Source organism: Macaca thibetana, chromosome 5, assembly GCF_024542745.1.
Source record: "Macaca thibetana thibetana isolate TM-01 chromosome 5, ASM2454274v1, whole genome shotgun sequence".
Lineage (NCBI taxonomy): Eukaryota > Metazoa > Chordata > Mammalia > Primates > Cercopithecidae > Macaca > Macaca thibetana.
The window spans coordinates 36,036,420-36,097,367 of NC_065582.1; the positions used below are offsets into that span (position 1 = coordinate 36,036,420).

The 60,948-nt window shown below is 41.0% G+C and overlaps 1 protein-coding gene across 2 annotated transcripts; it reads left to right on the forward strand.

The window, feature by feature from the left end:
- Positions 1 to 10,214: 10,214 nt before the first annotated feature.
- Positions 10,215 to 59,843, forward strand: RNF175 (ring finger protein 175). Of its 2 annotated transcripts, XM_050792526.1 has the most exons (9): positions 10,215 to 10,329; positions 18,653 to 18,690; positions 21,389 to 21,530; positions 41,805 to 41,959; positions 46,530 to 46,637; positions 49,699 to 49,819; positions 54,352 to 54,485; positions 57,424 to 57,525; positions 59,514 to 59,843. In XM_050792526.1, exons 1-9 carry the CDS (start codon positions 10,264 to 10,266, stop codon positions 59,632 to 59,634), a joined length of 987 nt encoding a protein of 328 aa, XP_050648483.1. In that variant the 5' UTR covers positions 10,215 to 10,263; the 3' UTR covers positions 59,635 to 59,843. The 2 variants fall into 2 exon arrangements, with proteins under 2 accessions (XP_050648483.1, XP_050648482.1); XM_050792525.1 differs by lacking the exon at positions 10,215 to 10,329 and having other exon boundaries at positions 18,668 to 18,690; positions 21,349 to 21,530.
- Positions 59,844 to 60,948: the final 1,105 nt, after the last annotated feature.

The window sequence follows — 60,948 nt, forward strand, 5'->3', positions numbered from 1 at the left end:
AAAGAGATATTACTTTATACCCACCAGAATGGCTAGAGGCAAAAAGTCAGATCATAACTGTTGGTGAGAATGTGAAGTAATCAGAACCCACATACATTGCTACTGGGGTTGTAAAACGATGCAGCTACAACTGGAAAACAGTTTACCAGTTCTTCAAAATCTTAAACATAGAGTTATCATATGAACCAACAACTGCACTTGTAGACATATACTCAAGAGAATTAAAAACATGTATTCATAAAACATTTGTATATGTATTTTCATAGCATCATTATTCATAATAACCAAAAAGTCTATCAAATGATGAGTGGATAGAATGTAAATGTCTTTGTAATGAACTATTATTCAATTATAAAAAGGAATGAAGTACTGATACATACTAAAACATGGATGAACCTTGAAATAATTATGCTATGAAGCCAAGCACAAAGGCTTCTTGTATGATGCTATTTATATATAATATTTATTACAAACCATAGAGACAGAAAGTAGACTCGTGGTTGCCAGGGGATAGAAGGGGGAAATAGGGAGTGACAGCTATTTCTTTTTGGGGTGATAAAAATGTTCTGGAATTAGATAGTGGTGATAGTCATTTTGTGAATATACTTAAAAAACACAGAATCATAAACTTTTTTAAAAAGGATGAATCATAAAGTATATAAATGATACCTCAAGCCTGTTTTGTTTGTTTGTTTGTTTGTTTTTTAAGGCAGATGTTCCAAGATCACAGAGTTAGGGTATATTATAATTAAGACTTGAGGCCAAATGTGTTTGATCCTAAATGCCACTGTCTTAACTACCAACTATATTCCTGTACCTCCTTCCTTTCTCACATTATAGACGTCCTAGGAAATGTTATTCACTCCTGGAAAGTTTGCCACTGTCAAAAACTAAATCTTTATCTCTAACCTTTCTTCTGACTTCAGTTTGTCTCCTAACTGTGGACAACTATGTCTGTGTAGCCTAGAGGTGTCTCAAAACGAATACACATTAAACCAAACTTAACTTCACTTACCACCTTTTCTTCCTTTTCTGAACAGTCTTATTGGTAGTTAATCCCTTATTAGCTGGTGTCCTTTCCATTGCTCATGCCATTCAGAAAGCAAAGATAATTACCCAACCCTAAGTTCAGTAAATGATCAAGTTTTTCTTGCTTAGGTTACCAGTTTTGACCATGTTATTTGGCGATTCTTCACGCAAACAACATATTACCAAGAGACTTTTTCAATTTCACTTCACTGCTAATAATGCCTTAAGTATATACTTACAGTACAGACAAATTAACCAAGGGGTAAAAATAGAGACCCTCTCTCCAAAACAGTCCAGAGAGCAAGGCAGGGCTCTGATTCAAGTCTTGTAGTGAGTGTGTGGGCCCAGATAATGCCCTTCTCCCACATTTATCACAGGCTAAAACTTCCTTTGAGTTGTTCACTTAAAGTCACCACCAAAACCATGGCCATTTTCAAGGGTATCTGTAAGATCATCAGGAAAATCTTACACTAGTAAAGCCTAACTATTCCTTAGATTACCTACTAACCATCACATCCAGGATGGTTTCTAAAATTTTCCTTCTTTCAAAGCCCCATAGAACGTTTTTACTACAAAAATTAAACATATTAATCAATTTTATATCAACATATTTAATTTTAAAAATACTCAAATTTAGGCCGGGGCAGTGGCTCACACCTGTAATCCCAGCACTTTGGGAGGCCGAGATGGGTGGATCACCCGAGGTCAGGAGTTCGAGACCAGCCTGGCCAACATGGTGAAACTTGATCTGTACTAAAAAGGGCGTGTTGGCAGGTGCCTTTAATCCCACGTACTCGGGAGGCTGAGGCTTCAGAATTGCTTGAACCTGGAAGGAGGAGGTTGCAGTGAGCAGAGATCATGCCACAGCACTCCAGCCTGGGTGACAGTATGAGATTCCATCTCAAAAAATAAAAAGAAAAGAAAAGAAAAAAGAAAAATACTCATACTTAGATAACATGCCTAGCACAAAATTTTTGTTTATAACCACTTTAGTAACTTGGAATATTTGAAATCCTTTCCACAGAAAAGGCAAAATCAACTACAAAAAAAACCCAAAACACAGATATTCTATTTCTGATACTCCCAAATAATGTAAATGTGTTTTATTTTCCCGTGTGCACTATTCTAGCTATTCTGCAAAGTGCTAGGATTACTGCATTTATAGGATAAATTTAAAAACCAACTGTATTGCCAACACTCACTTGTGCCACATATTGTCAGCAGTTACATGGCTAAATACCAAAATGTATGTTCACTCAATACAAGGCTAAGAGAACAGGTGGAATGGAGCAGACCAGGCCTTACCATTCGCACTGCTTGCCTTCTCCCACCAATATCTTGGCATCTCTAAGTGATGGCAAAAGCATATCCCATTTTGAGTAATAAATTATACAATAAGAAGTAGTAGATGCTTATAAGAATATATCATAAAATATGAGTATTATAAGATATACTCAACTATAAAAGTATAAACTCATTATAAAATAAGGAGTATACACTCTGCACTGCATGGAAATACGTTAAGAGCACATTTTTAAAAAAATTGTATAGGTTTTTGGGGAACAGGTGGTATTTGGTTTACATGAGTAAATTCTTCAGTGGTGATTTGTGAAATTATGGTGCACCCATCACCCAAGCAGAGTATACTCTGAACCCAATTTGTATCTTTTTATCCCTCAACCCCTTCCCACCCTCTCCTCCTGAGTCCCCAAAGTCCATTGTATCATTCTTATGCCTTTTCATCCTCATAGCTTAGTTCCCACTTATGAGTGAGGACATATGATGTTTTGTTTTCCATTCCTGAGTTACTTCACTTAGAATAATAGTCTCCAATCCCATCTAGGTTGCTACTAGTGCCATTGATTCATTCGTTTTTATGGCTGAGTAGTATTCCATCGTGTATGTATATAACACAGTTTCTTTATTCACTCATTTATTGACGGGCATTTGGGCTAGTTCCATATTTTTCCAATTGCGAATTGAAAAGCACATTTTATATCTCTTTTCTTAAAGTCTGTATCCTGCGCCAAGTTCTCAATGGGCCTGTAATGGATAAATAAGGAAAGGCTGTGGCCACACTGACAATGACACCCTCTCCTTCCTGGAGGAACCTCTGCAGGTGATGAGCTAACGAAAACCACCTGTCCTCACTCTCCCTGCATAAGCCAGTGAGCGGCCTGGGGGCAGGATCGCCCATTTGATTTGGCTCCCGGCCAGGTATTTACAAGCTGTAGTGGTGCAATGAAAGAAGACTGAAAGAGGGTCTCTGTTCTCCATGCGTTTGCAGTGGGTGGCTGACATACTTACAAGCATCTTTAAAACAAAGCAGTCTGGAGTAGAGGGAGATGCAAAAAGTTGGGAGCAAAAGGCTGAGAGATGTATTGCCACTGGGTTCTGAGAAAGCCCGGGGAGGGAACAGGAGAGGGGTGGAACTTTGGCAGATTTAAATGAGGAAATGAAAGGGCTTCACAAGCAGAGGGGATGGCCCAGAAGTCCTTATTCATCTTTATTTGTAAAATGAGGATTATTATAATAACCTACCTGGTACCGAGTGTAAGGTTCTAATCATGAGTTGTCCTGGTTCTTGGTGCGTTGAACAAAGAATTGAACAGCACCCGCGAGCAAGCAATGAAAGCCTAGATTTACTGAAGCAGAAGGCGGTAAGACCGACAGCACACTTCACAGAACGCAACCAGAGCCACAAGTGGCTCAACAGCCCGGGTAGCAAAGTCTTCTGGGGTTTCAGTACCCTCTAGAGGTCTCTCATTGGTTACACCATACGTAAATGAAGGGCTAGCTCACCGCCAATCAGAGGCCAAAGTGAATTGGGCTGCAGCCAATCCACGAAGGTATGATTGGCACCCTATGCAAATGAAAGTCCTAGAATGGCCCACTCATAGGCCAGAGTGCAGGTTTGGCCCGTGGCCAATCAGACGCTGGCATGGACTGGTGCCTTATGCAAATAAAGGTCCTAGAATGGACCGACAGTAGGCCAGAGTGCAGGTTCTTCCTTTTAATTTAGTTCCAGGAAGTTTGCGTGAATTGGCCTTAGGTTCCCTGCCTTCAGACCCCATTCTCCCGCCTCAATAGTGCTGTTTTAAGATTAAATATATGTAAAGCACCTGACACTATTCAGGAGTATAAAATGTTTTAGCTATTGTCATGGGTAGAAAGCAGAGTAAGAGTTCAGGCCAGAAGGAGGGCAAAAAATAACTGTGTGCTCTTGGTGCTTCTATAACTGATTGTTTCAAGCCCCTAGGGAAGACAAATATCTAAAATCCAGAAAAAATAAGAATATTAGTACTTTTCTTTCACCAGAATGTGACTTTTTGGGACAGAGGTGCATGTCATCTTGCACCTCTGGCAATTAATCTGAAGTATAGGAATTATGAGGGCAAGTCCTTGGTCTTAACTAGAAATGAAAACAAAAACACAGGACACGGTATCAGGACAGGATTTCCTGAGGGCACCTCCAGTGAAGCAATGGGCCTCCCCACACAACCTAGGGGTTAGGCCACTGGAACAGCAGTGGTTGCTGCTACGCATTCTTAGATAAAGCAATTCATCTCTTTTGACTTAAATGTCTTCATCTGTGAACTGTGGATGGTGATACCTATCACTGGGAGTCCTTTTGAGGATTAAATAATATCAGACATATATCGCACTTAGCCAGTGCCTTGGCACACTGTTGGTGTTTGATAAATATTAACTCTTTTTATAGGTAGGACAGTGGAGACTCGCTTGCCTGGGACTGGCTGTTTGGCTTCTTAGTAAAGAAGAAACTTCTTAGAGGAGGCACTGGGAAAAGGAAGACAAGGAGAGGGGAGGAGAAGGAGCCCCATCAAGGATTTAAATGTGGTTTTCCCTCCTGCTGAGAGGGCCCCTGCACTCAATAAACTGGAATGACCCTAGCTGAACTTCCAGGCTTGAATGTATAGTTGTTTTTTAAAAGGAGTTCTTCTTTTTCAAGATCAATTGTTCAACAGAACTGAAAAGCTTGCCCTCGGAAGAGGCTCAGTCCTAAAACCTGCAGGGTAAACCATTAAAAGAAAGAATGTGCCATTACTCAATAGGGAGCAGGGAGCACCATGCATACACTGTCTGAATGCTGCGACTCTGCTGCCTCTTCTATTCGAAATTAACCAGAAATCCGAGAACCTGAAAGCTGAGTCCTAGCTAACATTATTTAAATGAACCGGCTGTTACACAAACCTTAAACCACATGTCATTTGGTTGCGGGGCTGCCATGGGCCAAGAGACATTAATACTGATGGTTCCCAGCTCACAAATGAATTGTGTTCCAAACGTGCACTTGGAAGGCTGTGGTTTGAAAGGCAGAATGCACTTTTCCATAGAAGCAATGTTATAAATGGCAATTAGGGCTACAAGCCAGCTCACAAAAAGCCATGTAACCATGATATATCTAAACACCATACATTTTAGCCCAAAAGAGTGGAAATCAATAGTGTTATAATACTAATAATTAAAGGATGAGATTAAAAAGTCTTTCATTTGTTTGGAGTACTAGTGCTTAGGCAAAAACAGATTTAACTAAAGGAAGATGAAAACTCTATCCAGTTAGGCAGAGGGGCCAAGGAAAACTGGGACTGTAAGTCAGGAACCTTGACAGTTGGTAATCAGACCAACTTGCAGGATTTCTGCCAACTCTAAGGAGCTAGTGTCTGCATGTGAAGACCAACCTAGCACCCAGAAAGGAGTTTGGGGCGGGGGTGGAATGGAGGGTTAGGATGACTGAAAAGAAGTTAGCCTGGTCATTCCTATGCAGCTATTTCATCAGTCAAAATGGGACCTGGCTTCAGCATCCCTTCCCTCTTGGGTGATTATTCCTATTTATAACAAATCCAACCCTGGCCCCAAGAATCACTGGAGTCCAGAAAGTTTGGTGTCTTTTTCATACTGATTTCTGAGATCAGACAAGCTCTTGGATATTCACACAGACTGGATGGATTTTCACCTCCCAGCCCTGCCCCCATGTAGAGGAACCTCTCGCTTGCTATCCCCTTCACAGAAGATAAGTTTTGCCAGTTGCCTGGAGTCTCCCTCTGCCATCGTACTCCACAAATGACCAGCACTGCACCTGGCTGGAGACATTCTGAATCATTTAATCCAGCTTAAAGCTAAGGATCAAATACACATTTTATTTGGCAATATGAAAAAGACATGAGATATCTGTATATGGTATATGAAATATGAAAAAGACAAGAAAAGAGGAAAGGAGTAAATTGAAAAAGGAAGTTACTTGAAAAAGGTCATTTGCAAAGCAATACAATGGAATTCTGCAAGATCTAACCATTAGGTGGCACCATGGGCCCAAGGTAGTTTGGCGGCCCCAAGAAAGTGGAGGAGAAAGGGGGAAAATTGATGAGTGGTCTGTGGGTAGGAAGGCTGAACGGAGCCACAGCAGAACAAGTAACCAAACATATACAAGCATTGCTGTGAAGTGTGGACTCTGAATTAATCCACATATTCATAAATTCAATCATTAATTCCCTTAAAATTATTTTTAAAGTCTCATAAATTTTATTTATACAAATTGATTTATATCCCTTGCCCATTTATATTGATCTATGCTTTTTAAAAATTAAATTCTAGCAGTTCTACTTGTTCTGAGTACTAGTCCTTTGTCAATGAGATATATACAAATACATTCTGGTTCATGGCTTGCCTCTTTTTTAATGGCAAGTTTCTGTTGTACAGAAAATTTTCATTTTAATATAGGCTAACATTTTTTTCTTTGCAATTTGTTCTTTGTGAGTCTTGTTTAATGTATCTTTTCTTATCTTGAGACCATAAAAACATTCTTTTAGATCATCTTAAACTTTTGCTTTCTAACCACCAGTTTTGTGTTGGTATGATATAATTTTTTTTTCTTATGGATAAACCGATTACTAAATAATCAATTTTTTTCTGCTGATTTGCCACTCCTCTCATAAAACTAGTTTTTCATAAATGTATGTGCCCATTCTGTTCCTTGAGTCTGTTGATTCCTGCACCAAATATCACAATCAACTGGCTAGTGATTCTTGACCCCACCTTGTTTCTCAAACACATTTACCACATTAGCTAATTTCTTCCATTGCATCATTACAACCACCTCAGGACTCTGGATTGCAGGACATGAAGGAGGATGAACAGACTACAGCTAAAATGCTGAAGAGATTAGTGTTAAGCAGCAGAACACAGTTCATCTATTCCAGGACAGAAGACAGAGTCAGCCGCCAACCATTTGATTTGGAAAACAAAATTTCAAATTAATTAACCTTGGTTCAGTGAACTACGCCAGAAAGCATTGCCTAACTTACTGGGAAATTAGATCTTCGTTCTGAATATCTGCAATTTGATCATAGAAGAAACCAGGTATAAGAGGAGGATAGATTAGAGCAAAGCCATCATTACTGACGGGGGAGAAATGCACTTTTTGAGTTTTATTCTGATATGATTGCTGAGCTGAAGACAGAAGGAAGAGCTGAAGACAGAAGGAACGTACATGGGTTTCCAGTGAAGTATGTGGGTCTTTTTGGTGCCAATCAATCAGGAGAGAGAGTTTCAAATCAGGGACCTAAGACTTATATAACAGTAACAGGTCAGAATTTTATAGAAAGGGAACATCCATCTCCATATGGACTATTTTCACTTCATTATTTTGCTGCCTTGGGAGAATCTAGATGAATGTGAGGATATCCTGGGCTGGGGAGAAAAAAAATGGCTCTTGCCACATGAACACAGGCCACAAGATGGGTAGAGATGTAACATGTCCAAATGAACCCGCTATTTTTGTGTCCCCAAATCTGCTGCTCTTTCAATATTCCCATTCTCAGTAATGGCGGTGCTGTCTGCCCAAATGCTACACTGCCCAAGCCACATGCCTGGGCACCATGCTTGGAGATGAATCAAGTACAGTAGATTCTATTACCTAGTTCTCCCATCCCCAAACACATCTCTCCATCTCCCCTCCACTCCACCCCTGCACACACTCACTCTCACCATCAAGGACACTGTCATCCTGAGAGCTGAAACTACAGCAATAGCTTTCTGGCTGATCCCTCTGTCTTGAGTCATAGTCATAGCCCTCTTCCCCACTCTTGAAGCCAAAAGGCAAGTCTGGTAATGTCATTTTCTTGCTTAAAACTCGGTAATGGCTTCTCATTCTCCTGAGGCTACAGTCCAAACTGTTTAATATTATTTATGTGTATCTGGTGGATTGGGCCCTTGCTGACCTTCACAGCTACTTCCTTGAGAGATTAAGAACCCAGACCATGAAGTCAGTTTTCTCTGGGTTCAAATTCCCACTGCCCCACCTATTAGCTTCAAAATTTGAACAAACTTCTGGACCTCTCTGTGCTTCCGTGTTCTCCTGTGTAAAAAGGGGACAGTCACAATGCCCACCTCACAGGGTTGTCACGAAGACTGAATGAGCTAACACAGGTAAGAGTGCTCAGGTCGGCACCTGGCACACGGTATGCATTCTATCAGTGTTAACCATGATTTCTATTTCTCCAATTCATTATGCCTTCTCCAGCCTCCGGGCTCTCACATCCCCTATTCTCTCCATCTCAGACACTCTTTCCAACACATTCTGATCATGCTACAAGGTAGTCTTCAGACGTAGGCAACAGCCCCAGCGGCACCTGAAAACTTGTTCAAAAGACAAATGCTCAGGCCCCACCTTAGACCTACTATATTAGAAACTCTAGGGCTCAACTCCAGCAATCTGAAGGTTTTTGTTTTGTTTTGATTTTTGATAGAGTCTCGCTCTGTTGTCCAGGCGGGAGTGCAGTGGTTCCATCACAGCTCACGCAGCCTGAACCTCCCGGGCTCCAGCGATCCTCCAGCCTCAACCTCCTGAGTAGCTGGGACTACAGGACTACAAGTGTAGCACGCCCAGCTCACTTCTGTATATTTTATAGAGATGGGGTTTCACCATGTTGCCTAGGCTAGTCTCAGACTCCCGGGTTCAAGCAATCCGCCCGCCCTGTCTTCCCAAAGTGCTGGGATTAAAGGCATCAGCCACTGTGCTTGGCCAGCACTCTGAGTTTTAACAAACTCAGCAGTCCTCCATGGGATTCTGATGCCCAGTTAAGGCTGGAAAACCAAGGCATCATCCGTGATAATTGTACTTAGATGCTTATTTTTCTCTATCCCCTGTTAGGCTCTACGTTCCACAGTGGCAGAGAAATGTCCATCTTAGTCCGTTTATCTCCTTTGTAGGTGTTGACAAATAGGAGCCATCACACACTGGAATGGAGTAAGCCATACTTCGTAGGACACAAGATCTAATTCCGTGCTCCTCTTTTCTGTTTCCCCAAATCAACACAGAGGTATTTCTAAAGTCTTGCCTAAAAGTCCCAGCTTGTTCTCAACCTTGAAGCCAGGCTTAGGCTCAAGCTGTAAAGGGGGAGGGGAAACCCTGGGGGTAGAGGGGCAAAGGCAAGATGCTTGCATCCCAGGGGCCCTGCATGACCTGGAGCAGCACAGGGGCCAAGAGGGTCTGCGCTCTCCCTAAACTGGAGTTTCTCTCCGGCACCATCTTTGGTGGAAGCACAGATAACTGAGGAAAGTCTGTATCTGCACAGCCATCCGAACTCCTGCCTCCTAACAAACACCTCTGAGGAAGAGAGCTGAGGAATCAATCTCTCTCTCTCTCTCTCTCTCCCCCCCCCCCCCCCCCTTCCTCCCCCTCCCCCCTCCCTCCCCTTCCCTACTCCCCTCCCCCCTAGGCCCCCTCACAGTCCTCCCCATTCTTCCCCTCCTCCCCAGCCCCCCCCTCCACCCTCCCCAGCGCCATTTCCCACTCCACTCCTCTACTCCCCTCGCTCCCTACCCACTTCTGACCCCTCCTCCAGTCCTGCCGCCGGGTAACAAAACCGCTGGTTCCCGCCACACGCACCCGGTAGGCTCAGGACGCCTTACTGGCGGCGGTGGCTGGCTGAATAGCTTCCCAACAGAGAGGCCTGAGGTCCTGAAGGAGCCGGGGGTGCTGGCGACCTCGAGGCCGCTGCTGGGGAGGAGGCTGGCCAACGTACAGGGGGCGGAGGCGGGGCGCGCCGGGAGGCACCCATCTCCCGCCCCGCACAGCCCAGGCGGGGCCGCCGCTCCGCCGCACATCCGGCTCTCACCCTCGGCTCCCGCGGCCCCGCAGCGCCTACTTCTGCGGACTCTGCGGGACCCTCCCCCGCAGGCGCTGTGCGCTGGAGAAGGCACAGGCGCGCAGGCATGGCCGCGGGGGCGGCCGCGCGGAAGGCAGAGTCGGTGCTGGAGGCGCCCCCGCAGCAGGAGCAGGTACCGGCGCCGGGGATGCGGGCGTGGGGGACGCCAGGCCGGGGTCCCGGGGCTCACGCTGGTGCCAGGCAGGCTGCACAGACTGGTCTCCAAGACCCCGGGCCCCACCGGGGAGAATCAGCCCTGGAAGGACGTGGGGATGGACAGATGACCTTCTGGAAGATGCCACCGCGAGGGGTGCCAGTCCCTCCTCCACTCCCTCCCTCCCACTTCTGTGCGGTCCCCGTTACCTTCCTTTCTTCCTTCTGATCCTCTTCCTTCGCTCCATCCCTCTCCTCGCATCCTTGCACTTTCTCTTCCAGGCTCACCCCTTACAATTCTGCCCTCCTTAGTGACCGCCAGTGCCCTCCTCCCTCCTCGGCAGAAGCCCCCAGGGCCCAGAGTCAAGGTCATAAGTACCTAGGGAGGGGAAGGGGTGTGCTCCAGGCTCTTAGGTAGACCTTTCTGGTTCTCAAACTCGAGTGTCTTCAGAATCACTCGGAGGACCTGTTACCACGCAGACTGCTGGTCTGTGTCCAGGATTTCTGATTCAAGATGTGTACCCTGATCGTCAGCTTGTCTTGCCTGGTGCTCAACCTAGCCCATTTCTGCTCCTGCTGGCCTCAGTTGCAAACCCAATCTTAATTTATTCTTTATTCATAGGACAATTCTTCTTAGGCTGCATCCAGGTACCAGGAGAGTTTGGGGGTGGCAGAGGGTAGGTCTTACCTGGAGGAACCCAAATCCCATCCGTAAAATGAGGACAAAAATAACTCTTAAGGGCAAAAATAACTCTTAAACAACAACAAAAATCACTCATAGAGCGGGTAGGAAGAGATTAGTGTCCCAAAATAGGTTCAGGCAAAGAGCTGTAAGATTTCTGAGAAGGGCTTGCTCCTGACTGCCCTTCTTCTCCTCCAACCCGTGAGGGTGTGGCTTTCGAGCTGGGTTTTGGGGAATGAACAGGATCTGACCTCATGGGCCAGAGAATTCTAGATAGAGGGAACAGCAGTACCAAATGGCTTGGAGATTATTTTTAATGTTGGGATGGATGGCCATGGGAAAAGGCAGAGAGAGGGGACAGTCCACTCTGACTGGCAGAAACCTAGGGGTCAGGAATGCTTATAGCAAAAAATAAGGGTGGGCTAGGCTGTGGAGGGACTTGTATACCACAAAATGGGGAAACTTATCATGAAACTCCATGACTTTCTTGCTGGTTTCAAACCCAGATCATCGAAAGGGAGGTTCTGAATTGATGAATGCATGCCAGGAGGGCCAGCGGATCTAGTACTGGTGGCTTTGCTGCTGATCTTTGCTCTTCCTTAAGGCTGGCATCACTGCCTAGTCTGCTGCCCTCAGGAGGTATGGCCTCTCTGTTGAGGCTGCCCTAGGAGGGACTCACAGCTTTTACCTTAATCCCTATGGCAAGACAGTGTAGTCCAGGGCCCAGCAGCCAAGGCATTACCTGGGAGCCTGTTAAAAATGCAGAGTCTCAGTTCTCATGCCAGACCCACTGAATCGAAATCTGCATTTTAGCCAGACCCCAGGGTGATTCATCTGCACATCAAAGTTCAAGAAGTGCTGGCTTCTTGACTTTACTAGAGCTGGGGATAAGAAAGGGAAAATAGGGATAGTTACTGGCCAGCCTATTATCTGATAGCTTCCCTTTAGTTTGAACCTCACACTATTTTATTTTCCTTCACCACGCTTATTACTACCCGAAGTACATCTATGTGTGTATTTGATTGTCTAAGAACCTCCTTCAGCATGAAAGCTCCAGCAGACAAGCCAGGTGGTCTGCCTCGCTTGCTCCTGTATTTCCAGGATCTAGAACAGTCTCAGCAAATGGCAGGGCCTCAATAAATATGGAATGAATAAATGAACAGTAACATACAACCTTAGGATGTGAGACCCTAACTCCATCGTACCTTACTGGACAAACACCATCTCCCTATTCCCATCTTCCACCTCCCCAGCTACAACCCCCGGGGTCTTTTGAGCCTGCAACTGGTTAGGTATGTTTGAAACTCCTTAAATTTGAAGTGTGAGAGAGCAGAGAGCATGGGTTTAGGAGTTCCCTCTTCTGTTTGTGTAAGGCTGGCTTTCCAGGCTCGGATCTCTCCTGAGAGCTAAGAGGACCCACCACTTCTCCAAAACTGCTCTCTGCTTTGGGGTAGGCCACACACAGCCCCTCCTCTGCACCCACAGGCATGCAGCCTTGCCTTGTGACATGAATTCCTTACCAATGAATACAGCCCTCTAAACCTAACATTCCTACCTGGCACTCACATGTGGCCCAGGGGCATCACTAGTTTCTGAATTCATTGTTCTGGCTTTGCCACTTGGGTTAGAAAGATTTTTCTAACAGGTGGATTTTGTGAGGGAAGAGTTGAAAGTGGGGAAATCAGTTTGGAGGCAGCAGTTCAGGTGACAGATGATGAGAGCCAATTCCAGGCGTGGGGTGGCAGTCTCCAAACACATGGAGTGTGCCATGTGCCAGACATGGGGATTCAGTGTGGGGATGAGGCCAGCCCTGGCCCCCTACAGATTCAGGTAAGTAAATAAGTCATCAACAATGCAGACTGGTAATAATGTTCAAGGTGAGTAGATATCCTGGGAGGGGCCTCACTGAAAGGGTGTCCTGGAGTAAGTGGGATCCAAGGATGAGCAGAAATGAGGCAACCCAGCATGGAGGCTGGGAGTGGACGGAGAGCATTCAGGGACAGAAAAGCTCTGCTTGGCTGGAGCAGAGGGTGTGTGCAGGGGCAGTGGAGAGAAGGGAGGCTGAAATGGGATACAGGGCCTTGTGAGCCATGTTGGATTTCAGGCAGAAAGACAACAGGATCAGTCTCCCTTTAATGGGAACACTCTTACTGTCTGAAGAGGGAAGAGAGTGAAGGCAAGGGCCTCAGAGGAGGGGAACACCCTGCATGCTGGCCTCCATCTCATCCTCCCCTAGCCACCCTAGCTAAGGAGTGACAGCCCTTGCCTCCTGTTGGTTATTCTCTATCACACATTCTATTTTCTTCATAGAATTTACTTCATTAGGCAGTTGTTTTGTTTGCTTGTTTATTGTGCATCATTTCCTCTAGAACACAAGGTCCTATTCATGAGAACAGGTACTTTGTCTTTCTCACCCTTGAATGCCAGCTCTTAACCCAGTGGCTGGCACACGGGAGGCACCACTCCATATTTGCTGAATGAATGACAAAATGAATGGCATAGAAGCCATAGGGGAGGAGAGACGGGGGCACGTTTGTGAGGCATTTATAGGCAGGGTCAACAGGAGAGTAGTGGGTTGGAGGTACAGAGTTGGTTAGGGGCAGGGATGATGCCCCAGGCTTTTCTGCTTTGAGCAATTGGATAGATAGAACAGGATGCGGTTAACCGAGAAGGGGTGGGGGGGACACGAATTGGGAACAGCTTGGGGGCAAACAATTATATTCATTTTAGGGCCGGTTAATTCACATATCTGAGAGAGAGATTCCCAAGTGGGGCTATGTAGGAGGCATTCAGAAACATCTGGAGCTCACACAGATTTAGCTAGCCAAAAGAAAGATATAAGAGATCGATACAAATACAGTGCTGGAACAGGAAAAAAGGACATGGCAACTGATCAGACAAGGAAAGGAATAAAAGAGAGGACAGAGGCAAGCTTACTTTTGTATTATTCTTTTTAGTGACATATGTTCATGTAGAATACACTTAATGTAAAGAAGTATAAAAAAGAAAGTAAATGCCCAGGATGTATCACCACCCATGGAACATTCCTGTTAATGTCTTGGGAGCCATTCTTCTGGGCTTTTTTAATTCCACATGTCTCTTTATGTAACTTTATATTTACATAAATAGGTTCAGATTATACACAACTGTTTTGAAGCATGCTTTTTCTGTTAACAATATGTCATGAAAATATTTATGTCAGTAAATATGAATCTGTGTTATCATTTTATAGCTTACAGATTGTTTTATGTAGATATACAAAAATATGGGTCTTTTTCATCCATCGGGCTGGGTACTAGGTGGGTATTTCATTTTTAAAACAGGTATCTTTCAGTCCTTGGAAATTTTCTTGTATAATTGCTTTTAAACTTCCTGCCATCTGTTATCTTCTTCTCTGGTTCTAGAACTCTTTTTTTTTTTTGGACATGAGGAGATTTCCTGGCCCAATTCTCTGATATTTTTTTTTTTTTTTTTTTTTTTTTGAGACGGAGTCTCACGCTGTTGCCCAGGCTGGAGTGCAGTGGCGCGATCTCGGCTCACTGCAAGCTCCGCCTCCTGGGTTCACGCCATTCTCCTGCCTCAGCCCTAGTAGCTAGGACTACAGGCGCCCGCCACCGCGCCCGGCTAATTTTTTGTATTTTTAGTAGAGACGGGGTTTCACTGTGGTCTCGATCTCCTGACCTTGTGATCCGCCCGCCTCGGCCTCCCAAAGTGCTGGGATTACAGGCTTGAGCCACCGCGCCCGGCTCTCTGATATTCTTATATTTTCTCTTCTGTTTTCCATCTCTTTGATTATTTCTGAGTTCTTCCATTTATCTTCAATTCTTCATTTGATTTTTTATTTCTGTCTTCCTATTTTTAATTTCTAAGAGCTTTCGGTTGTTTTTCTATATTCTTTAAAGCACAGTGTTCTTGTCATCATGGGTGCAGAACTCTTTCCTGTCTCAAACGTCTTGTGATGTTTGATTGTCCACTTGTATCTAAGGTGAGACAGTACAGCACTGTTAAGTTATTGCTACCAGGGAAAGCTTGTTGACAGGCAGTCTTCAGTGGAGGGTGACCTGGCTGGGCCTTTTCATAGAGAGAACAAGGACTGTCCATATCTATAGGTCTGTTCTCTTAGCTTAGATTGATTCATTCTGTGTGTAAGGGGCATGTCTGGCTACCAGCTAAGTGGGCAAGCCCATGTCTAACATGCCTAGGCCAAGAGCACAAATGGAGGGCCTCATGCCACATGTCTAAGTTTTATCAACTGATCTGCTCTCACAGCCCTGCCTGCAGGTCCACCTGTGGCCCGTGTAGCCACATTCTCCCTACCTGCACTGCTGGCTGCAGGCTTGAGTGGTAGCAGGGATCTGCTGGGACAGGGAAGATGGAAGTTTCAATGTACCTGTACTAGTTTCCTAGGGCTGCTATAACAACAAAAAATGTATTATCTCACAATTCTGGAGGCCGGGAATTCAAAATCTAGGTGTCAACAGGGTCATGCTCCCTCCAAAGACTGTAGGGGAGACTTCTTATTTGCCCCTTCCAGTCTCTGGTGACTCCAGGTGTTCCTGGCTTGTGGCTGCATCACTCCAGTCCCTGCTTCTGTCTTCACATGGCCATCTACTCTGCCTTGCTACTCTGTGTTGCTGGATGTCAAACCTTCCACTACTTTCTCTTGTAAGGACACTAGTCATTGGATTTAGGACCTGCCCTAAATCCAGATGATCTCATTCTGAGGTCCTCAATTACATCTGCAAATACCCTATTGCCAAATAAGATCACATTCACAAGTACTGGGGGTTATAACTCAAACTATATCTTTTGGGAGGACACAATTCAACCCACTACAGTGCCTAAACCAGGGATGCGGACAGACCTCACTGACTCCCAAGGAAGCTGTGGTAGATAGGATCTCCCACCACATACCTCACTTTTCAGACTTGGGATTTCCAAGCAGTTCCAAGTTGCTCCCAGACTACCTCACTGCAGTTAATTGAGGAGCCTCATCAACCAAGATCCCACTTAGATGGTGTGGGATGGCCAAATTTCAAAACTTTATCTCCAGTTTCCCAGAGCACAGGCTATTCTTTTTCTTCTCCCCAACCTGCCAGTCCCCTGGGGTGTCAGCCCTACATCATCTCTTTCCATTTAGGGTCTACTCACTCAATCAATTACCAGACTTTCAAAATATTTTCTTAAGAGACAGAAAAGACACCGGGCACAGTGGCTCATGCCTGTAATCCCAGCACTTTGAGAGGCCAAGGCAGGCAGATCACCTGAGGTCAGGAGTTCGAGACCAGCCTGGCCGACATGGTGAAACCCTGTCTCTACTAAAAATAGAAAGATTTAGCCAGGCATGGTGTTGGATGCCTATAGTCCCAGCTACTCAAGAGGCTAAGGCAGGAGAATCACTTGAACCCAGAAGGCGGAGGTTGCAGTGAGCTAAGATCACACCATTGCACTCTAGCCTGGAGTCTAGTCTTGCACTCAAGCAAGACTCCACCTCGAAAAGAAAAAAAGAGAGAGATAAAAACACAGAAAAGAAAAAGAAAAGATAAAAACACAGTTATTTTGCATTTTAGGGTTTGAGATGTCTGGGGTTCTCTAAAGCAGGGCAGGGCCCCTGCAGCCTGATCTAGAGTTGATGCTGCCAGGGAGGATGGTGCTAGGGCTCTCTAGACTCAGATGAGGGCTGCCAGTGTCCTCTGCTCTCCCTCCACATGCCTGGTGCCTCTCTGCCGGTGCCTCTGGTTTAACCACTAGTATTCTGCTAGTGTGGGGGCCTCCAAACCTTAAATTGACTTTCGGTGAACCTTCTTTTACTAATCCCAGTTGCATCCCCCACTTCTAGACACCCCAGGACCCTGCAATCCACAGCCCTCCTGAGGGTATTTGCACACACATTCTGCTCTGCACTGCCCACATGCTGGTGGGCTTCGGTGTCTTTTGCCCTATGGTGTCCCAGTGTCCCTTTCTGCTGGCCCATCTACCGGTAGTTTCAGAATTGGCTGCTCTGGACTCCTCTCTCATTCTCTTTGGACTTGGAGGCTTATATCCTTTTGCTATTGTTCTAGTGGTGTTTGGGGAGGGAGAGGAGGTAAGTGCACTTTTTTTATTTAACATGTTTCAATAAAAGACCTCATTTTTACTTTTTTTTTTTTAAACACAGTTATTACTAGTGAGTTTAAACACCTTTCCGTAAATTGGTCATTTGTATATCTCAATTCGTGAATTTCTCATTCATGTACTTTGCCCTTTTGGACAATCTGTCTCTTTTTGATTAAATTATAAAAGCCCTTTTCACATATGATTATTAGCTTTTTGCCCCTCACATATGTTATGCTTTCCCCAGTTCAATTTGTCTTTCAAATATTGAGGACTATAATGCATTTTATTTTAAATGTCCTCAAAATCTGTCATTTTTTTAACTTTATAATTTCTGGGCTCTATATTATACTTAAAAATGCCTTTTCCACTGCAGAATTATAAACATGTTTATCCATGTTTTCTTCTAGTACTTTTAAGATTTTCTTTCACACATTTAAGAGAGAACAAGGCTTTGGATGAAATAGAAAAGTATACGTTTAGGCAGTATTTGCACAATGCCAGGACCTTTCTGGGTGATGCCAGGAAAGAAGAAGGGGATGGCATAGGGGATAATACTGGCAACTTCTCAATGGCTCCCTGTCCCCAGGTGGTCCCACCAGGTGGGTCCCTAATATTCAAATGGAAGTCACAACAGCTGGGCTCAAGTGTTGAGTTCCAAGAATGAAGCAAGCCTCAGGTAATCAAGCTGCATGAATCTCCTCCTTTGTTCCACAGGTCCCTTTCTGCTAAGTTCTACTTTGGGGGCAAAAACATTGGCTGTCTGCTCTTCTGTGCTCTCCATCAAAGTTACACGATTATGTCTTTCCAATGATTGGCCTTAAAGGTTTCAAATGACCAGATGTAGTGGGTTAGCAATAATCTAGAAAAGGTAGTCCATAGGTGGACTCTGTAGGTCATCCAAAAAGCACAGTTCTGGAGATGATCTCTGTGCTTTCCAGCTCAATTTGTAAGGCAACAAGCCCAGATTACTCCGTTTCCTGGGGTCAGTAATGATGCCTTCTTAGCAGGAGAATGTAAGAATGCTCCAAATCAGCGGAGCCTCTGGTCAGCTCTGTCTCTGAAACTTTGAACTTGGAAATGATATTTACTCACTGAGATTGGAGATATTTACTCAATGCAATCATTTAAGATATCAGCAAAACAGATGTTTTTTAGGGATGCTCAGACTCACACTTCATATCCTAGAAGCCAGAGTAGCATGGCCTGTTGGGAGACCACTCTCTGTAACTTTGACTGATTTGCCAAAACAGAACCATTGAAATGGAGCCTCATCTGATTCTCTGATCCAGGAACAGGATCAAATACTTATTAATAGTGACCTGATTACTCTTTTTTTGTTTGTTTGTTTCATGTTGTTTTAGTTCTGTAAGCAAATTATTTTACTAGAACTTTTATCCCAAATTATTCAAATACTATGTGATGCTGTTATTTTTCATGGTCTGAGTTTCAACATGGTCTTGGTTTTAACAGAAAAACCAAGAAAACAATGATGTTTTTTGATAAGGGCCCTTTTTGTGTTTTTCAGATCTCTCATACAAAGCTTTCTGCAGAAGATGCGTGGAAGTAAGTAATTAGTATTTTTTAAGAGTTGTTTTGCTAAAAATTAGATTTTTATCTTAACATTTGAGAAATTGAATGAAGTCATAATTTTATTTGTAAATTTTCCAGGATAGAGAAGATGGGGTAGGATACACAAATACCATAGACCAAAACACATGGATTTCATCTGTTTTCTACAGCATGATCCATAGGAAAAGATCATGCAGTTACACAAAGCTGGATTAATATATCCTTCAAAATATGGCTGTGTCAAGTTACTATTATTTTAGGCACAAGTTACTATTTATTTTAGGCACAACATACACCGGTTTTGTTCCTACACACATTGCCCCTGTGTTCTGGTACATACTGTAGGGCCATTGGGCCCTGTGAGTGCCACATGAAGTGAAATAAGAATGAAAAGCTCCTCCTTTTTTGTATTACAGGAGTCAATTTTGGATGCATTCCTACTCAAAAAAGAAAATACTTACTACATTTGTACACCAATATATACTTTTCAAAGTACTTCGACATAGGCTAACCAATTTGAGATGCATTTTTATAATAGATTAATCTGATATAATAGATTAATAATCTTATAAAGTGTATTTTATATCTAGGCAAGTGCTATTTTAGACTGATGATGAAGTCACTCTTTTATCTATATGCCCTAAGTTCAAAGTCTGTTAATTATATAGAATATTAAAAAGCTATTTTAGATTTGGAGCTGAATAAACCACAACTAAGCACTTGTAGTTTTTCATTTTTCTTCCCATTTCTTCAGGGGAACAAGTTTGGTTTTTTGTTTGTTTGTTTGTTTGTTTAAACGAGCTTCTAGAAATCATTCTTGTCTCCTGAGCTCAGCTTCCAATACAGAGACTAATAGCCATGTAATTTTATTCAAGTTGCTTACCTGATATGGATTTCAGCTTCGTCATTTGATAAATGAAGGAGATTCATTCCATCTATGGTAACTTCCAGCACTGACATTCTGAGAGTCCCTCTCAAAGAAACTGAACTTCAGCAGTAGTATTTACTGGGCTCTGTGGGCTGATTTCCACACCTTTTCCAGCAGGGGGAACCCTTGGGATTTGGATGAGACCCTTTTCTGAAACATTCACTGCTCTTTGGAGTAGCTGTAGAAATGCTGGCAGAGGGAGAGAACCCAACCCACATACCCATCAAGTGCCTTTAAAAGGTCACTATCTCATGGCACAGACTTACCCTGCAGTGTTTTCTGGGTGGTACACTAGCTAACTGCATACTGTAACCAGATGTAAGTGGAAACTTTAAGAGATTTTGTGACTGATGGTGCCACACTAGGGATGAAAGATAATGATAACCAATATTCAGAAAGTAACTGACAGCATTCATAGTTTTTCCCCATGTTCACTCATCTTGACCCTGGGCCTCTTTCTCTTCCTCTAGGCTCATGGTTCTCAATCTTGGCTGCCCCTTAAAATCACATGGGATGCCTGAAAAATTCCTGATGTCACATCCCATCCTGAAAATCTGTATTAATTTGCTAGGAATACCATAACAAAATACCACAGAATAGGTGGCTTAAAAATCAGAAATTTATTTTCTCGCAGTTCTAGAGGCTGAAGTCCAAGATTAAAGTGCTGGCAGGTTTGGGTTGGTATGTTGAAGTACAGGGGACCAGGACATCAGTGTATGAATTTCGAGAGGGTGCAGCCCCCTAACACCCAGAAATGGTCATCTAATTGATCTGGATATGGGGGGTTAAGGTTTTTTTTAAAGCTTCCCAGTGATTCCTAACTTACAGACAAGGTCAAGAACCACTGCTCTAGGTTCTCATCAAGGCTACTCCAGAACGTTAAACCAGGTGACAAAGTATTTTGTTGATTTTCTCTACAATTGTGCAAAACTAAGCATCCAACTAAAACGGTAATGTTCAGCCATCACGGGAATGTTTGTGCGTGTCTAAGATAATACTTAAGCCTATTCTTTCTCTGTATAATAGTTCTGTAACAATTTATACAACTCATTCAAAAGCTTTCCATTGCCCCATGGATAATATTCTCTCCTCTGGCATAAGCACCATCTGCAGGGTATCCTTTTACTTGGAATAGTAGCAAATGATTTAAAATTACCAACATTGGACTGTTTTTGACTTTCAAAAATTGACGTTTCATATGATGCAGCCCAATAATAATTATTCCTCATGTAGATACAAATACAATAACATGTGCTTTATAGTCTTACAACAACCTTGTCAGTTACAGAAGGATGGTTATTTGAAATTTGCAAATGAGGAAACTGAGGCTCAGAGAGGATAAATGACTTCCCCAAGGTTGTGAGGCAATGAAGTGGCAGATCAGGGACTGGAACCCAGGTCTTCCTGGGGCTCATTAGTTTTTTTAGCCCCATCACTTAACTTAAAAGACAAGGCTGAGGCCAGCCACATGGGAAAGCAAAGGAACTAGTTTTACTAAGAGAGTCAGGCTTCTCCTCCCAGCTGCTCCTTCTCCAGATCTAGGGAAAGGGAAGAAACCAAGAAAAACTTTACAATCAAAACTTACCAACCCTTACCTTTGAAACCCCCTGTTGCTTTTTGTGAGCCAAACCCGTTTTTTTGTTTTGTTTTGTTTTTGTTTGTTGTTGTTGTTGTTTTGTTGGTTTTTTTTTTTTTTTTTTTTTTTTTTTGGCTAAATGCACAAGGTTGAGGGCTTTATCAGATGACCTCATTTGCCGGTTCCAGCCTGCAGCAGGAGAGGATGTACAAGATGCACCGGGGCCACGAATCCATGCACGTGGAAATGATCTTGATCTTCCTCTGCATTCTGGTCATTGCCCAGATAGTGCTGGTTCAGTGGAGACAGAGGCATGGTCGATCCTACAATGTGAGTCACCCCTGTAGCTGCTGGGAGCCTGCTCCAGCTTGTATCAGCTTGACTATTTTTTTCTAGGACACATTCTCCCTTGGTTACCACTTTGAAGGAACTGCCTTGGTTTAAGTCAGTGGTTCTCAACCAGCTGCAATTTCACTACCAGGAGACATTTGGCAATGTCTGGAAACATTTTTGACTGTCAAGACTTGTGGGGGGTGTAGATGGGGAGGGGAGTTGCTACTGGCACCTGGTGGATAGAGGCCAGGGATGCTGGTAAACATCCTCCAATGCAGAACAGCTCCCTACAACAAAAATTTTCTGGCCTAAAATGTCAATGTTGCCAAGACTGAGAAATCCTGGTTTAAGTAAACCAGTTTTCCTTTCATGCATGAACAACTTCTGCCAATAGTCCAGGAAAAGAAGGATTAGGAATAGCCAAAAGAAATGGTTTAGGCTGTCTGCTATGGTTTGAAGGTATCCCCCAAAGTTCTTGTGTTGGAGATGTAATCCCCAATGCAACAGGGCTGGGAGGTGGGGCCTAATAAGAGGTGATTTGGCCATAAGGGCTCTGCCCTTGTGAATAGATTAATGCCATTAATTTTGTGGGAGTGGGTTTATTATAAAAATATGAATGTGGGCCCATTTTCTCTCTCATTCTGTCCTGCCCTCTTACCTTCTGCCATGAGATGACACAGCAAGAAGGCCCTTGAAAGATGCAAACCCCTCTGTCTTGTACTTTCCAGCCTCCAGACCATGAGGCAATACATTGCTGTTTATTATAAATTACCCAGTCTGTAGTATTCTGTTATAGCAGCACAAAACAGACTAAGAAAGAAAATTGGTACCAAGAAGTGGGTCTGTTACTATAACAAATGCCTGAAAATGGGGAAGCAGCTTTGGAACTGTGTAATTGGGCAGAAGCTGGAAGAGTTTGAAGGAACAAGCTAGAAACAGCTGGTCTTGCTGTAACAATGGAGTATGAAAGACGAGTCTGGTTAGGGCTCAGAGGAAGAAAAGAACTATAGAGAAAGGCTGAAACTTTTCAGAGATTACTTAAGTGGTCATAGTCAGAATATTAGTGAAAATATGAACAGTAAAAGCCATTCTCCTGAGGTCTCAGACAGAAATGAGGAACAAGGTATCGGAAACTGAAGTAATGGCCATCCTCATTATAAAGTCAGAAAGAACTTGGCTTAACTGTGTCCATGCTGGAGGGCTTTATGGAAGGCAGATTTAAGAGCAATGAACCAGGATAGCTGGTGAAAGAAATTTCTAAGCAATATATTGAAGGACCTGCATGGCTTCTTTTAACTGCATATAGTAAAATGAAAGAAGAGATAAATGATTTAAAGATGGAATTTATAAGTAAAAGAGAAGCAATATAAAATTTGCAAAACTCACAGCCTGGCTACGTAAAGAATAAAAAGGTTTGCAAGGGTGCAGCCAAGTGACCCTTTGATAAAGGGGATTAACACAGCCAGAAGGAAGCCAGGTGCAAGTAATCAGGACAACAGGAAAATGACCCTGAAGGCATTTCAGTGACCTTCAAGGCTGCCTCTCTCATCACAGGCCCAGGGCTCCAGGAGAGCAGAGTGGTTTGGGGTGACTCCCCAGTGTGCTCTACACAGGACCAGTGAGCAGAGCCACCTCAGGACTCTGCTCCTTGAATTCCAGCATCACTCTCCTTGGCTGCTTCAGCTGTGGCTCCAGGGAGCCCAGGTGCAGCTCAACCTGCTGCTCTGAAAGGTACAAGCTCTAAACTTTGGTGGCGCTAATTCTGTAGGCACATGCTGTGAGGGCATGGCAGCCTCCACTTAGATTTCAAAGGGTGTTGCGGACAACCAGAGGGCCTAGGCAAAGATTTGTCTTGGGGTAGAGCTGCCACAGAGAGCGCCTAGGAGGACAATGCCCAGCAGAAGTGTGGAGTCACGGCCATAGCAGAGAGTCCTCACTAGGCCTAGGGGAGTCCTTCAGGGTGGGGATGCCCCCAAGTCCTAGAACTATACAACTACCAGCATGCAACTCCAGCCCAGGAGAGCTATGGGCATGCAGCATGCAACTCGAGCCTAAGAGATATGGACATGAGATTCCAACCTGTGAGAATTATGTGGGCTAAGCCTAGCAAAGCCATGGGGGCAAGGCTGTTCCTGAGGCCTCAGGGTTCCAAACCCTACATCAGTGTGCCCAGAAAGTAGGACATGGAGTCAAAGAAGATTATCCTCAAGTCTTAGGATTTAGTATTGTTTACCTTGTCGAGTTTTAGACTTGTTTGGGGCCTGTTACTCCTTTCTTCTTGCCTATTTCTCCCTTTTGGTATGGGAATGTCTATCCTCTGCCTGACCGATCATTGTATTTTGGAGGAAGAGAACTTGTTAATTTCACAGGCTCACAGCTAGAGGGGAATTTGCCTCAGGATGAATTATGCCTTGAGTCTCACTCATATCTGATTTAGATGAGACCCTAGACTTTCACCAGAACAAGTTAAGAATTTGGAGCAATTGGGATGGAATGAATATGTTTTATGTGTGAGAAAAACATGAATTTGGAGCCAGGGCAGAATGCTGTGGTTCGAGTGTCCCCCAAAGTTCATGTGTTGGAAACATAATACTCAATACAACAGTGTTGGGAGGTGGGGCCTAATGAGAAGCAGTTAGGTCATGAGGGCTCTGCCTTCATGAATGGACTAATGCCTTTATTGCAGGAGTAGGTTCCTTATAAAAGGATAAGTTCAGCCACCTTTTCTCACTCTCGCTTTCTCTGGCCCTCTTGTCTTATGCCATAAGATGATGTAGCAAGATGGCCCTCACCAGATGCCAGCCATTCAATCTTGGACTTCTGAGCCCCCAGAACTGTGAGAAATAAATTTCTTTTCATTGTAAATTGCCCAATCTGTCATATTCTAGTATAGCAGCACAAAATGGATTAAGACACTCTAATGTTGTTTCATTAGTAGTAAACTATCTTGGCATTAATGGTTTACATATCCATGGAAATGTGTTCATGCACACACTGCATTGACCTCAGCAACATGGAGCCAGATTTCATTTTCACAGACCAATCTCATTCAAGCATGTTCACCACCAGGGCCTGAGAGTCATACTGTGGGCCTTGTTGGGCCTGAGACCTTGCCATCGCAATGTTTACAGCAGTAGTTCTCAATGGTTAGAGCAGGGTGCATCAGAATCATCTAGAGAGCTTGTTAAATCAAGTTCCCAGGTCCTGTCCGTTGAGTTTCTGATTCAATAGTGACCCAAGAATTTGCTTGTCTAACAATTTCCCTCATGGTGCTGGTAATGTTGAGGCTGCCAGTCCTGGAACTACACTTTAAAATCCTCTGGTTTAGATTCAAACATGGACTAAATGGAGAAGTGTTGCAAAGGGAGAAGGTCCTCAGTTAACATTCTACATGGTTCTGGGTCTTAGAATGGCCATTATAGAGCCTGAGGGACTCAACTTGCCTGCAACACATGAAGTGTTGACTTAGACCAATATATTATTTTATTATTACCTGTCATAGAATTTATTTCCCATATAGTACAGGGTCTAAAGGAATTCTTTTGAGTTCTGTATTATATTTAAGTTTAGGTAATTTTGAACATTTTCTTTAGAAAGTGGAATCTCATTTTATTGTTTTAAAGCAAATGTATCCATTTCTGCCATGTCACCACTGTCTTATCAATTATAATAAACACCCTTTATATTGCACTTGGATAATGTTTTTAAGTAAATGAAACTAGAATCAAACCTCACTAGTACTTCACTCATATCAAAGAAAAGCTATTTAAATATATCTTAACTATGGTTTCCTTATCTGCAAAATGGAAGTATCTAAGATAAAATTTCTAGAGTCCCCATGTAGGAAGAAACCTGGATTCATAAGGAATCAGTTCATAGCCTTATTCATTCTTTCTTTATAATTAATCATTATCTCTGGGTTGATGTAGAAAAAAATGTTCTTTTTTCATAGTAACACAGGTGTGGATTTTGCATAAGAAGCCCCCTGACCTTGAAAGGAAACAGTGCCCCAGGAGCCCGTGACTCGCACTGTGTCGTACCACTCCTGCAACATTTTCATTTTATGATTTTTTTTTTCTTTGAGTTGGAGTTTTGCTCTTGTTGCCCAGGCTGGAGTGCAATGGTGTGATCTCGGCTCACTGCAACCTCCGCCTCCCGGGTTCAAGTGATCCTCCAGCCTCAGCCTCCCAAGTAGTTGGGATTACAGGTGCCTGCCACCACATCCGGCTAATTTTTGTATTTTTTTGTAGAGATGGGGTTTCACCATGTTGGCCAGGCTGTTCTCAAACTCCTAACCTCAGGTGATCCACCCACCTCAGCCTCCCAAAGTGCTGGGATTACAGGTATGAGCCACTGCGCCTGGCCAGATTTGATGATTTTTGAGGTGGCATATGCACAAAGACCATCCTTGTCCTGTATTGAAGCACTTTGGCTCTACCTGGCCAAAGACAGACCTGCTTATGCCTCAGAATCCCCTTTAAGGACTTGTGGCCATGGAAGGGTCTGACCGTAGATGACTCAGCTACATTGGACTAGGTGGACACCCTGGACCCTGACCTCTGTTGGTTAGCTGGAGTCATCTGAGTTGTTTCCTGTTGCTAACTGCACAAGCTGTGCTACCTGCAATGCCTCTCCAGGGACTTGCTTTTGACTGCCACCTCCCCCTGATTCCTTTAGTCACCCCACTTTTGCTCTCTAAGGTTGCTATTTCTATGTCCCTCTGTCACACAGCTTCTATGTTTTATGGCTACCCAGTGGGGCTCTGTAGTCCTAAGGATCACCTTGGAGGTGACCAGATGCCTGTGATCATGCCTTTCATGATGATAATGATCATGGTGATCCTGTCTAGCACTTTGACAAAGCCAGAAGCCTGCATAAAGTCGCCCCCACCATAGTCAAGGACAGATTCAGGTCTCATGGTGCCTTGAGACTGCTGAGTTAGCTCATAGACTTGGTTGGTCTCTGGAATATATTCTACGTCTTTGCGCATCAATCCATCTAATTATTGATATCATCCCAAAGGAACAGGTTGAGTAGCCCCATTCCCCTGCATGTCTCTATTGAGGGGCTACTCAATCTGTAGCTCAAGATGAGAGGCCAGGCTTTCCCATGCTGTAGCCTTGACTTTGCCCCATGCTTTGCATCCCTTCTTGAGGATTCACCTCCAGAGTGGTCATCAGAGCACAGCCATTTCAGGCACTGTTGGTGATGTTTGCAACCATCTGAGCTGGAAATTGTTCCTAGAGTACCACTAGCTTATTCTAACACTGGCTTCCAGCTTTCTTATACTTGGGTGAACAATATCAAAAAAACCCACTGCCTAATACACTACTGAATTTAAAGTCTTTGGGATGGAATTTGACAGACATGTGTGCATAAATGCTGATCTAAATTGCCCTATCATCCAGAGAGAACCTAGCTTTTAATTGTTTTTCTTGGCATGTATAAGACTAGCTACTGAGAGCTTTGAACATGTTTATAAGATTCACAACATTGCTGGCTCTTTTCTACAAGGGGCTATATAGTGAAATTTATCTCCATGACTTGATATTGTAACCTCTATCAATATTAGTAACATATTAATATATATTATAATTACTATAATACTCATAATTATACATAAAATTATTATATATAAATTTATATGTAAATTACTATTATTATTACAGCTGTGATAAGTGCTTTCTGTACTTTACCTCAGTTACCTTGAGAGGTAATTATTTTTTATCCCCTTTGTGAAATATAGTTCAGAGAAATTAAAAACCTTGGCCAAAGACATATAACTAATTAGTTGCAGAGAGGCTAGAATTCAACCTCACTAGTTATTTGCTCTCATATCAAGAACAAGCTCACTAAATATCTTTGAATTTCAAGTACAGTGACTGATCCATAGTAAATGTTCAATACTATTAGTTGACTCCAAAAGCATCCAAGAGATACTGTTTGTATATAACATTTGTGCAAACGTAATCATATGCTGTAAAAGCAGTTTGCTAATAAAAGAATCCTTTCCTGGACTTTTGTAAAGCTAGAGAGAATGCTCAAACATTGACTTACAAAGCAGTACATCTGCTTATCCTGCCTTGCCACCCCTTCTATTCTGCCTCATGCTTTTGTGTGTGTGTGTGTGTGTGTGTGAGACAGAGTCTCACTGTGTCACCCAGGTAGAGTGTAGCGGTGTGATCTTGGCTCACTGCAACCTCCGCCTCCCAGGTTCAAGAGATTCTCCTGCCTCAGCCTCCCAAGTAACTGGGATTATAGGTGCCTGACACTGCACCCAGCTAATTTTTTTATTTTAATAGAGACAGGGTTTCACTATGTTGGCCAGGCTGGTTTCGAACTCCTGACCTCAGGTGATCCGCCTGCCTCGGCTGGCCTCCCAAAGTGCTGGGATTATAGGCGTAAGCCACCATGCCCAGCTATTCAGTCTCATGCTTTTGCTGAGGACATTTTCCTGGGCTGATTTTGTGAGATACAGTAGGTTGGTGCAAAAGTAATTGTGGTTTTTCCCATTACTTTTAATAGCAAAAATAGCAATTACTTTTGCACCAACCTAATGTGGCAGGATGGTGAAAGGAGAGAGTACTGGCTTAGAAATAGGAAGATTCTAGCTACTCATTTAACTACAAGGAGCCTTTGTTTCCTGATATTTAAAATGATGAAATTTTTAAAAATAGGAAGGACTTCTGGTTTCAGCTCCAACATATAAAAAGCTTGGAAGTCAACACTTTTATCTTACAACAAGAAAAAAACTGGCCAAACTGATTATCAATGACTTTTCTTAGACCTGTTAGAGAATTGAGGTCACAGGGAAAACCACCACCTCAAAATCTAGAGAGACAGGTGAATGCAGGAAATCGTAGCTGAGATCTCCTTCCTGAAAGCAGAAGCAACAATGCCATACATTCAAATGTAGTAACTCTGAAGGATTGCTGGAAGCAGTGCATAAAGTAGTGTGAGAGTGAAAAACTCCTGGGAGCCACAGTCAGGGACCCCACATTTTGTTTAGGTTTTACCTCCAGCTACCCCACCAGGTTCCTATGATGAAAACCCAAGAAGTGTTCTCATGCTTCCAGCAGGGGAGGGGAAAAGTGACCACTTCGAACCAGATCCAGAATGTTCTCCATAACAAGGCCTACCACAGCAAGGGAAAAGATTAATAAGAGCCTCGTCCAATATGAGGGGAGAGAAATAACCCAACTCCAGCTTCCTCTAGCCTTCCTGTGTCACCTAAGGGGAAACAAAATAGTTGAGAAACACTTGTAAAAGCCACCCCAGGGACACAGGCCTGAAAGAGACTTAACCATATGATAACAGAATGCTCCCACTACCCTTACACCCTGCCACCACATCAACAGGTGTCCAGTGTAATAGCCAAAGGTTACAGCTGAAAGAGCTGTAAGCCTTAGACTCTATATAAGAAGGAATGTTTAGGGAAACCCAAAGACAACAGCAGAGACAGAAACAAGGACACTAGTGGAAATTGAAGACTTTGACACCTACAACTACAGCAAACATTAAACACAGCCCAACTCCTAGCCAAATTAATATAAAACCTCACACTAAAGGTCTGTTTATCTCAGCTTGTATTACTTAATACATCATGTCTGCTTTTCAACCAAATATTACAAGTCATGCTAGTAGGAGAAAAAAAACACAGTCTGAAGAGACAAAGAACCAGACTCAGATATGGCAGAGATTTTGGAATTATCAGACTAGGAATTTAAAATAATTATGATTAAAAAGTCAAACTCACAGAAGTAGAGTAGAATGGTGGTTACCAGAGGCCATAGGAGGGTGGGTAGATGGGGAAAGGGGAGCTATTATTGGTAAACAAGTACAAAGTTTTGGTTAGATATGAGGAATAAGTTCTGGTATTCTATTGCACAGCGTGGTGACTATAGGGTTAACATTAACGTATCGTATGTCCCAAAATAGCTAAGAGAGGATTTTAAATGTTCTCACTGCAAAAAAATGATAAATATTTGAGGTGATAGATATGCTAATTAGACTGATTTGATCATTTCACAATGTATACATGTACAGAAACATCACATTGTACTTCATAAATATATACAATTATTATTTTTCAGTTAAAAATAAAATAAAAGTTAATGATGGCTAATATGCTAAGATCTCTAATGGAAAAAGTAGACAACATCCAAGTATAGATGGGTAATGTAATCAGAGAAGTGGACACTTACAAAGAACCTTTTAAAATGCTAAAAATAAAACAAAAAAAAAAAGTACCAGAAGGGAAGAATGTCTTGAATGGCCTCATCAATAGATTGGATGAAGCTGAGGAAGGAATCAGTAAACGTGAAGATAATGTCAGTAGAAACGTCCCAAAATGAGATGCAAAGAGAAAAAAAGAGTGAAAAGAAAATAGAACAGAATATCTAAGAACTATGGAACATTTTCAAAAAACATAACATACACATACTGGAATAGCAAAAGGAGAAGAAAGAGATAATGGAACTGAAAAAATATTTGAAATAATAATGACCAATAATTTTTCAAGATTAAGGAGACACCAAACCACAAATCCAAGAAACTCAGAGAACACCAAGTAGGGTAAATGCCAAGAAATCTATACCTGGGTATGTCAAATTCACATTACAGAAAGCCAAAGATGAAGAGAAAACCTTAAAAGCAGCCAGAGAGGGGAAAAAACAAACCATGCAAACAAGAAGAAAGTGAAGTAAAATATTAAAGTATTGAAAGAAAAAATCCCAGCAATCTAGGATTCTATATCCAGAGAAATTCACTTCAAAGTGAAAGAGAAATAAAGACTTTATCAGGCAAACAAAAAATGAGGAATTCATTACCAGTAGTTCTGACCTGTAGGAAATGTTTTTTAAAAGTTCTTCAGAAAGAAGTAAAGTGATTTAGGCCAGAAACTCAGATAATCTACATAAAGAAAGAGTGTCAGAGAAAGAATAAATAGAGATAAAATAAAACTTTTTCTTTCTTTCTTTCTTTTTTTTTTTTTTTTCTTTTGAGGTGGAGTCTCACTGTGTCACTGGAGTACAATGGCGTGATCTTGGCTCGCTGTACCCGTCACCTCCCAGGTTCAAGTGATTCTCCTGCCTCAGCTTCCTAAGTAGCTGGTATTACAGGCGCCTGCCCCAACACCCGGCTAATTTTTGTATTTTTAATAGAGACAGGGTTACACCATGTTGGTCAGGCTGGTCTCAAACTCCTGACCTCATGATCCGCCCACCTTGGCCTCCCAAAGAACTGGGATTACAGGCATGAGCCACCACGCCCAGCCCTATTTCTTATTCTTAATTCCTCTAATAGATTAATTGTTCAAAGTAAAAATAGGAACAATGTATTGGGTGATTATGTTATATGGATAACTGAAATGAATGATAGCAGTATTATAAGAAATGGGAGGGAGGAATTGAGATTTCTGTTATAAGGTACCTATAATACCAATAAAGGTGTATAGTGTTGTTTGAGAATGGACTTGGATTAGTTATGGATGTATTTTGCAAACTGTAGAGAAACCACTAGAAATAATTGTAAAGGAGCCTAATTGATACAGTAATAGAGGAGAGAAAATGGAATCTCATAAAATACCCAGTTAAAACCAGAGAAGGCAGAGAGAGAGAGAGAGAGATGCAAGGAAAGTGCAACAAATAGAAAATAGTTACATACATGGTAGATAGTAATCCAACTATATCAATAATCACTTCAAATATGAATGGTCTAAATATAAAAATTAAAACACAAAGATTGTCAGAGTGGATTAATTTTCAAAAACAAGATGCAATTATATGTTGTTACAGATATATCAACAGTAAAGATTTGGAAAAAGATATTCCATACTAACACTAATCAAAAGAAAGCTGAACCAGCTATATTAATTTCAGACAAAGTGCACTTCAGAACAAGGAAAATTGTCAGGGATAAGAAAGGGCATTTGGCTTGGCACAGTGGCTCATAGCTGTAATTCCAGCACTTTGAGAGCCCAAGGTAGGAGGACTGCTTGAGCCAAGAGCTCGAGACCAGCTTGGGCAACAAAGTGACACCCTATCTCTACAAAAAAAAAAAAATAGCCAGATGTAGCGGTTTGCACCTGTAGTCCCAGCTACTTGGAGGCTGAGGAGGGAGGATCACTTGAGCCTAGGAGTTCAAAACCAGCTTGGGTAACATGATGAAACCCCATCTCTATAAATAATTTAAAAATTAGCCGGGCATAGTAGCATGCTCCTGTAGTCCCAGCTACTCCAGAGGCTGAGATGGGAAAATTGCTTGAGCCCAGGAGGTCAGTGCTGCAATGAGGCATGATCTCTCCACTGCACTCCAGCCTGGGCAACAGAGTGAGACTCTGCCTGAAAAGAGAGAGAGAGAGAGAGAGAGAGAGAGAGGAAGGAAGGAAGGAAGGAAGGAAGGAAGGAAGGAAGGAAGGAAGGAAGGAAGGAAGGAAGGAAGGAAGGAAGGAAGGAAGGAAGGAAGGAAGGAAGGAAATTACATAATGATAAAAGGGTCAGTTATTCAGGAAGATATCCTTAATATGTATGCATCTAACAAAAGAGCATCAAAATACATGAGACAAAAACTGATAGAACTGCAAAGAGAAATCAACAAATTGACTATTATAGTTAAAGATTTTAATACGTCTCTTCTAGTAGCTGATAGATCAAGCAGGCATAAAATTGGTAAAGACATAATTGACCTGAAAGTTCCATTCATCAGCTTGCTCTAAATGACATTTATAGAATACTTCATCCAACAACAACAGAGTATATATTCTTCTTGACATCACATGGAACATTCACCAAAATACACGACATGCTGAACCGTAAAAGACTCCAAAATAAATTTGAATTGCACAATCTATGCCCTCAAACCACAATGAATTAAACTAGAAATTAATAACAGAAAGATAGTATGGAAAATTCCAAAATATTTGCAGATTAAATAACACAATACTAAATAACACATGGGTCAAAGAAGAAACTCCAGAGAAATTTTAAAATAATTTAAATGAAAATGAAAATACAACTTATCTAAATTTCTGGGATGCAGCAAAAGCAGTGCTTAGAGGGAAATAGCATTGAATGCATATATTAGAAAAGAAGAAAGGTCTAAAATCAATAATCTAAGAATCCGCCTGAGGAAACTAGGGAAATCATTATAGCATTGAATGCATATATTAGAAAAGAAGAAAGGTCTAAAATCAATAATCTAAGAATCCGCCTGAGGAAACTAGAAAAGGAAGAGTAAATCATGCCTACAACAAACAGAAAATAAAAAAAAAATAGAAATTTTGGCAAAAATCGATGAAATTAAAAATAGGAAATCAGTAGAGGAAACACAATAAAACCAAAAGCTGGTTCTTTGAAAAGATCAATAAATTTAATAAACCTCTAGCCAGACTAACCAAGAAAAAAAAAGAGAGAAAACACAAATTACTAATATTATTGAAGAAAATTGGGCTAGGCTTAGTGACTCACACCTGTCATCCCAGCACTTGGGAGGCTAAGGTGGGAGGATCACTTGAGGCCAAGAGTTCAAGACCAGCCTGGGCAACATAATGAGACCCCATCTCTACAAAAATTTGAAAATTAGCCAGGCGTCATGGCACGTGCCTGTAGTCCTAGCTACTCAGGAGGCTAAGGCAAGAGGATTGCTTAAGCCCGGGAGTTAGAGGTTACAGTGAGCTATGATTGTGCCACTGCATTCCAGCCTGGGTCACAGAGTGAGGCCCTGTCTCCCTAAAAAAAAAGAGAAAAGAAAATGAGATCATCATTACTAATCCCGTAGACATAAAAAGAAAAGGTTACAAACAATTCTATGCCCACAAATTTGGATAAATTAGATGAAGTGGACTAATTCTTTGAAAGATGCAAACTATACCAAAACTCGCACAAGGAGAAATAGATGAAGTGAATAGGCCTATATCATTTTAAAATTTCAATCAATAGTTAATAACCTTCCAAAAAAGGAAGCACCAAGTCTAGATAGTTTCACTGGTAAATTCTACCAAATATTTAAAGAAGAAATGATACCAGTTCTCTACAATGTCTCCCAGAAAATAGAAACAGAAGGAGTACTTGCAAATTCATTCATTGAGACCAGCATTACCCTCATAAAAAAACCAGAAAGACAAAGTGGGATGACTGTCACTGCCCAATTTCAAGACTCACCATATGAAGACATTACAAGAAAAGGAAATTGTAAACCAAAATCTCTCAAAAACATAAATCCAAAAATCCTCATCAAAATATTAGCAAATCAAATCCAACAATGTATAAAATGAATTATACACCACAATCAAGTGAGATTTATTCCAGATATGAAAGACTGGCTCAACAATTAAAAATCAATTTATGTAAATAATCTCATCCAGAGGCAAGAGAAGAAAGTCCTATGATCATAACAGTAGACGTAGCAGAAGCATTTGGCAAGGTCCAGCATGCATTCATGTAAAACTCTCAGCAAAGTAGGAATAGAAGGGAATTTCCCAACTTGATAAAGAGGCCTATGGAAAGCCTACAACTAGCATACTTAACGGTGAGAAACTAGATGATTTCCCTCTAAGATGAGGAAGAAGGAAAGAATGTCCTCTCTCACCACTTCTATTCCACATTGTACAGGGAAGTCCTTGCTAGTGCAGCAAGATAGGAAATAAAAGCTATACGGATTAGAAAGAAAAATTAAAACAATCTTACATGATTGTCTGTATGGAAAATCTCAAAGAATCAATATAAACTCATGGAAATAATAAGTGATTATAGCACGGTTGGAAGATACAAAGTAAATATACGAAAGTCGATTGTTACCAGTAATTAACCACTGGAATTTGAAATTAAAACACAATACCATTTACAGTTGCACCAGAAAAATACAAATACTTAGGCATAAATCTATCAAAATATGTACAGGATCTATACAGAGAAAAGAGATATAAATTAATGGAAAGATTATTCCATATTCATAGATTGGAAGATTCAATATCATTAATATGTCCAGTCTTCCTGACTTGATCTATAGATTAAACACAATCTCAACTAAAATCTCAGCAAGGTACTTTGTGTAAATCAACAAACTGATTCTACAGTTTATGTGGAAAAGCAAAAGACCTACAATAGATAATACAACACTGAAAGACAAAGTTGGAGGACTGACAGTGCCCAATTTCAAGACTTACTGTAAAGCTGCAGTGATAAATACAGCATGGTACTGGTGAAAGAATAGGCACATAGGTCAATGGAACAGAATACAGAGCCCACAAATAGACTCCCAAACAAATACAGTCAACTGATCCATGACAAAGGACCAAAGGCAATTCAATAGAGAAAGGATAGTCTTTCCAACAAATGGTTGTGGAACGACTGGATTTTCACATGCAAAAAAAAAAATAGACACAGACCCAGAACATACAATACACCTTTTAGAAAAATTAATTCAAAATGGATCTTAGGCCTAAATGTAAAATGCAAAACTATAAGACTTTGAGAAGATAACACAGGAAAAAAAGCTAGGTTTACTTGTATTTGATGATGCGTTTTTAGCTATGGTACCAAAAGCATGATCCATGAGAGAAAACATAAATAAGGTAGATTTTATTGAAATTAAAAACTGCTATGGAAAAGATACTGTTAAGAGAATGAAGCCAGGAGCAGTGGCTCAAGCCTGTAATCCCAGCACTTTGGGAGGCCGAGACAGGCAGATCATGAGGTCAGGAGATCCAGACCATCCTGGTTAACATGTTGAAACCCTGTCTCTACTAAAAAACACAAAAAATTAGCCGGGTGTGGTGGCGGGTGCCTGTAGTCCCAGCTACTCAGGAGGCTGAGGCAGGAGAATGGCGTGAACCCGGAAGGCAGAGCTTGCAGTGAGCCGAGATCACGCCACTGCACTCCAGCCTGGGCAACAGAGTGAAACAACGTCTCAAAAAAAAAAAAAAGAGAGAATGTAAAAACAAGCCAGACTTGGAGAAAATATTTGCAAACACATATATCTGATAAAGGACTTGTATCCAAAATATACTTAAATATATTTAAAATATACTTAAAACTCAACCACAAGAAAACAACTCATTAAAAAGGCAAAAGATCTGGATTAACTTATGTAATTAATTACACATGTAATTAATTCCTACTAAGGAAAACTTACAGATGGCAAATATGCATATAAAAAGGAGCTCATCATCTCGTCATGTGTCATTAGAGAATTAAAGCAATAATAATGAGTTAACACTATACACCTATTAGAATAGCTAAAATTCAAAAAATTGACAATACCAAATACTGATGACAATGTGGAGTAGCAGGAACTCTCGTTGTTGGGAATGCAAATAATGGTAAAGCTATTTTTGAAGGCTGTTTGGCAGTCTCCCACACAGCTAAACATAGGCTTACTATATAATCGCTCTACCGGGTATTTACCCAGTTAAATTGAAAACCTACATTCACACAAAAACCTGCATACAAATATTTACAGCACCTTTATTCATAATTGCCCAAAACTGGTAGCAATCAAGATATCCTTTAAAAGCTGGATAAATAAACTGTGGCACATTCATGCAATGGAATACTATTCAATAATAAAAAGAAATAAGCTATCATGTCATGAAAAGACGTGGATGAACTTTGGTGAAACAAGTCATAGTGAAACAAACCAGTATGAAAAAGCTACATACTGTATGGTTCCAATGATATGACATTCTGAAAACCACAAAACTATAGAGACAGTAAAACAATCAGTGATTTGGGGGGAAGAGAGGAAAATAAATAGGTCAGGAATTTTAGAGTAGTAAAATTAGTTTGTGTAATATTGTATTTGTGGGTACAATATATTATGCATTTGTCAAATGTCATAGACCTGTACAGCACAAAAACCGGACTTTAAAATATGAACATGTTTAAGAATCATTTAGGAGGTTGGGGGATTCCAGGGAGAAATGCAGACTGTGCAAGAGGATCTAACTGCCTTAAAAATATGGAAAACAACCTCGCTGAAGGGTGGAGAGGGAAAAAGTATCATCCCCTCTCTAAGTAACTTTGGAAATGAACAGTCTGTACGAGGAAGGCAATAGGAACTGCACAAAAGCACTGTATTCCACTTGACAAAATTGTTCCCCATGGGGATACAAGTTAATAGTTACCATACTGCTGTGTATGTATACAGGAATTGAACAATTAAGTAAATAGCAGCCAGGTTACTTACTGTTGGAATGGGAGTTTACAGAAAAGCAAGGGATGGAAATTAGAAAAAAAAGTAGGAAGTGCACTTATAGTAATATGTGTAAAAGCTTTGTACACTTAATGTATTATTATGTATGCATATTATTTTTACCCTGAAGGTATTATTTATTATAAAGGATTATTATTTTCACATTCTTTTATGCATAATTCAGATCATGTACTTAAAGAGGACATGGACTAATTCAAAAAGCTCAGAATATTTTCAGACACAACTTTTTAACAAGTATGCCCGTCTTCTGAAGTGGTCCTTTACATTTGTGTAGATAGATTATGTTCTGTGGTCTGTAGGAGCTGTGTACATCAGAGCAGTTTATTATAAATACCTAAAGCAAAAGAAATGGTTTATTTAGAAAATAAAGTATAGAAATATGTTAACTGCTCCTATGTGATGTCAAAAGTGGAAAGAAGGTAGAAAATTCTTATTTTATGTGGGATACTATAAATACCTGGGTGTTTTCAAATAGTCACGTTTTTAGCACAGCATAGTCCAAGCATCTGGGCGTTTGAGTTTTTCCCTTTCCAGCTGGTAATCTTGATATGTTATAGATGTAGGCAAAGCCTCAAAGTTAAATCATTTCCAAATGCTTTGAACAGCATTTAACTGGAAATAAAATTTCATTCAACATCACCCTCTCCACCTTCCTTTATGTGCAGTTACTTTCCATATCTGCAGTAGGTAGACAGGAGAGTGCCAAAAGAGAATCCTTCTCTTGCTCCACAAATCAGTAGAAGGCCTGAACTACATCCCCAGAACTTGGGTTTCGGACACACTATTAACTTGCCTCAATACAGTGCAAATAATTTTCCAGATTGAAGCATTGGTCTATTTAAATCAAACTTCCTGCCTATTAATAGCTGTGAAATACTAGAAAATATTACTGGGCCAATAAAGCATTGTGTCTGCTCAAATCTTTTTAAAATGAGGCAAGACAAAAATATATACATACTTAAATACATACGTACATAACATTGCAGAATCTCCTTTAAAAGTTTAAATAACAAAATCAGCCATCTAGATTTATGTGGAGATTAAAAAAGTGAACCAACTGAAAATCTAAGGAATCTTTGTATGCCAACATTCCATTTCCATACTTTCTTCTTCTTTTTTTTTGAGACAGAGTCTTGCTCTGTTGCCCAGGCTGGAGTGCAGTGGCACAATGTCGGCCCACTGCAACCTCCGCTTCCCAGGTTCAAACAACTCTCACGCCTCAGCCACCCAAGTAGCTGGGATTCCAGGCATGTGCCACCTCACCCAGCTAATTTTTGTATTTTTGGTAGAGATGGGCTTTCACCATGTTGCCCAGGCTGGTCTCAAACTTCTGGCCTCAACTGATCCACCCCTCTCGGCCTCCCAAAGTCCTAGATTACAGGTATGAGTCACCACGTGCCCACCCATACTTTCTTCCTACTTGCTTTATATTCACACTCTCCTTCATTGTCTTTTACTGATAGCAGCATTGTTTCCTGTTTATTTTTATGATAATTTTCTGCTTACCTCTGAGCACACCTCTGCCCTCCCTCCATCATCCCACCACCCTCCACACACAAATGATTGCAGATAGTTTGGGATTTGCAGTGCAAAGGAAATGAACACACATAATTTATTTATTTTTTTCCCTTGTTTTCTTCCTTCCTTCCTTCCTTCCTTCCTTCCTTCCTTCCTTCCTTCCTTCCTTCCTTCCTTCCTTCCTTCCTCCCTTCCTTCCTCCCTCCCTCCCTCCCTCCCTCTGTCTCTCTCTCTTTTTTCCTTTCTTTCTTTCTTTCTCTTTCCTTCTTTCTTTTAATATTGCACGGCCCATTCATCATTCTGTACAATTAGACAAATGAAAGGTATCTTTGTTTTGGCTTGATCTGTAATTCTTTTCAGATTCATTATGTGCATGGCAACCCAAAAAAAAAACATGGTACTTTTGGGCAGCATCTGATTCATCAGGAAATTCCTCCTGCTATGATATGTGGTTGGGGAGAATGTGAGTGATGTGATCCAGATGCATGAGCTACCCGTCGCCAGTAGTGCAGATGTGTTTTATACACACATGCCCAGATGGTGACCCCTGTGGCATTATTAATGAGTTCCAGATGCCAGGCTTCCTTCTTTCCATGTATGTGCCTCGATTTCACGTATTTCATGTGTTTGTTTATGAGGGACAGCATTCCTACATTTCACATATGGCAGTTACTATTTAAAATGAGAACTTTTAACTACTCTGGACATGGTTAAAGAATCTTTTAAATTGATATGAAATGTGTCTCTCATTTCAAAATGACTACCCATGCAATCATTGAATTCACAGAGCAAATTTCTGAACTTTCCCTTCATATATTGAGAAAATATGGTGCTGGCTTGCATTTTAAAGATAGTTAAGAAATAAAATATTTGCATACATAATACATTCAAATGATTTTTTGCTTTCTTTTCCTTTTTGATCTCCAAAGTCTATTTTTAAAAGTAACATGTCTGTGCATTGAATATTGTTATTCACTATTAATTAAATCTAGGCATCAAGAGAAATTTGACGTCTTCTAGAAATTGTTCATACTTATAGATCTATAGGAAGAGAACTGGTTTTATTAAAATATAGTCCAGCTATAGCTCCAAACTATCATGGATTGTAACTCCATAGATTAGAAGAAATTGATTAGTCTTATATTTTGGTTTAGATCTAAAGTACAAAAATAAGAGCATAATAGTTCCACTGAGTTAAAATGAACCAACTCAAGTTTTTATTTTAAAAAAACTCCAGGATTTTTATGGGGAAATGTAAAAATGAATCAAATTCTTAAAATAGATGACAAATGCAAATAACAGATGATCAGACTTTGAAAGATGAAGTTCATGTCCATTTCCTTCTTTAAAAGTTCACCAGAAGTGAACTTTTAAGTCAGCAAATGCATAATTTATGATAGAGAACTATCTCCAAAATCAGCTACAGAAAATAAATGACCAATATGCTGATGAGATTTTTGTTAAGGGGCTACACATTTTTTTTTAAGACAGGGTCTAACTCTGTCACCCAGTGCAGTGGCACAATCCCAACTCACTGCAGCCTCGACCTCAGGGGCTCAGGTGGTCCTCCCACCTTAGCCTCCTGAGTAGCTGGGACTACAGGCATGTACCACCATGCCTGGCTAATTTTTGTAGAGACAGGGTTTGGCCATGTTGCCCAGGCTGGTCTCAAGCTCCTGAGCTCAAGAAATCCATCCACCCCAGCCTCCCAAAGTGCTGGGATTATAGGCATGAGCCACCACACCTGGCCATGGTGCTGCATACTTTTACTGTCAATAGCAGAGGGTCAAAGTTGCTGAATGCTTAAGTAAGCACATCTTGAGTCTTGGTTACTTAGCATGTGGTTTTGGGTCCTCTTAAAAACTATTCTACTTCCTTGAGTAAAGCTTGTTTTTCCTATGTATGTACGTGTATTTATATCAGTTTCATAAAGGTGCTAACTCATTCATTTTCCACACCCACAAAGTAGGATGGAAAATTAAAGCAGTTATCTGATAAATGGAGGCAACAGTAAAGAGTTTTTTTTTCCCCCTGAAAGTATTCCTTGAAGTTAAAAAAAAAAAAAAAATGTAAGTTATAGGATTTGCTCCCGAACTCCTCAGATACTCACCTCAGACTTGCTCCGTGTATGTTTTTGTTCAAGTGCATATCTATGATAGCAACTCTAGGGTTCTCTGAAAGAAGATTCAGAGCAATTCGAAGAAGACTTCAGATCATTTATGAGGATGAAGCCATCAAAGGAGAATGATGAGCCTGGGAAATGTCTTCTTATCTGATACTGAAAGAAGAATGGCTGTGGCCTTGCCTTTCTCATTTCTATCTTGAAGTCCTGTCCAAGAGCTTTGGTTATTGACCTTAGACTATTATCACCAAGACCTATTTAAAGGACCCAACAATATATCCATAGATCTTTTGTTCTAAGCCTCCCTTTTCTATTGCGAAGGTTGAGAAGGTAAAGAAAACAAATGGCAGCAGCCTTTTTAATACTCAGGATGATGAATATGCGATAAGCAAGCTCTAACCACTCTTCCCACATTGCTGGCAGACTTCATTAACTGATCATAAGACTCTACCACTAAAGCAGGATCCAGACTCAGAATCCTCAACAAAGCACTGCAGGCTGTCACTAAAACTTAGTTAACGTACACCCTTGAAACAAAAACCTCTTTGCCATTCCCCTTATATTCATTCTGAGCAAATAACAGGTGGTTAGTCTGAATGCGAGAAAACATAAAAGACCAAAGGATATTGCTATTGATTAAAGCTGTCTGCTTTTCCCAAGAGGGTTGACTAGCTGGTATTGGCCTGGTTTGAAAAGTAGGAGGGTAGCTATGGTAACCATATCACATCAGTGACCCAGAGACAGTTCACTCTGCCCTGCTCCCTGACCTATGGGAATGGCACCAGATTAAAGGACCCTCTGAAGGCTACTTGGACTCAGGTCAATGGCATAGGTCACCAAGGATTTATGCACCAAATGAACAGGAAACCTTGCAGAGTGCCCAGGGACTGCGGGCAGAAGACAAGCCCAGGGGCTTCTCTGAAACTCTGACCTCCACTTCCTCCTTTGACATTGCTGTCACTTTCATACGAGCACATGACAGAAACAAAGCCCCTGGGCTCTGTGTAGTGCAGTATGGTTTTCAGAGTGCTTTCCCTTCCTGATCTTGTTTGAACCCCGCCTCAGTCAGTGCAGGGAAGCAGTGCAAGCATCAGTACCCCCAATTATACAACTAAAGTGAGGCTCCCTTGTCCAAAATCACATCTCTGTGGAGGCCCCATCTAAAATAGTCAGACGAAAGGAAGTGACAGAAGGCGGGGATTTTGGATTGTTTCCCATTGGAATTTTCAGACAATTGTGCCCGTACTTTCCATGGCCTGGCCTGTCTAAGGAAGCTTACAGTTTGATGGTGAAGCAGTTGCATGGTACAGACATGATGGTGAAGGTGGTTCTCCCAGAGATGCTTCGGACTCATTTAATAATGGAGATGCCATTCAGGCACTTGGTCATTGAAAGAGACTTTCTGTTCATTTCTATGACAGCTGGTGACCTTGTTGCAGATGTGGATTGTCCCCTTATATTTCACGATAAAACTATACTGGTGGCGGTTTCTGTCTATGTGGGGGATGTTCTCCGTTATTACCAGTTACATCCTCTTCAGAGCTACCCGAAAACCCCTCTCAGGAAGGACACCACGGTATGTATTCCATACATTCTCTCCCCAGGAGCCCCTTTCTTTTAAATATTAAAAAGCATATTTTATAGCCATTTTCCTGGGTTGGGAAGTGGGGGCGTTACATTTCTTTTACTTGTCTTTTACCTTTGGTAGCAAAACTCTTGAGAAATTAGCTACACTGCTGTTAGTTTGCCTTCATTATTTAATGGCAGTTCAGATATGCATGTAAAATTTATTACTTCAGATATTAGCTAGTGAAATGCAGAAGAAAGGGAAGTGAAACTATTGTTTAAAATTTCTAGAGCATTATTTGCAAGTTTATTTTTACCTCAGCATTTTGCTTTATTCCACTATACGTTGTGTCACACATTTTAAAATAAAGCAAGAGTTGAAAGTTGTGTTTCAACCTGAAAATATATGATAAATCATAAGTCATAGACAACTTATTACTCTAATAACAAATGATGCTTTAATATTCCAATGGTCACTTTAATGACCATTGTCAGCCTCCAAAGATGTGTATAACTCCATTGTATTGTTCACAAATCTTTCCGAAGTGCTTATCTTCACATACTGCGCCCGCAGGCTTGCTTTTGCACTCCCTGTTCTGTGGGTAAAATCCGAAACCTCATCAAGATAAAACTGGAATGAGATAAAGTGTATAAAATGGAAAATAGTAATAAAACAATGCTAAATTTGACCTTTTGGGAGAATACATCATAAGCTCCAGTGAAATACTTTTATGATTATTTAGACATTTGTTTTCATCCTCTAAAAAAGTAGGAAACACGTATGTCAACTTTTCCTTCAAGTTAGGAGAAGGAAAAATACCCAATGAGAAATCAGATAAATAAATGTGATGATAAAAATGGAAATCCAAATACATGAATTCATGTTATGAGTATTTTAGTTTAGTTCCAGTACACTAAAAAGGAAGAGGTCTGGGGTGCTGGTAGGAGACCTTATAAACTGGCCAATTTGGGGTCTCGGACAGCCCTTGTAGTGTCTGGCTTATCAATCAGTAAAGTGAATGTATGGTACCTTTCTCCTTCTTAGAAAATATTCTAAGTTATTTAAGATTTGTGAAAGTGCTCTGAGTTTGGGATGAATCAAAATGTGCTTGTTTTCATCCCCTGGATATAATCTATGTTGTATTTCTGTGAGAATGGTTTGCCTATCCACTGTATAATGAATTACCCTACCTAAAGGCAGTGTTTTTGTGCACTTCAGTTCATGCAATGCAGAGGAACTTTATTACAAGAAATACCCAAATGCTGCCTTATTACCCTTTATGGCTTGCATATGTCCACTCTCTTTCCCATGCCCAAAGCATGTCCTCTCAGCTTCTTCCTGCCTGCACAACTCCAAGCCCTAAAGGATAGTCGTCTTAGAGTCAAGAGGCTCCACTGACATTACAAAGCAAACTTAGCTGCCATTTGAAGAGACATCAGTGAGCAAGGTGAAGTAGGGCCTCTTCTAGAAGAGCAGTCAGGATGGAGCTCCTGTGCGTAAGAGGCAATAGGCCCCAGAATTATCATGGATCTTTGCTTACTTATTGTATTACAGGTGAGTCACATTTTAACTATCTTCCATTTGGAAGCAGAGGACTTCATTACAGGTGAGGGGAGCTGGGTGAAGAAATCAGCATTGCTGTAGAAGGCAGACCTGAGAGCAGTGGAGAGGAGTGCTGGAGAGCACCAGCAGTTCAAAGCCTACTGTTCCTCTCTGAGAGCACATCAAGCTGTTGTTTCAGGATAGGGTGCCCAGAGAAGGGGAAGTGAATTTCCTCTCAACTACAGTTGGTTTGTCTGGCAAGCAGTGAAGTTCAGAGTCAGAAATAAGCCACACACGTGGTGGCTCATGCCTGTAGTCCCAGCACTTTGGGAGGCCGAAGTGGGTGGATCGCCTGAGGTCAGGAGTTTGAGACCAGCCTAGCCAACATGGTGAAGTCCTGTCTCGACTAAAAATACAAAAATTAGCCAGGTGTGGTGGCAGGTGCTTGTAATCCCAACTACTCAGGAGGCTGAGGCAGGAGAATCACTTGAACCCAGAGGCAGAGGCTGCAGTGAGCCAGGATCACGCCATTGCACTCCAGCCTGGGCAACAGAGCAAGACTCTACCTCAAACACACACACACACACACACACACACACACACACACACACATACACACACACAAACACTAGCCACAAAGAGCTGGGCTGGATCACATCAAATCCAACCCAAGACCAAGCTTTTCTTTTGGAGGCTGCTCTGAAGCAGTTACACAATCTCCTATCTGGCTTATCTGCCTTACAGTGTAAGTCTGGGTAGCGAGGAAGTTCTGGACTCTACTGTTCCTGAAAATAGGTTCCCCAAATAAGCATGAAAATGGCAGGAGAAGGGGGACTTGAGATTTGGAAAATCGAACACATCCATAACAGTGATATGACATATTGAGCATTTAGTGTGCCAAGTCAATAAACATCAATACATTAGCTCACACAATCTTCACAATAACTTTAGGAGCTAGTGTTATCATCCTCACGTTATAAATTAGACAATCATAGGAAGGAATGCCAAGTAAATTGACCAAAGTCCCATGGGCAGTAAGCAGCAAAGCCCTGGATCAGACCAAAGAACTACTTGGCTACAAAGCTCCTGCTCCCAAAAGCATGCTATGGCTTCATTAACTCAACAAACCGCTTTGCACAGAGAAACCCTGCCGTTTAAAGGTTATTAGTCCTAGAACATCTCTAATGCTGGCAGAAGTTTGAGAGAGGCCCCTTCAGGCAGGGAGATGGGTCACCAGTGTGTGTGGAGTTCAAGGAACCATATTCTGGTACTGGCAGGCGTTGGGGGCCCAGTAGAGGGGACCTTCTCAGAGCTTGCCTGTTTCTCCATCATCACCACTTTTAGCAACATAAACTTCTGCCTTGATCTGGCTGCTCTGAGCAATGATCTAAGCTGCTCAGTACTGACAAATGAAAAGAACCCATGGCTCAAGAGTCACTGTGGCAGAAAGACCCCAAAAGCCTTCTCTCCTTTTGAGGCCACACAGCCTCACAGTAATTTGAGCAAACTTCTGCAGCCCATGCAAGTTTTTGTCTCTACATAGCTCACCCCTGCCCACTCCCCCATGCAGCTCACCCCTGCCCACTCCCCCACGTAGCTCACCCCTGCCCACTCCCCCATGTAGCTCACCCCTGCCTACTGCCCCCCGGGGCAGGATCACACCTGGTGGAGGAGGTGGCAGCACAGACTGTCCTTGAATATCAGTTGCTTGAAGTGCAGAAGGCATTTCACCATAGAAGTGATGTATATGACAACTCATTTCATGGGCTAGCCCATAACCCATTTAAACCATAATGTTTAGAAGATCCCTTCTGACTGGAACTCAGTGAAATAGAGCACCTATTAAAATCACATTGAAACCTTACACTAGTAATATCATAGATATTAAGCATTTGGTACAGTGGCTCCAACAGGGAGTGAGCTGGGGAAGGTGAGAGAGTCAGAGACAGGGCTCGGGGCTTGGGGGTGAGAGGGTGGGGCTAAATCTCTGGAACAAGATTTCGAATGCAGTTTGGGACGAAAGGCAGAAAAGAGACTCCAAGAGGATGTGCAGGGAAAGGGTTGTGAGGCAAACAGGGCCATCTGCCATTGCACACCCTTGTAAGCAGCATTCCAGCCACCTCTTCATTTTCTTTGAGCAACAAAGATAAGCCCCCAGCTTTTCCATCTACCACCTCTTGTACCAATGGGCATAGCCCCTCTGCTGTGGCCCTCCAAGAATGGAACTGGGCTCCCAACCTCTTCCCCCGTCTTCCTAGACATGAAGCTGTCACGTGGTCCTTGTAGTTTTTTTCTAAGGGCCTTTACTGCCAGTGAAAAAGGAAACCAGCAGAGGGGAGGGCTTCCTTCTATATTCTCTCCAATCACCCTCCATCCTCATCCTTTTCCTTCTCCACTTAGACCCTTTGGGAACAAGGAAAGGCCTTAGAAGGTCACAGAGGGTGCTGGGGTACACACAGGACCCTTCCACACAGCAGAAGGAAGTAGCCTGGGGCACCCGTCATTTCATCCCCTGGGCTAGGGGAGGGCTCTTTGGGTGGAGGGGAAATGGGATGAGGGCTGGGCCCACTATTGGTGATATCTGCACTGGGGCTGGGGAAAAAGGGGCAACGGAACAAGAGGGAAGAAAAACTCCTGGGGAAGAAGGTCTGGACTTCCCTTTGACTTCTCATCCCACTTTTTGTTCACCTCCAAGGCACTCCTGCTGAAACCACTCAAGCTTAACCCTAGGACCAAATGAGAAGGGGGTGGTGTGGGGAGGCAGGGTCCCAGAAAAAGTAACCTTTCCTGAAGGCTATTTTTAAGTGAAGCATCTGAGGGATGTAGACAAATTTAAAAAGAATTCACATATGCATATACACAGAAACACATAAGCATGATAGTTCTATTCATATAATGCTTATTGCTATACATATCTGTTCTGTGTGTTATAAATATAATTTTAGAAACTAAAAACTGATTTATAAGTCTTTGAAAAAGCCAAAATATTTTCTAATAATGCCACGTTCTGTGTTTCTCCCCATTTTTCACTCCACAGGTTGGTCTACAAATGGTTTCTTTTGATCTACAAACTCAGCTATGCATTTGGTGTTGTGGGTTACTTGGCGATCATGTTTACAATGTGTGGATTCAATCTGTTTTTCAAGTAAGTGTCTCCAATTAAGACATTAATATCTCCAAGCACTTGCGTGGCACACTCACCTGGTCATGTTCTCTTAATCCGGAAGCATCTGGCCCTACAATTTTCCATGCACACATGTTTTATAGTACATATCCACACATAGTCTTGTCTGGGGAAAACCAATAGAAAGGGAAGAAAGAAGCACCCTACAAAATAATTTTTTAAAATTAGGAACTTTAAGGAGAATTTATATTGGGTCTGCAAATTTAAAAGATTACTATTAAGAGTGGACCTACAATTGTGCTAGAGTAATTCTTACTAAACTAATTTCTCTTCTATGAAATTCTCAAGTACCTAGATCTCCTTTTATATATATCTTCTTATCTAAAACCGCTAGAATTATGTTGTCCAATATAGTAGCCACTAGCTTATGTGACTAATGAACACCTAAAATATGAAATAAGATGTACTGTAGGTGTAAAATACATACTGAATTTCAAAGACTTACATAAAAAACATTTTTATATCAATTACATTTTGAAATGATAGAATTTAAATGTATCAGTGAGATTAATTTCACCTGTTTTTTGTTGTTGTTGTTGTTTGACATATTAAATGCACCTACAGAAAATTTAAAATTGTATTTGTGACTGTATTTCCATTGGACAGCACTGCTCTCTTGAATTTGGTTTCTGATAGTCATGAAATGCCTTGTGTTGGGGATACTTGGAAAAGGAGGAAAAGTGAATGCTTAGAAATTGCAAGAGGCTGGGTGCCATGGCTCGTGCCTGTAATCCCAGCTACTTGGGAGGCAGAGGTGGGAGGATTGCTTGAGGCCAGGAGTTCAAGACCAGCCTGGGCAACATGGCCAGACCTTGTCTCAAAAATAATTTTAATTGGAAAAAAATATAAGCTGGGAAACCAAATAAACAAATAAAAAAGATTTGAAGGATAGAAAACATGTTGATATCTATTGTTTAATAGATTGGGAGTTTTAAAAAAGAAATTGAAAGAGAAGTAAAGGTATAAAAGAGCAAGAAAGTCTAGGGAGAGACAAAGAAAGTTGGGATAACCACTACTTTGACTAGAGCTGTGCTCCCACTTAAGGTGGTTGCTGAGACATGCTGTGGATGGCATTCTCAGGGGCACAACTGAGGCTGAGTAACCAGCCTGTGTCCTGGAAAGGGGATTGAAGACATACCACACTATGATATGCAAAGCGTACCTATGGAAAGCAGCTCAAATACAAATCCCCCAGAATAGCTCTCACATCAAAGTTACTCTAAACTTCTGGGACCATAACAGAAATTGAAAAGGAGAGATCATCAATCCTTTACTCAGAAAATAGGGAAGGCAGTTGGAGGGAGAGTCAGCCCTGGGTGAAAGGGCTCTCCCTAGGGCAGTGTAGCAATCTGATTTTATAAGCATTTCATAAAACTTTCAGAGTGGGAGCATCTAACATTTTCTAGCAGAAAAGGGGTAGAAAGTAATTGTACAGATCTATTATTGCTAGGCTAGGATATAGAAAGACACTGTAATATCTTTTTTAACATACTCTCTATACTGGTTTATTTAGTGAACATAAAAATACTCATAAGAATTTTTTTGAAATCACTAGGAACGATAGCTGTTCCAAGACTATTACCTCATAAGATTTCAAGATCCTCATTCATGAATTTTCCTATAGTAAGGCATACCAAAAACTTAACCCTTCAGAAAAGTAACTATTCTGTTTTCACTACTTGATGATTATCATTGTATTAAGCTTTTTTCCTAGGGCCACAAGTGTGTTACTGTACTTTTTATCAATAAAATTATAAATACATATTTCCCTGGACATGGAGGGAAGATACTCTTCATTTCCCCCACTGTCCTAATTCTCAGATATACCCAGACAAATCCTGAAAGGATGAAGCTACCACATGTGTTGGAAGCCTCAGTTCATATCACCCAAAAATCTGTACCTTCTAAATCTACAAAGCTGTCTGCCTTCACCATTTCTTCCTGCAATGAACAGAAAACAGAAATAGGTTTTAGAGACAGACTACCCAACTCTTGTCCACACTTTCCTCCCTTCCCTGAATCAATCAGAACCACCAAGGCTCACTGCTGGTATTTGAGATTGTTTTATAGATAGAGCAAAACAAATGTGCAATTATTTAGATTCACAAATTAAATTTAGGGCACATTATTCACTTTTAAAAGAGATCTTTCGATTAAGAGAAAAAAAAAACTGGGTGGGGGGATGATCACAAAGAATCCTGGTATAATTGAAATGTGATTTAACTTGCAAAAAGTTTTTTTCAGTTAGTACATAGCAACTCTGGCATGGTAATCAAGGGCTTCAAGATATGAGCTTGATTTGTGGTTTTGTGATGTACCAATTGTTGTGTCAAGCAAATAATGTTTTCTAAGTCTCCATGTTTTCACATGCAAAGTGGGGGTGATAATATCTATCTCAAGCACTTGTTAGGAAAGATCATTGGAAAGCATTTTACAAAAATCTAAGTTATACAGCAGACATACTCAATCCTTGCTGTATTAAAGAATCAATCACTGACAAGCTCTTCAAAAATACTGCTGTCCAGACCCCAACCCAGATCAACTAAACTCCAGTCCTTGGTGGTGGGCCCATGTGTCAATGTGCTTTTAAATTTTCCCGGGTGATTCTAATCTATGTTTAGGGCTGAGAACTATTGCTCTAGTACTTTTTAATGTTATCTACCCATTGGAGTTACCTGGGGTGTGGCCTGGAGATGGAAACTGTTACAAGCTGCTGAGGCCTACCTGTAGCTGAGCCTGAAACCACTGGTCAGAGTCAGCTTGTCTAGGCACTGCAGTCCTAAGAAGCGCTTGAAAGCTGTCTCAAGAATTCCTTTGTCCAGTTGGCACTGAGTGCTACAATTTGAGGGAAATTTAGAGAATTTTAAATTATTTCATTTAAAAAAAGAAAAATCAAACAAAAAAATGAAAAAAAAATACTCACAAGGTTCTCTTAGATACTATCAACAGGAAATATTTTCCAAACTCCAGCTGTTTTGAAATATGCCACATTCTTATTTCCTTATACTGTTGTTTTCAACAGAATCAAAGCTAGAGATTCCATGGATTTTGGCATTGTGTCTTTGTTCTACGGCCTCTACTATGGAGTAATGGGGAGAGACTTTGCCGAGATCTGCTCAGACTACATGGCTTCCACTATAGGGGTAAGTGTTGCTTTCATTTTCTGAAACCATTTATGACACGTGGAGAAATGGTCTCATCTTACATGTCGCATCCATTTTCAGAAATAAATAAGTCTTTCTCCATATACTGATTACCGTTTCCTTTGGAACTATTTTAGTTCACTTAGCCCAGTTGTTCCCTGAATTCTCCTTGCATCAAAACATTGTCTCTGTTAATTAATTGGAAAATACATGTCTTATGTATATAGGATACTTGTGGAATAAGGCATCTTTTAAAATAAAATATGCAAATTATTTGTGTTATTGTATCTAGCACACTCCAATTGCCAACATTTAAGGATTAGTAAAACATTAACAATAACTAAAACCTTTTAGCTCTGTCTGAAACACTGTCTAATGCAAATAAAAACTATATTTGATGCTGCATAAAACAGTTCAGAATCAACAGTGCCTCTGGGTAATACTTATAAATACCAGTTACATTATATAGCATAGAAGTACAAGATATAAAAAGTGTGCTAGATGTATTCTGACTCTATACTATTACCTAGAATTTTTTTAATCCCTAACAGTTGTTTTTCTTTTCTTTTTTTGAACTCTTTTAAGATTAAAATTCAGAATGGACATACTTTCTAGTTAGATGTATTCCTGATTCAGATATCAAGGGCATTTATCTGTGTCTGACTCATGCATATCTCCTAAAAACTTACAAACTAAGAGCTCTAGGAATGACTTAGTAGTTTCAAGAATTCCACATCTCTGTCCTCTATGTGTGTCTCCTGGTACACAGCCAGATGTGAAGTTGAAAATGAGTATAAAGCAAAGACATGGAAACAACCCAAATGCCCATCAATGATAGACTGGATAAAGAAAGTGTGGTACATATACACCATGGAATACTATGCAGCCATAAAAAGGAATGAGATCATGTCCTTTGCAAGGACATGGATGGAGCTAGAAGCCATTATCCTCAGCAAACTAACACAGGACCAGAAAACCGAACACTGCCTGTTCTGACGTGTACATGGGAGCTGAACAATGAGAACAGATGGACACAGGGAGGGGAACAACACACACCGAGGCCTGTCAGGGGAGTGGGAGGGAGAGCATCAGGAAAAACAGCTAAGGCATGTGGGTCTTAATACCTAGCTGATGGGTTGATAGGTGCAGCAAACCACCATGGCACACATTTGCCTATGCAACAAACCTGCACATGTATCCTAGAACTTTAAATTAAATTAAATTTTTTTAAAAAAAAGAAAAAAAAAACGTAAGTAGTAAGAAAAGGGTGAACTTTTAGAGTGTTCCGTCCATTTCTGGAGCAGGACCTAAGTGGCTATGACCTTGACTTCCTCCCCACCGCATTTGTCCTTCCCCTCCACCATAGGCTCTATCTTACTCTTTTCCTAAAGCCTGCAACCCAAATTCTGTGGTGAAATGCTGGAACAATACAACTGCCTTTCTTATAAGGTTTAATGTGAGCACAGGAAGGAGCATTTTAATTCCCAGTTTCTCCAACAAAAAACAGAAGTTATACTCCTTGGAAAATTCCCAAAGCCTCTTGTGTTTATGGACAGAAAAGGAAGATTAGAATTATATGTGGCTGTTCTCAAGTGGACCAGGAAGAAGAGACTTTACCTGGCAAGACAACCAAGTCTGTAAGCACCAGCTTTTGGGAAACTTCTCACCTGATCCAACCCGACCAGTTCTTAACATCTTGTCATCCTGTCTGTTTATTCCAGCTACCAAATCTACAAAAACCACTGCCTCAAGCCATGGGTACAGCCACCAGTGACTTGGATTAATGAGGGATTGTGTGTGTGTGTGTGTGTGTGTGTGCGCGCTTGTGTGTCCACAGACACTTGCGCATGTTCTTGTGACTGAGGTAAGGAGATACAATCTCCATTCCCATATCAGTGCCTAAGCCCCACACCAGAGCAAGTAAGTCAGAATCTCTGGGAGTAGAACCAGTACATCTGCTTCCAAAAAAAAAAAAAAAAAAAAGTCCTTAGGAAAAGGAATGAGCTATTAAGCCATCCAAACCATGGGGTGAATCTTAAACACATGTTGCTGAGTGAGAGAAGCCAGTCTGAAAAGGCTCCGTCCTGTGTGACTGCATCCTGTACAACTGCATCCTATATGACATTTTAGAAAAGGCGCAACTATAGAGTTGCTGAACAGATCCGTGGTTGCCAAGGCTTTAGGGAAGCAGCATGGTTGAATAGGTGAAGCACAGGAAATTTAGAGTGGTGAAACTCTTCTGTGTGATACGATAATGGTGGATACATAACAACTATACATTTGTCAAAATCCATAGAAAGTGTGAACCTTAAATTTATGAAAATTTAAAAAATAATTTAGGAAGTCAGAGAATCCAAGGATAGAATTCAGATCATGCCAAAAGAATCTAACCATATTAAAAATGTGTGAAATAACCTCATTGAAAGGGGTGGGAAAAAAAGGTGCTGACCTAAGTAACTTTGAAATGAATGGAGATCATAAGACTAAAAACAAAAGAAACTGTGTCATAAGCACTGTACTCTAGTTGATAAAGTTGTTGCTGACAAGGCTATGGGTTAACAATTTTGATACCACCATACATGTATTCTGTAATTATAATTGTTTAGCTTAATATAGATATAATGGATACATATAGAAATATTTACAGATATGTGTGTGTGTGTATCTGTGTGTGTGTATGTGTGTTAGTATGTACAGATGAATTCCTTGCTCTGTCAGCTAAGAGGTCCTAGGGACAATGACACCCCAGCAACAGTGAACATACAGAGTGTCCAGATCTTGTTTTCTAATATCATTTTACAATAAAAGGAACTGGGGCTCCTTGAAGAAATGGCTGATTATAGGTCTGAGCGAAGAATACACAATATAAGCCTGGAGCGTCTCATAGTGACCAAAAGCAAGAAAATGCTAAAAACAAAACAAAAGAACTCCACAGTGATTGGGGATATATCAAAGAGACACAGGGGCCAACTGAAAGAGCTCCCAATGGCCAAAGCTGGAATTTGAGCAACAAAATAGTAATAGTAGTAGTATTGGGTTATAACCCAAAGCATAAAATAAATATCCATGAGTCCACATTGATATCAATAAATGACTGAATAAATAAATAAGTGGAAGAGAATAGTCAAATCTGTGCAGAAGAATTCCATATAATTTATATAAATTCTCCTCCCTTAAAGAGGTTGTGATGATTAAATTTTAGAGTCAATTTGCCTATGCTATGAGACTCATTTGTTTGGTAAAATCACTAGTCTAGATGTTGATGCAAAGATATTTTGCAGATATGATTAACATCTGTAATCAATTGACTTTACATGAAGGAGATTACCCTTAATATTCCACATAGACCTCAGCCAATCAGTCAAAGGCCTTAAAAGCAAAAACTGAGGCTTCCTAGAGAAAAAGAAATTCTGCCTCAAGACTACAACATCAATCTTGCCAGAGTTTCCAACCTGCTGGCCTGCCAACCTGCCCTGCAAATTTCTGACTTGCCCACAAATGTGTGGGCCAATTCCTTAAAATCAATCTAATAATAATATAGGGAAACTAGATATGTGGTATATAGCCAATCTCTGTACTATTTTTGTATCTTTTCTTTAAACCTAAAACTATTATAAAATAATTTTCTTTGGGGAAAAAAAAAAAAAAGCTTCTTAGGGATTCTAATATGCTGCCAATATTGAGAACCACTCCTTATCCACAGTACGGGAAGATGCAGATATCTCAAGGTGAAGTTCTAAATGCATTGCCTTCCAATGGTGATTACTCAGCGTGCATCCAATTAAAACATGGGGATTTAAATGACAGAGAGATGCCTAGGTTTACTCCAGAGATCTGAGTCAGAATCTCCAGGACAATAAAGGGAAGGGCCAATCTATGGATTAACTCAAAGGCTTCCTCTGAAGCTTCCTCTTAACTCCAGCCCTGGATAAAAATGATTCCTGTGTAAGGATTCCTCAATGTGGAGGTTAGATGAGAGGTTATAATTGGCCATGTGCTTTGGGTCCATTTGGAATTCAATGGGTTTTTGCCTGGAAACCTTAACCCCTCTGTAGCATTCTTCTTACAGGAAACGGTGTTTCACATTCTAAACCATCTTAGAAGCAGTGGAGATTCTTTTGTTTGTTTGTTTGTTTGTTTTTTTGAGATGGAGTCTTGCTCTGCCACCCAGTCTAGAGTGCAGTGGTGCAATCTCGGCTTACTGTAACCTCCGCCTCCTGGGTTCAACCAATTCTCCTGACTCAGCCTCCCGAGTAGCTGGGATTACAGGCGCCCACCACTGCACCTGGCTAATTTTTTTGTATTTTTAGTAGAGAGAGGGTTTCACCATGTTGGCCAGGCTGGTCTCGAACTCCTGGCCTTGTGATCTACCTGCCTCAGCCTCCCAAAGTGCTGGGATTACAGGCATGGGCCACCATGCCTGGCCACAGTGGAGATTCTATGTGCGAAGGGCTGCCTGTCCCAGTGCCTGGCATTCAGAGAGTGGCATGTGCTCTCCTTTCTGACTGTGCTCTGTCCATTTCCTCTGATAGTTCTACAGTGTCAGCGGGTTGCCTACAAGGAGCTTATCAGACAATATCTGTGCAGTCTGTGGGCAGAAGATCATTGTGGAGCTTGATGAAGAAGGGCTCATTGAGAACACCTACCAGCTTTCCTGTAATCATGTGTATCCTTTTCAAAGGAAATCGTTTGGCCTTCAGCAACCCTCCTTCTTTCCTCCTTCTCTTCCTCCTGTCCCCATCTCCTCCATCTTGCTTACCTTCCATGCCCAAACCCCAATCCTTTATCCTCCCGCCCGGTCTTTCTTTTTGGGTCTTTCTGCTGAATAATGAACTGCCAATTAAGGTGAACCTCCTCCTCCTCCAGTAATTTCCTTTTTAAAGAGGACTGTTAATGCCACATAGACAGGAAGGCAGTATCTGAGCAGGGTGCTAGCAGGGGAAATTGGTTGAAGTCATAAGCAAGCAGATAGCCAAGAAAGATCAGGGAAAGAAGGGGTTTGGAGGTGAGAAAAAGAGTGAAGTATCAGGTGCAGGGGGAATCTTAAGACTATCCAAGTGGAGCCCCAGGTCTGAATCTTAGCAGACCAAGAAATACAAAGAGTGCTTTGCCTAGAAATAATCCTAGGAACCTACCTGTGGCAACAGTAGTCTTGGGGACAGCCAAGGGAGGAAACCAAGCCTTCTCAACTTCAGTCTTTAGAAGAAGATACAGCCACAGGCAGCAAGACACCTTGGATTACAAAAGCAGGGACCAAAATTTGGACATTTGTTCTTGGACCATTGGGCTCCTTTACCAATGGGTTCTATCCCAAATAGCTATCCATTGGCTGAGGGATCTTCATATGATAGGAATCAGATGGCCTGGGCTTGGAAACCAGCATTCTATGGGGACTCCAGTAACCATTAAGGAAAACCGCAATGTACTGAAAAATGCTGGCATCGAGACCCCTGAATAAATCAACCTGTGTTGCCTGAACATGTATGGATACTACTTTTGCTATGGATACCAAAGTTAGGCTTAGGTTGGCCAATCGCCAGTATTTTAATTCTTCCTAAATACAAAAAAGGGCATCATTTATCTTTATTTTATAGTACAGTATCAATTTAATAATGTCCTCACTATGTAGCCAGTTAGTTCAAAGCTCTGGCATTATGAGATGGTTAAACCATCTGTCTTTTGCCTAAATCTCACTTAATTTAGTCACTCATACCTCGGTGTCCAGTACCTATGATTCAATTCTGTTTAATCTGGACAGTTTCCACTTATTCAATCCTGAGAGTAAAACCTGGACCAAATGCATCTCAAAAGTAATAGGAGCCTTTACTCCAACACATAAGACTTAAAATCTTAAGGGAAGAAACACAAAGATACCCCTTTGTGGATTTCTGTAGTGTTTTTTTCAGTGTGATACCTTTCCCAAAAAATTCATTCTTTGTAGCAATTTTCCAAGTCTGGCCCTAGTTTTAAATATTATTTATTTTTCAAATGTTGGAACAGAGCCCCTTCTGCCATTTGCAAATGGAAATATTTTCTCTCTCCACCTTTAAAAGCCCTTAGGGATTGTTGTACATGTGTGCATATATAATCTAAAATGTAGTCACCTTTAAATTTGCTTTTCAGGGAGTATTATTAATGGCCCATTTTAGCATGAGTCATATTAGTGAGAAATGGGCAAATATGAGTCATATTAACAAGGATGGGTTATCTGAGTCTTGCTCTGCAGCAGTTCTGCCAGTGTGGAAGTTTTTCAGCATTGAGATTTTGAAAATGAAAAAGAACATTAGAGAGAATGTGGACATTTCAGTGCTGGCTCAATGGCTCCTGAATTCTGTACCTCTGTGGAAGATGGAGCTGTATTCCAGCCCTTTTGAATGAAAGGTTGTTTGAGTTTTGGTTCAAAATCTTTGTTATAATACACCACTTTATTTTAAAGCATATTGCAAAAATGACCCCAATCCCAAGAACAAAATAATGGAAACTCCTGGTTACACTGAAATTTAATACTGAGGAGTTATATACATGGCCTTGACTTGCTACACCTCCAAGCTCCTCCATTTGTTAGGGAGGGAACTTCTACATCGTTGCTGTTCACCTGGGTGTGTAGCAGGCCAGTCAGATCATGTGATCTTGGCCCAGAAAGTCACATGGGGAGCAGCGATTGTAGAAATAAACAAATCAATAGGATGGATTTCATTATAGTTCATTTTGCCCAAATCCATAGTATCAGGGAACATGGAAATATATATTTCCAAAAATAATCAGTTTTGAAGGAGTCATTCAAATGTTCATTCAATAAATATTTCTTAGGCATGGCTTAAGGTGCTGAGGACACTGAAATGAATGAGACAGAGTCCTACAGGTAACACATGGTCTAAGAGAAACATGTAAGTGCCAAAAGTCGTGCCACACTAGAGTAAGTCCCTGGTGCTGTGAGAACACTTGGGGTCACTCTCAAGTTTGGGGAAAAAGGGTCAGACTTTCTGGACCAGGAGATGTATATAAATGGATCTGTAAATGCCTAGAGTTTGAGAAGTTAAGTTTAGTAGGCATATATTCTATTAAAAATAATTGGCTCCTTATTAGTACTTTTAAAAGTCAAGAAAAAAATTATGAAGTTAATAGAAATATTTGTAACTTTATGACCATAGATAATTTTAACTTGTCTAACTGTCTAAGACAAGTCTGATTACATGAAGCTAATGAATAATGCACAAAAAGTAGAACGGAGAAATGCTTCAGTAAATGCATGAGAAATGCACAATAACAGGTGGGGAAATATAACAATACACTTATGGAAGACATCACTGTAAAGGGAAAAAAAAAAGGACTCACATTCTTTATCTAATCTAATTCTTACCAGAATCAAGTGAGGCAAGAAGGCCAAGAAGCTAAGTAAATTCCTCAGGGTCATAAAGCGAATGCAGCTGTGACTCCAAGCTCACTGTCATTGTCAGGTCCCTTACAGAGCCTCCCGAAAAAAGCGATGTGCCTCATCAAGTCTTGACTCCACCACTAGACCCCGAAGATGGGACCATTTCATACCATCATGAACCAGACATTGCCTTTTCATATCTACAAGCCTCCCTAACAAGATGCTTCAGCTTTCATGAATTCTGCATCCGAGGTTGGTGTATCGTTGGGAAAAAGCAGACTTGCCCTTACTGCAAAGAGAAGGTTGATTTGAAGAGGATGATCAGTAATCCGTATCCTTTAAAACAAAAAGGTTATAAGAGATTATCTTGAATGTTTCTGGGGATATGTTCTTCAATGAAAATTTTCAGTATTTTTGTATAGTTCCAGCAGAAAATTTCCTGTTTTCCCTAACCATCTATTTCAAAATGATTTATGGTCTCTTTTCTCCTCTGTGCCTATATTACTATTCTGGTTAGAAAATTAAATGCCAGAAAACATTCCACTCTTTATGTTCTATATTTTCCACATTAAGGGCTGTAGTGGAAATGTGATGAGACATTGCATCACATTTGATGGATGAATAAATGGGTGAATTGGATGGGTGGGTGGATAGGTGCATAAATAGAAAAATTGGAATTGAAATTTTAAAAGCTGAAATATGAACTAGAGTACCAAAAACTATTTTTTAAATATGTTAGGGTGTACCAAATTTTATTATTCCCAGAAATGAGTAGTTATTTCCCCATCTGGATTTTGGCTTTTTAAATTCCATGCCATGCATCATCTCTTCTTAGGCCAAACACTAGTGATAACAATATTGAAAAGAAATAAAGATCTACAGAGTTGGTCAGCTTCTGGCAGCAGCTGAGATTTGTATAGACATCAGAGATGCACAACAGAATAAAGTCAAGTCACATTAAGGTCGCAGGAAGGTAATGACCCCCACCTGGCGCTAACTAGAAAGACTTAGTCTTCAACCTCACTATCTCAAGACCATAGTATATCTTGTTCAGGAAGCGGGGTGGGAATGGAATTAAAACATATCCTCCCTTAAGCAGAAGAGCCCTGAGAGGTTGGCATCAACCTGCCAAGTACTATCTCTTCTCTAAGAGACAGCCTTTCTGTACTTTCTAAGTAACAGTCAGCTAAACTATGCTAAAGGAATCACCTTCCTTGCTCTCTGCTCCCGTTCCTCACCAACCCTACACATATGGTTTAACAGTGGCTACTGGCAGCAATGCCCTCATCTCCGGGCACTGCAGATCAGGGAGGGATTCAAGGAGGGCATCAGAGAAGGAGGCAGCATCAGTGGATCTTTGGGTCTCAAGGCCCATAGCATTGCAAGAGACCACGCTCTGCAGTGCCCACTCCATCCACAGACCTGGCCTTTCTTGGTGAGTCAGTGCCACTCAAGCACAGCTCAAGGCTAAAGGTGTGTGATGATCCTTCCACCTTCCTGTTCATCCACTGTCCCGGAATTCCTCTTCTAAAATGAGGATATCAAATCCAGAACAGTTTTTGGTTATTAACTTATAAAACCTCAGTGCATAAACCTTTGTTATAAAATTGATAATATGATCATAAATGTCACCTCAAATGATACTTTAACAAAGGGCAATTCATTTCTTTATGTAGTCTTGAGAAAGTAAATTTGAACAAAACATGTACTACTCTTTTATTGAAACTCAATATAAGAAAAAACTACATGTGAAAAAGCTGTCATTTTGTTTGTAAAATTGTTGTCAGGAACACTGTGCATTCATTAAGCTCCCTAGCACAGTTTATCAAAGACAGCAGAAAAAGGTCTTTCTTATCTGATGAACCAGTGTTACTCTTTGTAATATACAGTGGGTTCATTCTGGTGTATGACTACGGGAAAGCCCAGAGCTGTTTTTGCTCATTTAGAGCAGCTTCCACTATCCTTGGTTTTCCAATACAGTCATTCCCCTCTTCTTCCTTCTTTTAGCATATACCCTTGCCTTTGATTCTTGTTTTCTAGTTTGGGATTTTATTGTAAAGAGCTTCAGTTTATTTTCAGAAATTGGGTGTGGTGTAAGTAACAATGATAACGATAATGCTATAAAACTCACATAAGGGGCTTTTAATTAAGCACATTGAATTAACAAGAAAGGAAATACCCATTCATTACACTTTATTATATTTGTGATGTTTATTATATTTGTGAGGTTTATTATATTTGCAAATGACATTTATGAATATTTATGAATATTTCTGCTACTTGGCTGTATACAGAACAACCTCCTTAACTGAGATTTAGCTGGGAGCGCACACATTTTCTCTACGGACAAATCCTGGATTGGCTTCGTTATTTGGTGGCCTGGCAACCTGTGGTGATAGGAATAGTTCAAGGCATTAACTATTCACTAGGGCTGGAATAGTACAGCAGACCCCAGAAGCAATATATTGTATGGTTGAAATCCTTGATCCTACATTTAATATTAATTTTTTTAATTTTAGAGATGATCCCAAATGTTTAGAAAACTAAGTAAACTTTGTTGTCAAGTAGTTTGTCTATGTGGAAAGAATTTAAAGAGAAGCTGAACAATGGAATAAACAAATAAAGCATGTTTTTTCATATTTCCAATTACAGCTGTTTCTTAACTCATGCTTATGTCACATTTGTTACACTGCACTGTGGACATTCTACTTCCAGTTTGACTGATAACAGTATGTGTAAAGTGTTTCAGAGGTTTGCAAAGTACTTCTCACATACAACATTGAGCCGTAGCTAATACTTTCTCATCAGTTCAACATCTTTAAAGTAGGTGGAGTTGTTAAGTAATCTGTGGTTAAGGACATTGTGCTTGTCTTCTGCACCATGTGCTTGTTACCATGTGGCAGCTTCTGCACCACAGAGCTCTTCTGTAGAAAGTAGGTTACTCCTAAAGCCTCTGGCAGCAGGGGCCACACCTTCTCAATGGGCCACAGGTACTTTGGGTTTCCTGGAGCTGCCAAAAGTACTCAAACCCATGCAACAGCTGTACTAAAGAAGAAGAATCACTTTTCTTTTGTTCCACTGTGCGTGTGCATGCACACACACAGGTGCACAGTCATTCCATTGTGGCACTCTGCTTTTATTTTCTTCATAGCACTTATCAATTCCTAAAATCCTATCATAAATTTTATTGTCTTCTCCTCCATGAAGACAAGGAATTTTATCTGTTTTGTTCCCTACCATATCCCCTACACTTTGAGCACTGCCTAGCACATAATAGGCACTCAAAAAATATTTGTTGAAAGAGTAAATTAATCTGGCAGAAGGGAACAAAATTAACTGAATGGAGAAGACCAGTCAGAAAGAATTAACTCATGAATGGTATGTTAGATTCTCAAAATTAATTTGTTTTAAATTACTGGTCATTTTTTAAACAGCCAACACTGTATACGTTAACACCAGACATCTACGTTGTAATACTTGAAGCCATTACACTGTATGAAGTAGAAAGGAAATACAATGATTATTTTCCTTGTTCAGATATTGGCACTGTACTCAATGCTATTCAAAGGTCCATCATTAAGATAACTCACACTACAATTTCTAACTGTTGAGAACTTTCCTCTTTCAAACTGCCCAATGCTTCAATATTATTGAAATAGGTCAGGGTCCATGGTCTCGTTGTCTAAGGTGTTATTTGAACTTATTGTGTCATAACTGAGAAAATTAAGGAGCATGGACGCAAAGGGTGAGGTTG

Coding starts and splice junctions, on each gene's coding strand:
- RNF175 (XM_050792526.1), top strand. CDS start 10,264: ATGGCCGCGGGGGCGGCCGCGCGGAAGGCAGAGTCGGTGCTGGAGGCG. Junction 21,531..41,804: donor GGCATGGTCGATCCTACAAT/GTGAGTCACCCC, acceptor TTTCTATGACAG/CTGGTGACCTTGTTGCAGAT. Junction 49,820..54,351: donor ACATGGCTTCCACTATAGGG/GTAAGTGTTGCT, acceptor TTCCTCTGATAG/TTCTACAGTGTCAGCGGGTT.